Below are 67,436 nucleotides of genomic sequence, written 5' to 3'. Positions count from 1 at the left end.
CACATTATGCTGGAGCAGGTCCAGGTTCTTCCTCTACAGTGACCTTCAGACCCTGAGCTATTGCTGGCGGTGCTGTCCTCTGAATTCCCCAGCTTATCAGCTGGAATGGAATCAGTGGATGAAGTGCTGATAGTATGCACTTCCCTTTGAATAGTATGTCTCTACCCAGTACTCACGAAGGGGTCCTGACCTCGCACTCTGTGTGTGTTCACGCTTTAGAGCTTGCTATTCAGCCGGCTCTAAAGTTAATTAGTTATTTGCTCTTGCTTATAAACCTTGGTGAGACCAATACTCAAGAGATTGGTGAGAGAGTCGTCTCTTAGCTCAAGCAACAACACCACACTGTCACTCTGCTTTTACAATGTACTTGTTAATGAGAACCTGGAACTAAAATATTCAATGTTTTATAATCACTGGGCGCCATCTAGCAGCAATGCTGTGCCTCTTATAGATGTAAATGGTCTCTTAAACAATCTAGTGCTGTTGAAGCACTGATTTTTTTATTTTTATCAATTGTAATTATTAAGTAAATTGGGTTTGGTGGTTATTAATTTTTTTCCCAATGATTTCCCGATTTGAATGTATTGTATTTATTTTCCACACCGCTGTTTCCTAATTAATACATGTTGAACGATACAATGGAAAACCGATGGTTCTAATTACAAAAAGATATAACATACTGCTGCAATTTCTTTTTTGCACACAGTGAAGTACTGCTGCCGGCAGCCCTCTCCCCCATTCTGCTTGTGCAGTACTAGCGTACAAACAGAGACACTGCAGTGGATTTGAAAATGCTGCTTTGGTCTACAGCACAGTGTTTTACCAGTGGAAGAGACCTTGCTGATATTAGCCAGACAGTATTCCAACTTGTTTCTTAGATGATTTGGTTTGGTTTTATAAAGTGTTTTCTTTAATTGGTATTTCCCCTTTGCACACATTGTGATCAAGTGAGCAAATATTGTACTTGCACCAAGGAACGCATGTGCTTGAAGGGGCACGACATCACCTCCCTGAAAAGACCATTCAACATTATAAAAAATAAAACACCACTGATAAAAAGCGCTGTTAAAAAGCTTTTTAAAATGGTTCTGCCAGTGTAGGATTGGCTCATGAGACTCCAGGTTCACAAGCCAGTTCAGGTTTATTACCATCCCAAAGAGTCCAGGAGGAATTGGGATGGACTGTCCTTATGAACCTGTTCCATGTGGTCCTCCTACTCCAGCCTCTTCTCAATCCAGCTGTGCCTGTGCCGGCAGTGAATAAACCACGCAAGCAGTAACAAGCAGCACGGATTACGTAGGTACAGAATATTAAAAGCATATTGGCTTATCCCTCTTGGAAAATATTATTAAAACGATGTAGAAAAAATATATACAGCCTCGGATGTCGGATAAAAAGAGTTGAAGCAGCCGTTCCATTGTGTTACAGGGGAGTACACATTGGGTATATCTGTGTGTATGTGTTGTTTGGAGTGTGGCTCTGATTGTGTGGTGTTTGTACTAGCAGACTTGCACACACATTTGAAATTGTACTCAATGCCTTCTGATTTACATCCATCATTTCATTAGTGGCCTAGGCATTAATGTTAAATATATTGGTAATATAGGCACGTTGTTCAGTGGTGGAGACTCTTAATTGGCATTAATTATGCCATTTGAATCACAAACCTAATAGAGATTTACTCAATCTCTCTCTCTCTCTCTCTCTCTCTCTCTCTCTCTCTCTCGCTGCGTGTGTGGGGAGGGGAGATGGATAGGACAGCTTGCTCCGAAGACAGACTGCCTGTCATATTAATATGCCACTGGAGACCTCATTGTTTTTGGGGGTTGATTTGAAATATGTCCGTGTCTGTGGAGTGTGACAGCTCATTCTGCCAGTCCGGCCCTAATGAAGTCATTTGAGGGAGGGGAGGCCCACCCAATGCCGTGCTATAAACATTCTAGTTTAATCCACCAGTAAGGCATCATCAGGAGCTTAAGCATCTTTACCGTTCATTAACCTCCAGTTGTTACAAACCTTACAAAGTACTACAGCACAATGGATATCAAAATCTAAACTAACAGCTTGATCATGTGAAGCATTTCCAGTAGCTTTGCATTACATTGTCTGATTGCCAGACAGGGTTTAGTATGTCTCTCTGTATATTGTACGGTGCCATTTGTTGAAGCTAATTCTGCTAACTTAAACGGCTGCTAATGGTGAAGTGCGCCGTGTACTCTGTCTGTGTGAAGAGACATGGGTGTACTTGCTAAGCTGGATGTAGGATGTCTACTGGCTCTGGTAGCATCTGGATCCAGCTGATGAAGGGCATGCAAAGAATGATAAACCCAGGAGAAACACCGACATTTCAATTAGCAAGGACATTGCAAAGCTGTCTCAGAAGGAACTAATGGAATATGTACAGCACCATACAGCATGAACTGCAGTGGAGCAGGATTGTAGGGTACAAAGACAGGCTGTGCCAGAGACGTACGATCAAAGCAAGTGTGCTCTAGTGTCAAGATTGTGTTGTTTCAGTATACCTGCCTCCATGATCACTGAAAGAAAGGATTTACTGAGACTGTTGAGAACTATTAAGTGATGTTTAAACCTCTGGTTTGCATTATTATGACTTAATTCAGAAGCATAATTCAGATCTAGAAGATGAACAATTTTAAAGAAGTCTATGAGAGTGATATTGTATCACTGCTGGTTGACGTGATCTGGAACCACAATAAAGCATCTGCTGACTGGCAAATGCAAAATACTGGTACAACATTGTGTGTTTTTAAAGATAGAAATACCTGTTTGATTTGTGTCTAATCCACCCTAAGGTCAAAGATGATGAGTGTGAATGTGTTGCCATGACAATGAGATTCTCACTGCTTTACAAATGTACTTTCCCATAATTACGCTTAAGTACAGGTAAGTGAATGGAGGCCTCTTTATCACAGTAGGGTTCTGAAACATCATCTCATGCCTCTTTGTAAAGACCATTTAGGTTGTATTTTCTACTTTACAATAAACTGTTCATGTTCTTTATTGAATTTCTCAATGTACAATTCCTGGCTGTCCATTTTAAAGCTGGGATCGAATCTGTGTGGAGTGGTGAAAGAAAGCTTTCTTTTTTTTTTTTGTTTAATACAAAAACCATGTAGTTAACCTGCCTTTCAACACAATTCCTCTCACCAGTAATAGAAAGCAGTCCAGCTGAGGCAATCTTCTAAAGTAACTATAGATTCATTACAAGACCTGTGATGCCTTTGATAAACTTGATTTTTACTTGTGTGTGTATATATATATATATATATATATATATATATATATATATATATATATAGCCTTTTGAATTTTATTATTGGACCTATTTTTAAGTCCAATTAAGTTGGTATAAGCATTTCAAACGTCAGTGCACACTGACTCTCAGACCCTCAGCTCTAATCACTAGACTGCCTTGCCTCCCAGTACCTCAGCTCTAACCACTAGACCCCACTACCTCCCAATCACCACAAGACCACACTGCCTTCCTGCCCCTTCATCATTCTTAAGCAGGTCTCCTAGATTGAAGGACCTAAAACGCTATGATTGGTAAACAAATTAGACTCAGAACAGTGCTGAACGTCCTACTTTCTGTTCCTCATTTCTTCCAAATGCCAGAAACCTGTTGTCATGGTGACCACTGACTCTCTCTCTTGCTTCCTCAGTTTCTAATTTCCTGGCTGGCTGCAGTTTTCTGCCACTCTGTGCGCACGCTCTCCGTGCTCTCAGAGCTGCTCTGGTTGATCACACTCCAATTTTATGAAACTGAAGTGCAATTGTGGCCAGTTTGTGTGCTCATTAAACCCACTTTACAAATCCAGCCTCATCTCTTGAATGTGACCTGCTGAAAAGGATATCTATAGCCCCCCCCCCCCCCCAATATCTTCATCAGGATTCTTATCAGAGAAGGACTGAGACTGATGTTTATGCATTGTCTGGGTCAATGATAAGTGCACCTTGATTTAAATGGATGTACTGTATACAGTATTGATTTTTCCATATGGAATCTTAAAGAGAGAGAAACCCAATAACAAAATTAACTGGAGACTGTGTTAATATGGGAATGTACAAGAAAGCTGCATTCATTGGAAAGCTGACTCCAAAGGACACTGAGAAGATTCTAGATTATCAGGGTGTGTCTATATTTGTATTCCAGACTGTCAGTATAAAGAAATATAATCACAACGACTAAAACTTCGTTTTTAGTATTTTACATTGAAAGCACATATAACAGAAACATCTCTATATGTTAAGTTTGTCTGAATGTACAGATTTACTGCATGTTTTTATACAGTGCCACCCCTTTCCGCTCAGACTGAAGAATGAGATACACACATTTATGGTAAATTTCCTTTTTTATTATAACAAATAAACACACAGAGACATGCAGACACACAGAAGAGAAAGGAACTACTGGTTACCAAGGAGATGTGAAGGTGACCCCTCACCCCCTCTCCTCCTCCTCCAGCCTCTCTGCTCCCCAGCAGCTGCGCTGTCAATGTCAAGAGAGACCGCCGGCAGTCTGATACCAAGAACATGGTTCCGGCTCTGCTCTAAGAACTATTGAAACAGACCCAGACCCTCAGACACCTGTGTGAATGCAGCCCTGGCTGTGCAGTGAGAGTGTCTGACGCAGCCTGACACGTCTTGACCAGTGTGCTCTGTCCCCTGCAGTCCAGACCATGTCTCTGAAGTCCTCTGCTATTAAAAATTGGCACTGAGCTGCCCTGTTATGCAATACCACCAGTTCTGGCACCGACGGTAACCAACCTGCACGGGAGCTGCTGATTCAGTGGCACAGCAACATGACATGATCCCAAACCCCCAGTCCCTTTCAATACTGATCAAACTGCACTAGAGACAAACACGCAGACAAGCAGACAGACAGACTGCAGGAGGGAGATACAGTACATGAAAAAGAAATGGAAGTTGATTTACTTGGCCACTGTTGCTCAAGCTATACCAGCCCAGCGTGAACAGAAGCGAAGTGTCACTTATAGTTGTATGCCTTTGCTGAAACACTTCGCCTAATAGGTGTTACAATGATCAAGAAAGCCAGCAGTGGAAAACTACATTACAAAACGGAGCAGAGAAACTATTAAGACAGTTCAAACTTGCAGGCAGGAACTGCCCTCTACCTGACCCCATGTTTTGGGCACCTATCCTCAGGTTGCCCCCTCCCTCCCTCGCAGTGTTGTCAACAGGGATATACCAGGCTGCTCCTGACAGCCAGCATCACAGGCCCCAGCCTGACAAGGGATAAAAATAGTCATGCAGCAAGACAGATTGTTTGTGGCCAATTAGCTGTCACTTTAGGAACCCAATCTGGGGCGAGACGGGGCCGATGTTTCTGCCTTTTAGAAGCGCTTGGCTGGAGAATCGGGCAGAGCAGGGCATACAGTGTCCTGAATGCACAGTGACTCTGATAGGGGGAGAGAGCTGGAGGGGAGGCTAATGGAACAGAACATTCAGGCCTATGGATAAAAGAACTGTTCCTCAATTCTAAATCCAGCACAGAAAGCAGGCGAGGTGGCACAGTGGGTTCATGCATTATTCTCAACATCTATACACAATTCAGCACAGTCGCTTGCGTTTTGCACATTAGGCCACTTCTTTAATGAGATAACTTTATTTCATATATGGGCTGTGTTATGTGCAACCTGCCAATTCATTTCAGACCCTATTCCAGCCTTTCTTCAATGTATAAGAAACAATTCTTTAATAGCAAAAAAAGCAATCGAAAGGAATCAATGCAGCTGCACCCCCTCATCCCGTTACCGTGCATCAGAAAGACAGAGGCTCCGGGCTCAGGCCACTCCTGAGGGGTTTTACTATCAGCCTGTTTCTGAGTCAGAAAGAAAGGAAAATCAATAGGAATTATCATTTAAAACAAGCTGCCTGGGGATGTGAGGGGAGAGAGTGAGGGGGAGAGGAGCACATTAAAGACCCCCTGCTCCAGTCAGTGTGGAGCGGACGCAACCCTGCAGGGCAGGATGAGTGGGGTGCATTGAGAAAGAGTTTCCTAACCAGCCTTCCCAACCCTGAACTACCCCTTATAAATGTTTACCCTAATAAAACCATAGCAAAGTGTAATAAAGAATAGTGGACGAGGTAAGTATGGGTAAGCGTGGTAGTGCCCAGAAAGTAATGGTAAACCATATTAAAAAAATACAAACTTTGATAAGCTATGGTCAAGGCATATGATAACCATGGAAAAGCATGGGAAAACAATGGTAGAAATTTAAAAGGGATGGAACTGGACAAGTGTAGGCACTAATCTATGAGCAGAAAGAGATAAGGAATACCACCTCGGTCCACAGCCTTGCACCTGACAGCTATATGTGCTTCTGTTTGATTGGCAACATGATGTATTATCCTAATCCAAGTTATCCCAACACATGCATTCAGTTTCATGGAATCTGCTGCCTGTGATGTCTATGCATTTATTACAGCTTACAGATCTTTATCTCTCTCTCTCATCTCTCTCCTGGGACACTTTTAATCGCTGTTTTTTTAATAATAAATGAAAGGCTTATTATTTTTTTCCTGGTGAGCACATCACTTCAGATAAGGCTGAGTCAATATTTAATATCCCCCCTCACACAGCTGACACTTGCATCACTGCTAAACCCGGAACGACGTCCTTTTCCAAAACAAGATTTTCATTCTAATTGCTCCGGTCGAAGTTAAAGCAGCCTGCTCTCTGTTGAAATTCATGAGGCTGTTCTGATTAATAACCTTGTTAATATTCCACTTTGACGCCCTTTTTGTTGCTGGGCTATTTATTAACCAAAGTGGAGTTCAGAGGAGAAGCTGCAGCCCAATCAATCACCCGGGTAGACTGGCCGTTTACATGAAATCCAGCTCTTTGGTTTTTAATGTCTTACTGAGGCGCAGAGAACTGAGGAGTGTTGTTTATTCTTAAAGAGTAAGCGGCTTCAAATTACTATTTTTTTCTTTTCCCTTAGCATTTGATCACGTTTATTATCATTCATTCTCTGTTTTTATACATGTTTTAAATTCTGTGCTCAGTTGCTCTTCCGTTCTGCTGGGAGGTAGTTGAATGATCTGCCTGCTGTTTCCCAGAAAAAGCGAATTAAAGTCAATTGGCTGATTTACACTTATGGAAAAGCTATTTACCTCAGAGCTATCCCTTGTCAAAGTTTACCAGTAATAAAAGCATAGCAAAGTGTAATAAAGGATAGTTAAAGAGCAGTAAAGCATAGTAAGCATGGCATTGTCCTGTGGCAAAGTGGTTCGTAGTGCATAGGTGCAGTAGTAATGCCGTGCTCAGGAATGACAGACACAAGACAGTTCACGATTAAAAAGCAGCTCTTTATTTGCTGACAAATAGTAATACCTGGCTCTAGACAATGATGTGTATCGCTCAGGCAAACCATGGGGTTCAGTCCTGAAATAATAATACACTAAACAAGACACGAACACAACACGGTCACAAGTACAGAGTGAGTGCTCTTAGTGGAAGTGGTGATTTACAGGTTTATTCGTGCACAATGGTGAAGTGGAGTCTGGGTTTAATTGCTGGCAGTTTATTTACAGCTCCCGGAGGTTAGCCTTCTATAATGACAAGCACCGACAGTTAGCAGCAAACAAAACACTTAACATTCACGGTAATTAATTACTTCCGTTTCCCTTTCAGTAACAATAACGAAGGAACCGATTACATCATCACACCCCTTGTTATAACCTTGTCACGGCCCCTGCGACAGCTAGTTCAATCCCGTCTCCTCCAATCCATGACTGACACATCATGCACCGCATTAGGGTGATGACTTCAGGCATTGTGACTCCGCCCCTTTCCTGGATGGCTGGCTTCTGACTGACCCTGGAATGAACTGCCAGACCATCCAGTAGGAGGCACAGTGTTATACAGCGCCCTTACAGGTCAGGAGGGAGATTGTTGACAAGGATTCATTCGCTCTCTGTGACAAGTCCCAAATGGTATGGTAAAGCATTTTAAAAATACTATGTAAACGCAGGTCAATTATAGGGTTTATGATAATATAACCATTAGAAAAGTATCGGAAAAATTGAAAATTATAGTGAAAATGATATAAGGGATGGTAGGTTTTAGTTGCTTGCTTTTTGAAGTCTTGTTAAGAGTATTTTAAAATCTGAGATACTTACCTTAGCCGAAATCATTTAGTGTTGACCAAACTGGAGAGAATTTGTATTTGCAAATGCTTTTTAGATTGTGAAGTGCTATGCAGCACTACCAAAAATGAATATTGTATTTTATAATACTTTGGGGTTGAGCTGCACTTGTTCCCCACTGAGCTCATTGCTCCTGCATTTCAGTGAAGCAAAATAGAGAGCGAGAGAGAGTCTGTGTACACACCCCCCCTCCCTTCCTCTGCTCATTCAAAAGAGACACAAGAACCCCATTCTAAACCAACCTATTTGCAAAAAAATAAAAGGGAAAAAAGAAAATAGAATCTACTCTAGCAACATCTGTCACCTCTTTTTGCTGAAGAGCCCATGTGACTCCCGCCATGATGTCATCGGGTCGGGCTTTCAGCCTGCGCCAGCCTCGCATTCACAACCTCGCGGCTCAATCATGGGATGCTCAAAGCAGGGATTGTGCTCGCTCAATACTCCACTTGTTGTGCTCACACTAAAGGCAGTATATTGAAAAAAAAAACTAATTGGACATGTAAAAAAAAAATGAGAGAGAGAAAAGAGAGAGAGAGAGAGAGAGAGAGAGAGAGAGAGAGAGAGAGAGAGAGAGAGAGAGGAATCTGAACAAAAAATCTCACCGAGGCAAACTACAGAAACAGGAGTGCAGCTGTTACTTTTCATCTTTTCTTTTAGTCTTTCAATTGGCAGAAGAACAGGAGCACCAACTTTTTCAAATAAGCGCAGGTGGTAAGAGATGTACCAGTGGGTTGCAGTGAAGCTGTGTCATTGGAGTGCTTGGAGGAAAGTGCTCGCAGGGTGTGTGTACAGCTTCTCCCTCAAAGGCACCTGTTACCCACACAGCTGGAGCACTCCCTGAACTGCACTGAGACAAGCCCAGCTCTGAACACATGCTCTCTCTGCAGCTCCCGCAATGAGTGGTTGTGCAGACGGTGAAAGAGCAAATTCAGGCTGGTAAACAAACAGCTCTCTTTCTCTCTCTCTCTCTCTCTCTCTCTCTCTCTCTCTCTCTCTCTCTCTCTCTCTCTCTCTCTCTCTCTAAACTTGCTATCCCGCTCCCTTCCTCCCTGTTAGAAATGTGAAAAATTCCACTTCAGTGTAACAGTTCACCTTCAATGAAAAAGACTCCTTTGCCTGAATCAAATAGAAACCTCCCTCTCGCCCTCCTTTCACATTGTCAACATGCCAATAATGCCTGTGCTCATATTGGAATTACAAATTTAGTGGTTAATAATCCATAACTTGCATTGTTTTCTTTTGGTAACACTTTCTAGTTGTTCAAATATAATTGTATATGATCTAAACTACCATTAAGGGTCTGAAAGGGTAATCAGCTGCTATGGCCAAGAGGCGCATCACATTTTATCAAGCTTAGTGTGTTTATAATCCAGCCTCAAAAGCCAACAATTTCATATGCAGTACACTGGGCTGGATTATCAAAGTTTTTTACTCCAAATGCTCAACAAGAAATACAAATAATAAAAATAACTAACTGTCACAAAGGAGGGCAGTAAGGGATGTTAGATTGTTTCTTATTCATGATACTAATTGGTGTGTTTGTTCTTTTCAGACCACTTTATTGTATCATGCCAGTCTGAAGCACATGTCTGAGAGCCTGGTCCAATGTATTCAGCTGGGTAGATTTTGAATTGGGGTTCAGTTACAATGCAGCTGCTTTTCTTCCTAAGAGGGTAACAGGAATAATCAGACACAAGCATGATCAAAGAAAGACTCCAGGTGAAGTTTGAATATTCAATAAATGGATTTTATTGGTGATCACCAGGCTGTTTCCCTTTTACAATAAATTTGCAGTAGTTCTATTTTATTTTAGATTAAAGAGAGATACAGAGTATTGCACACAAAATATCTGAAAACTAAAAGATTAATACAGCGCAAAAAGAAGAGCGAGCACAGCGCCTTCTTTACAACACCCCACGGCGAATAAAAGAAGCGCGGCAGATAACAGGAGCCATTTCAGTACCATGGAGACGACCGGCTTTTTTATTTTTACAGTCATTTTTATTTGTGTTTCATTTCCTTTTTTTTTTTTTTTTTTTTTTTTTTTTTAACCATTACGTACAGGATTATAGCTTAGAAGAGATCCCATGCAGAAACAAGCAAGGCTCATCTTAATGATGTTTTTGTCCATCAGGGCGAGTTTTTGGAAAATGTAAAGAATCCGTCAAAGGTTTTAAAATAAATATTTAATCATAATTTTAATTTAATTAATTATATATATATTATATATATATATTATATATATCTAATATGAATATTATAAGGTAGAGCTATATTATATACTTTTTTTTTTAATCTGCTAAATATCGAAAAAAGATCTTTCTAGAAGGTTGGGTTCACCCAAGCTGGCAGATTGTTTGTTTGTTTCTGAGTTTGATTTAGATCTGATTTTTAACTTCTTTTTTTTTTATTTTTTTTTTTTTTTTTTTTTTTTTTTTTTACTCATCTATATAATCAGACAACAACTAAAAATTAAACAGTAGTTTCAAACGGACAGCAAGAGCTCGATTATTCTAATATTTCAAATTCTTTTACACGTCCCGTTTGTTGTAGGTCTGTGTCGTTTCAAAAAAGTGTACATCTTTCAGACATTTAATTTCCATCCTTTGTTTTTCCTTTTTTTTTGTAAATACAGTTTTCAAATATAGTAAATATAGTATATATATATATATATATATATCTATATAATTATATATATATATATATATATATATATATATATATATATATATGCTCCATTGTTTTATTTATTTAGTCACAGCAGCTTTTAGGGTTAAAACCTCTACAGAGACATTCAAGGACGTTATTCAAGTTAGTGCATTTGCTTCTGAAACTAGGCTAGTTTTTGTTTGTTTGTTTTTATTTAGGAACTGACTGACAGATGTGTCCCACCTGGGCACCCTTCGCTGACTGCTAAGGCTTCTGAGTGTCCATTGATAAGAACAGGTGGAGCGTCCATTGATAAGAACAGGTGGAGCGTCCATTGATAAGAACAGGTGGAGCGTCCATTGATAAGAACAGGTGGAGCGTCCATTGATAAGAACAGGTGGAGCGTCCATTGATAAGAACAGGTGGAGCGTCCATTGATAAGAACAGGTGGAGCGTCCATTGATAAGAAAAGGTGGAGCGTCCATTGATAAGAACAGGTGGAGCGTCCATTGATAAGAACAGGTGGAGCGTCCATTGATAAGAACAGGTGGAGCGTCCATTGGTAAGAATAGGTGGTCGGATTATCTAGCTTGCTGGCTACAAGGGAACAAAACACTCCTCTCTCTAACATGTAGGAAACAACTCACTAAAACAAACAGAATGAGACTAGCAAGTAAGAGAAAATAACAGACTGTCGTACCATAAAAAACTACTCTGACCTTTGGGCAGGGGGGATAAAAGAGAAATTTAAACTGTCAAAACACTCAGAAAAGGCTTCAGAAACAATACAGCCTCTTCTCACTACCCTTCAAAAGTCCTATAAAAATGTGTCCATTAAATGGGTACGGAGTCTTGCAGAGGCCAGAATTTAAATTGTAAAGGATAAAACATCACAGACAGGCCCAACGGATCTCCTCCTGGTCTCCATGACAACTATCTTGCTCTCAGTCCCTAGGCCCGTCCCCCTCACAGCGCATTTCTGTATGTGGTTAGCTATTCCATATGCACAATTTTGCGTACAACTTAGAACTATTAAAAATAAATATCTGGAAATACACAGAAGCACCCTAGACAGCTCCTAATTCTGATCTCAAAATATTGTACACCAAAGATTTGTTAAAGTCATTAGATGGCTAACCACTAACTTAATGTGTATTAATTACATGCACACAAGGGCCAGTACTGTATGTTTGCACAGGGAACTAGATAATGAACTGGATCTCCTCCCCTGATCAGACCCGCTGCAGTGATACAAGACCAGAGGGTTCTCAGAAGCTGTGCAGGGGTTGGGTCTGATAAGCTTGTGGATGGGGGCATGCTTTTGGAGCCACTGTCTGCTCATGGTTAGTAAAGACCCCAGGCTCTTTCTGATGAAGGAGCAGGGTGTTAACCCGGGTCTCCTGGCTAACATGCAGACAGACCGTGTCAAAGCCTCGGCCACTCCTGATTCCCAAACAATCTTTTGTTCTCTAAAAAGTATAAAGCATTTCAAACAGAAACAATAACTTCATAAAAATATTTAAAAGAGCACTTTTTTTTTTTTGATTCCACTTATGCACACATTGCTCTCAAACGCCTCAGTGCAAAAGAAACCAGCTGGGGAAATGTAGACAGATAATGAACAGTAACCACTGGTTAGTGCTGAGCTTGAACATTTTAAAAAGATAAAACAATAAAAAATAAAAAAATAAATAAAAAAAACTTTACATAATACTGTCAACAATAAGCATCTTTTAAAACAAAAACAAAATAAATGATCAAAAACATTAAGACTGCAAAATAAAACATTTCAATAAAATATATACTGCTGTGTTAAACTGATCCACAAGCTAAGGCTGTAGAAATAAAAATCCCAGCTTGTGGGGTTCAGGGGTTCACACTAGTCAGCCTCTACCACTGAGAGAGCTGAGATACCGCAGGCCCTTCCCTGTCCATGCACCTCAACCTCTCCACTGCTGCCACTCGATGACAGTGAAAATGAACTTCCTTTTGCAAAGCATATCGGTCTGGTCTCTGTTAAGGTGTTCGCTGGTGAAACACAGCTTTCCACTAACGGTACTCACAACTTCATGACAAGTTCCAATTTGTCTCAGTTCTGCAAATAGTACCTCTCATTGTGTAGGGGAAAGCAGTGTACCAACACAGTGAAGAGTCAGCACTCTCGCTGTGAAAAGGGATATCTTGGTGTAGCAAGGATGCCAAGCCCTTTTTGACTCCTGACACGGGAGGCTGCGCCACTCTTTCTAATCTTGTCCCCCTCACTTTCGTCCCCTTTAGGCCTGCTTGCCTAGCGTCGGCAAGAAGGACCAGTCAGAAACTCTAGCCCTCGAAATTCAAACCACACCTCAAGCAGTGCAGCGCTGTGCTTACGCTTCTCACTGTGGTAAGATATTACAAGTGTGCTCTCTGCTAGGACTCAACACATATCATCTGCACACCCGGTGCAACCACACAGCCCTGCTTTGCACGAGGTTGGAGCGCATCACCACCACACAGACCTATACTTTTGCTAGATCTGCTATGCTGGCAATATAACTGCATTCCCTTCATTCATTTCCCATGAAGCTTGAAAAGCTCAGGATTTTAAAAAGCTCAGTCCTTAACTTGCACCGAGTACACAATCAGTGACCAGACTGTTTTTTGAACTACTGAGGCAGAGGTTAAAAAATGTTGCTTATTTCATTTTTCTTTTTTCAGTAGATAATGAGTAAGAGCAGCTATACACGCACTTTGTGTAAGTTAGTAAATACATTACCTAAAGTTTACTTAAAGTTTTATCTGAAATCCCTTTTATTTATATATATATATATATATATATATATATATATATATATATATATATATATATATATATAGTTATATATATATATATTATATATCTACCGGTATATGTTTTGTTAAATGCAATATATAAGACTAGACCCTGAAAGTATTAAAACGCATTACTTTGCAGCATAAGTTACCATGCGGTGTTTAGTCCGTCCGGAGTCAAGCATAACTTAAATCAGAATTAGAATGGTTTGTTAATATTATGATGAGTATTATTTTACTTCTGGTGAAGTGCGATTGGTGGAGACACTGTCTGAGGATAGCGGATGTCTGTTTGACAGAAGAGGGACGGCGTGAGGTTTATTTTGTCGATGACTATGGAAGCATCAGTCAGAAGGGCTCAGAGAGGTATCCACAGGAATTCAAGGACGGAGTTTTCTGGGCTTGTTTCTAAGTTCCTTAAATGTCTACAATGTCATTGTGCTTTCCAACAACTGCCCGGAGTCATGCCTTACTCTGTAATACAACCCAGCATTCAGAATCAAGGATGATCGGATTTGGGTAAAAGCTATTAGTGTCTTTGCTATGCAAAAGCTGTGAACTGGGTAGGACCTCAGTTTTAAATCACCTTAGCTATATTGTTTCGTAAACAGTAATCACTTTGGGTCCAAGGTGTTTAGTTATTGTAAGAACCAAATAAAACAAAGCTAATATTAAACACAATGTGTGCTTGCAGATGAGGCCAGCCTCCAGCCTCTGCCCAAAACATAGTTACCTAAACCCTGGGGTCAGTGAAAGCTTACTCGGACACACACAGCTCCAGGGAAGGGCTGCTTCCAAAAAGATTTGTCTGATCGAACGGCTTGAGCCTTAGGAACAGAACTATTGATGCTGTCCAACGTCTGATCCAATAACATGTGGAATATTTGTGCTTAATTAAATGTTCAATGTTGAGTTGGGAGATTGGTTTTGGTGCATCCCTCTACATGAAACGCAAGTGTCCAGCTAACCCTTTTAGAATTGTCTTAAATATATAACAGTAATAGACCCATCTATCTCTTGGATCTGACTTTTAAATATAGTGAGTCTGCGGATTTGCAAATAGTAGAGTAAATATATGATGCATAAATCTGCATTTTTTCATGCATAAATATTGAAGAATGTGCAAACCTTTGTGCATCAGGCTCTCACTGTGTGGGGTGTGTGTATCACTGTCTGTGTATTTGCAGAGGAGCTTTGATTATGGGTCTCATGGTGTCCTTAATAAATAACGGTTCAGTCTTAAGGGGAAGCCGTTGTTAAAATAGCAAGCTTCCTGTTCGCAGGCAGAGGGTATCCGGTTGGGAGAGTGATGTGTGCTAGCTGGGGTCTGGCGGTTGGTCCGGAGGGGGGAGACAGAGACACAGAGAGGGATGATCCGCAGGGCTCAGAACTCGATCTTGCAGGCAGGGAAGGACTCATCCTGCATCACTACAGTGCTGCTGCTCGCCAGGACCATGATGTTTAGCTCCTGCTGCTTCTCGTGGGTCTGCTGGTACCACTCCCGGGTCACCTCTGTGTCGTGGGTCGGGATCAGGGTCACCTGTGGCATGGGAGGTCAGAAGTCAGAGGTTGCACATATTGATCTCACAGTCCTGACTTTTGTTTTGGCAGCACTGTCATCTCGACACACAACAAATAAATCTTTGATGTAAATTAGTAACCGGTGGTCTCACTACAGTAAGTATGGACTACAGTAAAGGTTTGGCTTGGTCACCTGCATGTTGTTTCCCCATTGGGCCTTGCCTTCGAGTAGCCCGTCCAGAACTCCTCGGCTGGGCTCCCCGCTCCCCATGTCGTTCCCGCTCACCACATAGTAAGCAGCTCGCACACGCTTGAAGAACTCCTGGTCCACGTTCTTGGCACTGCAGTGGTTGGGAATGTAGGCGAGGTCTACATATATTGGGGGGCCAGAGGATACCCCTGAACTCGACTTCTGAGAGCTGGAGCCTAGAGATGATGCAGAAGAGAGAGGATTGAAGTTTGAACACACTTGATAGACACACGCTGTAGACACTAACACTACGGTTTACATCTCCCCTTCTCAAAGTATAAACCTCTGAAAACCAGACTATTTAATAAACATGTAATGGTTTGCTACTGAAAGAGATCTAACTCTTCACGGTTCATAGTGATCATTGGCTTTTTTCATCTTTACTCCTTCTTGTTCCCCAGTGGTCCTCACTGATTCAAGAGGCAGCTGTACACACAAAAACATACACGCCGGCTGTGGAGTCGCATTGAGTGTTCCCTGGGTATGGTGGCAGCGGGATGCCAATTCAATCCAGGGGGCCAGCTTCCATGAGCACACTGCTGCAAACTTCCATACATCAGCAAGTGTCAAGAAAACTCACTGTATTCTTATTTCAACACTAATGAAAGGAATATTTGATAGTCTCTGAATTTACACATTATAATTTCTTTATCAGTTCATTTTCTCAAGATAAGTATACCTAACCATCATTTTTTACTGCATTATGGATGTTTGGCATGTTTATTAAAGTCACCAGCATATCTCACCTTTCCGCCTATGCGTCACCAATAGTTGGTTTTGATTTATATTACTCTGCAGCCTGTTAATATAATTCATAGACTACGGGTTTTCATGTTCCATTTTATTTTCTCATACTGTATATTGATTTTTAGAATAGCGCAAATAAAAGAAACAGCAAATAAATGACTCTGGATTCTGGCATCCATTGAAACCACTGACCACTAGAAAAATAAATCAGATTATGGAAGATTAAGGACAGAATGTATTGAATTAAAGTGAGACAAAGAAAATAAATGAATTAACACTATGAAAAGGATTAGAAGATTTTGCACTAGCGTGAAGTTTTCACCATTTAATTTCTAAAAGCTACTCATTTTAGTGATGCATATTCTTTAATTAGATTAGTAATTTATACCTGTGTTGCTTTTGACTCCATTGACCAGGCCCCTCCCAGGGTTGTGTCCTTGGCTCGATCTAGAGACCTCATCCCTGTCCTCTCCGCGGGATCCCTGCACGTCAGACGCCCGCGTCGGTTTGGATGTCTTATCGCCTTCTTTCTTCCGGGTGGAGGAGGTCTTGGGAGACTTCTCGGTGGAGTCTTTGGCAGGTTGGGGCTGCTTGGCAGGAGTGGGTGACTTCTTTCCCCCGGGAGGTCCCTTGCGGCCTGGAGAGGCTGATTTGGTCTTGCCAAGGGGCTTCCTCAAGCCTTTGTTGGCCTTCATGTCTTTCTTGAGCATCTTGTCGGTCCGGGACGCCAGGTTCTGGTCGTTGGACAGCACCTCCGGGTCCACCATACAGACGTCAGGGTGTGGGGGATGCGGGAAAGGGTCCATCAGGGGGAAGGGAGGGGGGTCATGGCTTCTTTCAGACCTAGAAGAGGAAGTGTGGTGATTGCCGCCCCCTGTTGCAGCTGCCGATTTGTCCACTGGAAGAAACTCTGCATCTTCATCAGAATCCATATTGCCATCTGCAGTGATTGAAGGACACTCCTCTGTTTCTGGGGGGACATCAGAGTCAGACTGTGAGGGCAGAGATTCGCTGACAGAGGTGGGTGGAGTCTCCTCGCCTGCTGCCCCCAAGCCGGCAGCCATGGCACCTGGGAGGTGATGTGATTGGCCCCCATTGTTGTCCCCAGGGTGACTGGGGTGGGGTTGCTGTCGGTGGGACCGCCTTTTGACTGACGACGTCTGCTGTTGGTTGTCATCGCCGTCCTGTGATTGGTCGCTGCCTTCATCCTCTTCTTCCTCCTCACTGGAGAGCCGGTGAGGGCTGGGGTTGATAAAGGATGGGGAAATCTCCCCTTTGCGATGTTGGTATTCACAGGAGGAATAGCCGGCAGTCACAGAAGGAGAGAAGGAGGAGGTGGCTCCCAGACACAAGTCCTGAGGAGGCTGCTTAGAGTCCTTTCCTGGTCTGCTTGATGTTTCGGAGTAGTAGGACGAGTGGAAGGTTTGGTCAGAAGAGGCCAGGGAAAGAGGACGGACAGGACTTTCAGGCTCCTTTTCTTCGTCTTCTTCTTCCTCCTCACGTGAATGTGGAGGGGAAACAGCAGGAAACATTCCCTTCTGCTGTTGCTGTGGCTCCCATTCCAAGGTGCTGCTCTTCTCCTTTTCCTTTTCATCTTCCTTGTCTTTCTTCTGCTCCCAATCCTTTTCCTGTTCCTTCTTTTCTGTCTCAGTTGACGCCGTTGTTGCTGCTCCACTGCAGGGCATTTCTGTAGTTCCATATGGTGCCCCCGGAGGGCTCATGTTTACCTCCGTGGGCCCATTTGACGTGGCTGAAGCTGCCTGCACTGCTGGCTGTGATGGGGAGGGGAATGATGTCAGGACATCAGGGAGGGAGCTGGTTGTGCTGGAGGTGAAGGAGGTTGGGACCACTGGGGACTGTTTCTCAGAATGGATCTCTTCTCCAGCTTTCTGCTCTGTTGGGGTGGTTGGGGGTGATCTTTGGCATTCAAGGCGGCAAGGCAAGGTGTTGTCCTCCATCTCACACAAATACGACTCTTCTGCCCCTTGAGACTCACTGAAAGAGCTCTTGGCTGTGGAATCAGCTGGGAGCAAAGGAGAGACATCAAACAGGCTTTGTGCTATGGAATTCTTTTCAACAGAGTGAGACAAGATGGAGTAAGGTTCAGATATTGTTGAACTTAAACCCAACATTGGCTCATCAGCCCATTCAGACTTGTGGAAGCTTTCCTGGTGCTCCTCCTCCTGTGCCATGACATGTGGCAAGCTTCCCTGGTCCTTCTTGTCTTCAGTTGATGCAGCACAGACTGGAGGGAAGGGCTTCACCTCTTCAAAGGGACTCAGAGGGGAGAATCGGGTGAGGCCTGATGATGATTCAGCTTTTGTGGTGGCCATAGTTAACTTCTCAGAAACCTCCAGATACTCATCTTTAACCATACTTCCTACTCCACAAGAGAAAGGGGCTCCTGTAATTGGGAATTTCTCCTCCTTGAAAGAGGAGTATTCAAAACGAGCATTGTCCAAATCCGGTTTGGGTGTGGTGAAGCTGGTGGCAGGGGTTTCAATTTCCTTGCCAAATTGCTGGCATGCAGAGAGGGAGGTAGAAGTTGAGGATGAATAACTAAAAGAAGAGGAAGAGGAATATGAAGTGGCAGAGGTTGTGGTTGTGGCTGTGGTTGTGTAATCAAAGCCAGAAGAGGAGAAGAGGTCTCCCTCTTTTTTACTCAACAGGTCAGGAGTTTTCTGTCTCTCAAATTCAAGATCTTTCTCACTGTGGAAGTATGTCTCTTCACTGGGCTTTGGGAGCTGAGTGAATTCTTGACGGTCACTCTCAGGACTCTTGTCTTTCTGTTCTTTTCCTTCAGATTGCTCTGGCAGGAAGGAATCCTCATCATCTCCACAGTAGGGATACTCAAACCCAGAAGAAAACCCTTTTGTATCTGTTTTTCCGATCTCTGTGTAACTGCCTGTGTACAGGGCAGACATGCTAATAGTGCTGCTTTCTGTCTTTTGTAGGAATTCATCTGCCTCTGACTTCTGGCTTCCACTGCTAAAGGGCTCAAAAATGGGGGACGGAGAAGTGGATAGCTTTCCCTGAGTTTCCAAGCTGCATTCAGGTTCCAAAGGCAAGCCCTCCTTTTTCTTTTCCTCCTCTTTCTTCTCTGGGATTTTGGAATGCGTGTCTTGCTCTGAGAAACTCTCATAAGAGCAGGAGTCAGCTTTGGATTCCTTCTCAGATTTCTCCTTGGCACCCTTTTCTAGATCAGAGTCACTGGCACTCTCCTCTTCCTCTCCTTCCTCCACCTCTTCTTCATCCTCCTCCTCTGCTTCATCTTCCTCTTCCTTCAGCATCCTTGTATCTCCCCTTTCTAGAGCTCCCTCCTCATAATAGCTCATCATTGGTTTGCCAGCAGCAGCACTGCTTTTGGTAGAATATTCAGCGCTGGATGCCAGGATGTTGTCATCCAGGTTCTGCAAGTTGGGTTCAGTATAAGATGCAGTGCTAGCCTGGCTGTCTTTATCCTCTGGCTGGGCACTGTGAGAAAAGAAATCCTTTTCTTCTGTAGACAAATGACAAGAAGGAGACTGGGGTGGCTCAGGTTTGTCAGCCTCTGGGAATAGCACTTTCTCCTTCTCTTGTTCAGCTCTCTCATTTTCTTTTTCCTTCTCCTTCTCTTTCTCTGTGGTCTGTTTCTCTGGAGAATCATCAAATCCTATTGTAGTGGTGGTAACTTTTGCATCCAGTTGTGTCTCAGTCCATGTTGGTGAAGATTGCTCTTTTTCACCCACCGTGTCCAAATGTGATTCCTCTTCCTTGGTGGATATTCCAGGCTCCTCGACCCCAGATGAGACCATAAGAGATGGGGAAGCGGTGCCTTTTTTCTCTGTCTCTGTGAGTTTCTCTTGTTCCCATGTCTGTTCTTTCTCCAAGTAATCGGCGTGTTGCTGCTCTTGCTGATGAGTTGGGATGTAAGAAAAAGGCTCCATTACAGGCACTTGCCTGTTGTCATATATTTCTGTGTAAGTAAAACTCTTGTCATCTGGGTAAGGAGTCGGCTCTCTTTCTTCTCTCTCATTCTCCTCCTCCTGTCCTTTTTCCCTCTCTTCACGCTCCATGTCATAAAGACCAAAATGTACACTCCTCTGAGGTCCTGCATAAGCATCGGGGTGGTAATCCACCCGGCTGAATGACATTTCTTCCTCCTGCTTGGAGAAAACATCTTCCAATTCCTCCCTGGGGGAGCCTGAGCCCAGAGCAGGCACCTCCATTGAAGCCACCTTGTCATCACCAATCTTAGCACCATCTCTTTCAACAATGAAATGATCTTGCTCCTTTTCTTCTTCATCCTCTTTAGCCATAGTTTTTTCTTCTGGAGAATATTTGGATATTTCTTCCTTTTCTTGTTCCTTGGGAGACTGCATGCCTACAGTTTCAATATAATCTTTTTTGTCTTGGCAGATCTTTGCTACTTCCTCTTTCTCCAAAAGGAAGAAGGTGGAGGAAGGGGGAAGTCCTGGTGATACTGCCTCCCGCTCTCCCTCCTTTTCTCGTTTTGCCTCCTTTTCATATTCTTTCACCTCTATTTTCTCTTCTTCTTGTAAATATGTGTGTGTCTTCCCCAAGGGATCCTCAGGTGATAATTCAACTTCTTCAGCATTGCCAGGAATGAGGGGAGGCATTGTTGTCTCTACTGGAGAAGGACCTTCACTGCTACTGCTCTTGTCCTCTTTGCCAACAATTGTTGGCTCAGAAAATGGTTTTTCGAGGCTGGATGAAAGGGGGCTGGTGGAGGTGCTTGGAGGGCTGCCAGCACAAGGAGGAGCTGTTACAATTTCCACCGGCTTGGCAGTATTAGTTTTTCTCATGGGTTCAGGAGAAATTTCACTGCCTAGCAGATAAGTTACCTCGTCTTTTGGTCCAGATAAAGGTGGTGTTTGGAGCTCAGTGAGAGAAAAATCTGCTCCATAGCTGGATGTGGCCAAAAGCACACTACTCTCTGCCTTGTGGGATATGGGGGTGGAGGAGATCTCAGGAGAGGAAAGGTCCATTTTGCTTGGCTCAAGAGACAATGGCCTAGACTCTGCTCCACCCATGCATATTACATCCTCTTCCTCCTCATTGTCTTCTTCATCTTCTTCTTCATCAGAGTAAAGAACCTTGGGGTGGGCTTCCCGTTCCTGCTTTTCTTCCAGCTTCGACTGTTCAGGTTCAAGGAAGGAAGATTCAAAGCCCTTCTCTGCAGCTTTTTCCTTTTCATTCTCTTTCTCTGGCAATGTCTTTGAAGCTATGGAATCTTGAAGCTCCACCATCTTCTCTTCCTTGAGTGATTTAGTCTCACAAGTATACTCCTCCTGCATGAACCCACTCTCTTTTTCATCATTATATTTAGATGTTGTACTCTCCTCCCCCTCTCTCTCTTCCTCCTCCTCCTCCTCCTCCTCTTCTCTTGATAAAGAAACCTTTTCATTGGTCATGTCCTTGAGAAAACCCTCCTTTCCTTCTATTGGCAACACCTCTTTTACTGCTGTTGATGACATTTCTTTTGAACAAACAGGCTTCACTTGCTCTTTCTCTAAGTCCACAGGCTCTGGAGAGCTAAGTAGGTCTTCGGGTAATGTGCACGGGGGGCTTGGCTTGGCAGGAGACAAATCCATCATGTTGGTTTCTTCTATCTCTTTTTGGGGCTCTGTAGATGTGGGTAGGCTCTGGAGACAAGGGATTGTGGAGGTTGTCTTGCTTATGCCAGCCTCACAGACCTCACTCTTGGCAAAAGCCAGCGCCTTCAAATCGGCTTCATCAACCTCTTTCATTGGCTCTGGAGAGATGGGTAGGCCTTTAGATAAAGGACTAGGAGGACTTGGCTTAGTTGTGCTGGCCTCCTGTTCAAGCAGTTTGTCTGTGTCTGGCATTGTAACTGGCAAGTCCAGCTCTGGTTTCTCTTCCTTTTCTTCTCTCTTCTCTTCTATCTCTTCTTTAGCAGAGACTGACTCTGTGGTTGTCTGCTGGAGAACTCCTTCTTCTTTCTGTTGTTGCCCTGCAACGGTTACTGTTTTCTCTTCAATGGGAGATTGGTGAAAAGGAGTGTGTCCTGCACTGTTTGGACCAGACTGTGTAGGGGAGGCCATTTTGACAGTGCTGTCATCTGGACTGAGACATCTCTCTTCACCTTCCATCAAAGAACTAGACTCTTCATGGTGAGAAAGAAGGGGAGATGAGGGCTTAATGTCAGTTCCTCTTGGGATGTCATCTTTTGAGATAGAAGAAGCAGTCTGGACTTCATCCTCGACTGGCTGAACTTCTGCTGCAGTGGCCTGTACCACAGATGAATGGAGGGGCTTTTCCAAATCCCTTTCCCTTTCCTGGGACATCTGCGGAGAACTGTAGCCATCTTGGATTTTTCCAATCGGCATTTCAACATTGGGAGTTTGATCTTCATATTCTTCATCTTCCTCATCTTCATCCTCCTCTTCAGGAGCCTGTATCACCCTCCCAACTGTGTCTCCTTCTGCCACAATGGGCTGAAACTCTTCAGATGGAGGAGACTTAAAGTACTTATCCTCCTCCAGGGAGGAGGTAGGGGAGATGGTCCCAGCTGAGGGTAGGTAGTCCCTACCCTGGGTGGCCTCAGTATAGGTGGAAGATGGAATGCTGTTGACAGTGTCAAGAAGCAAAGAGCTCTTCCCAGTCTCCTCAGTTCGTGGCGCAGTCACAGACGCTACTGATTGATCTTCAGCCACAGAGGTGGCAAAGGAGGACAGCTTATCACATTCAGTGATGGAAGTGGCTGAAGAAATGTGTTCCTCTTCTGCCAATGGGGCAGCAATGATGTTGGTCGAGTAGATGGCTAACGTTGGGTCCTGAACGCTTATGTAGTCCTTGGCTGCCAAATCAGAGGTGTCAGACATGGCTGCTGCCTTTATCCCCCCTATGCCATGGATGGCGTCAAAAGAGCCTGTCACGTCGGGCACAGAGATGTCATAGGCACCAACCTCGTAGCGGAGATGTGGTATCCTGTCCTCTGTTTCCTCGTGAATTTCTTCATCAGAAATAGTCTGCTCTGTTTCAGAATAACCAGGGATTGTTTCATCTTGGATGTAGGATATATTTTCAGCCACTGTGGCACCCTGTGCAGCTGCTGTTACATCAGCTGTTGCTGCCGCCATGTTAGTTAAGTATTGGTCATCTTCTACTAGGCCAAGGAATTTCTCTTCAATTTTTTTGGTTTCTTCCTCCTTTTTAACCAGCCCCCCCTCTTCAGCTTTTACTTGTACATCCTCGCCAGTGACATCAACAACTTCTGCTTCCTCCAGCTCAGCTTTTTCCACCACCTCTTCTGATTCCTCTTCATCTTCTACCTGTTCAAGTCCTTTTATTTCTTCCTTCCCTTGCTTTTCAATCTTCTCAATGTACTTTTCACACTTATCCATCTCTTCCTCTTCATGCTTTTTGTCCACCCTCTCTTTTTCCCATTTCTCATCCTCCATCCTTTCTTTCCATTTCCCTTCATCCTCCTCTTCTCCCATTCCCATGTCCTCATCCCCTTCATCCAACTCATTCTTCTCTTGTTTCTCTCTATCCTCCTCTGCCTCTGCCTCCTCTTCCTCTCCCATTTCTGCTCCTTCATCCTCAAATTTTTCCCCAGTTATTGGCTCTTCTGCATCCTTGGCCTGGGACACCTGCCTCTCCTCATGTGGGGATTCAGCCTCTGCATCTGTAGTGGTTATTCCCTCATCGGGAGACTCCAGTGGTTGGTGCTTAGTGTCCATCAGAGTCTGGGAAATAATCCTTTCCTCTGCTTCTTCCTCTTGGTAAGGGCTGGGGATAATTGTGTCCTCTGCAGGAGGTTCAGTTACCACTAGGGATTCCTGCAGTTGTTCTGCTTCCAGTTCTGGGTTTGCCACCTCTTCTTGTTTCAGCTCCTCAAAATCCTTAGTTAGGTCTTCTGGAGATGATACAATGGATCTGTCCTCCACAGCCAGGGGTGGGGGAATGGGCTCTTTTGCTTCAGGTGGTGCCACCAGAGCTTCTGGTTCTGCTGCCACATGGGCTGCAGGCTGTTGCCCAGTTTCCTTGGCTGTTTTGGATTTGGTTTTGTCTGTCTTAGGTTTCCCAGGCATTTTTGCCTTGTGAAGGGTCTTCCTAACTTCAGGAGTGAATGACTTCAAGTCCGGTTTGGTGATCTTCTTCAACTCTGGCTTGGTGGCTTCTTTCTTTTTGTCTTCCTTCTGCTTTGATTCTTTTTTCTCCTCTTTTTTGGCAGCTTCCTCCTTCTTCACTTCCCACTTCTCCCTCTTAATCTCTTTCTTTTCTTTGTCTTTCTTTTCATCCATCTTGAACACCTTGGTGTGCTTTTTGATTGACTTCTCTTTCAGGAGTTTTTTCTTTTCCTGTTTCGCTGTCTCTGCAGCCTCTGTTTTGGCTTTTGCTGGTTTGGCTTCCTTCACTTCCTTCACTTTCTTCTCTTCTTTTTTCTCAAGTTTGTTCTCCTTCAGTGGCTCGCTTTTTGTTTCCACTGGTATCTCCTCCTGTGCCTCTGCTTCCTTTTTAGCTGCCTTTGCTGCCGGTTGTGGTTTTGGTGATGACTTTAGACTCTCCTTACTGTCTGTCCTTTGCTTCATTTTGGTCTGTTTCAACACAGGAGGTGGAACACCAGAAGAAATGTCCTTCTGGGTTGCCACTGGGTACCTTAAAAAGTCCAAGTGCTTTAACTTCTCCAGTCCTTCTAGGATTTTGTTCTGTGGGGCATTCCCAGGAAATAGCACCCGGACAATCTTTTCTGTGGGGCTGGCAGGGAGCCAGACCACTAGGGCCGTGACTGACGTCAGGTATGGAACAGAGATCTCTCCTTCCTTTCCATTGGGTAGCATTATGCCAGTCTTGGCCTTACTATTGCCTGCCCACTTTTGCATGAGGAACTGCATCTCTTTGCTATCCTTCACTGGGTTAAGGACGTACATGTCCAGCCTGCCAACCCCCATCTTGTGGAAGAGCGTGATGGGATCAATGGTGTTGCTGACCACTCTGTACAGAGGCTCAGGCTTGATTCCCAGCTTGCTAAGATACTGCAAAGTGAGGGAAGCCTCTTCAATGCTCCTCTTTACTTTAAGGGTGGATTCAGGCATCCGCAGCTTCTCAGGAACATTGAAGAATACCACTCCCAGCTCGGGAGAGATTAGGTTCTTCATCCAGTCGCTGTAGGCAGTTGATCCCTGAGACTGCTCCTCATCCTGCTCTGCAATCTTTCTCTGGAGGAGCCCGTTGATCCCAGGAAGGTTGTCCGCTCCGATGTGCGTCAGAAGGATGGAGTCGATCCGGTCCAGATGACGGACCAGCTTCCAGAAGCATGACCTCCGGTCTGAGCCTCCGTCCACTAGGATGTTGAAGCCGTTGACTGCAAACAGGGCTGAGTCCCCTCTCCCTCCAGGGAAGATGTAGCAGCAAGGTTTTGAGAGCTTCAGGAAGCCCCCTGAAGTGGGGGGCTCCAGCATATCGAAGGGGGAAGGCATGTCTATGGTTTCAGAGACGTACTCTGTGAATTCCGAGACACCCTCCATCTCGGGCAGCACAGGATCAGGGTTCAGCCTGAAGTCCAGGAACTCCCGTAAGTGATGGTGCTGCTGCCCCAGGGAGCTCCAGTCCCCTTCCCCCTGGCAGGACACCGTCAGAGAGGCCCGGTGATCAGGGTCAGCTGTGGTGAGGAGCTCACTCACCTGCAGAGTATCACAGAACAGGACACTGTTAAAGAACATGCCAGATATCCACATAGTTTGATAGCAGCTAGGCCATTGGAGTGAGTTTGAAATACAACACATGAGAGATAAGAATACAACAACTTATTATCTATAATGTTATTTCATCAACTTGCAAACAAGTTCATTTTTACATGCATGACCATTTTGTGTTTGGTTTCCTCAAGCTTACTTTTTTTTAATACTGAAATAAGCCTCAGATGGATGGACAGAACGCATACGCTTGGATTATACTTTACATAGAACAACCTGGAGTTGAGTCCTCACCTCAGGATTGGCAAAGACCTCTGAAAAGTTATGGAAGCTGAATGCCCCACTTTGCAAGATAAGATCGCCTCCCTGGTCTGAACTTTGCCCGCTCAGAATCAGGAGTTTGTGTCCAGCAGGGTCGATAATAAGAGAGTGGATCTGGAGCAAGAGCAGAGAGGACATGAGATTGAGATTACACACACAGAAAGTTTCGGAAAAAGTTACGTTTTCTCTACTTATCTAAAGCTGGTATATATTATACTTTCATAACCTCTTGCATAGGTCATTGACCATCTACTGGAAACTGGTTTTAATACGTTCAGAGGACTTAGTGAAAAACAATATTACTGGCAAGTATGACATTCCATACTGCAAACATTTTGTCAATTCTGCTTAGGGTGGCTGTTCGGCCCAAGTTTGGATGTAGGCAAACTGGAGCTGTACCTCTGAGACAATTGTGTTCTCTGAAGGATTGACTAAGACGACGGTTTCTAGGACATCACTTCTGTGGTGAAGAGTCCTTTGTCCTGCAGGAGACACAGAGTAAAGCATTAAATAAGGACAATTGAAACGATTGTTATCATTAGGGTCGTTATTTAAACACAACAACAAATCCCTCACAGCGATTAAAAAACATACTGCACTACACATGCCTACCTCTTTACTCTTCTTAGACTGCAGAGTTTTTCTTTCATATACTGTTACAAACTATGGTGCTTTGTAACAGTGTACGAAAGCAATCTTTTGCACAGGATTCTTTTTAGAAAGGGTCAATTAGGGGAGTTCTACAAAACATGTGCATGCAGTCCAAATACACAAAACAAAAGGAAGGCAAACAACCTTAGGATGCTTTCGCATTTCAATAATCATACTGTTTTCAGATCTCATTAAGCTTGTAATGAACTCTGCCATTCATGACAATAAGTAACATAATCTGCTTTTCTTTACCAAGAGAAGGCATGTGAACAGAAAGGCATATCCAACAGCAGCACTGAAGTATGCCTGAGTGCTGCGCATTGTACACGCGGTTACACTGGATTATATAACTTTCTAATCAGTAACATGTATTTTTATTCCATTTCATTTGTTTAATCAGATGCTGTCCTCTTTATAAGTAGCCCATTATTACCTTGCATTAACAATCTGTCAGTCCAACCAAGGCTTGTCAATTTAACCACACACTGCTATTCAGAAAAACTCTTTTGAAATCTTCCTGCCTGTCAACATTTCCTGTGAAAGAATAAAATGGGGGCCGCATAAACGTGCAAGCCGCAGAAGTTTCATTGATCCAATGTTGGCCATGTTTCAGTTTTGAAGTCCTCTTCTAGTCTGGTGTTGAAGAAAACGTTGATCGCTAACCTCATTTCCTTTCCAGATTTTTGTGTGTGGACTTTTGTGTTTCTTTTAAAAGGGCTGCTGATTGTGGAAGCTCTTGAAAGAGCCATCCTAACTACTGTGAAAGATCAGGGATGTGGAATGGTGGCTGTGGGATCATACAGCAGCTGCTCCTGGCTATAGGGATGACTGAACACTCCTCCCACAAGCAAAAATCAAATGAGCTCAGCTTTTTGACTCTTAGAAAATAAAACCTCTTTTTAGTTGACTTCAAACTAGCTGTTATGAAAAAAGGCATATGAGGAGAAAGAAAAACACAGCAATGCATACAAGGAGTTTGTCCTCACCCTGGAGTTTGCACATTTCTGAAAAAAAGATTCTGAAAAGGAGAACTGTATGACATTGGACTAGATTCTCAAAGCTGTTTACTGCAAATTGTAGTTATTTTTTGTACATGTTTTTAAAAAAAGGTAATCTGCCTGACACCCATGGATAATGTAATTACTTGATCACACCAAACACAGCATGCATGCGCACTGGTACCCAACAACATCCCATCTCTCCCCAGCCAACAAACCCTGCCTCTGTATTGGCTGTTGCTATGCTAACGGTCAGCAGGCTGTTGCCGGCAGCATCGTTACACTGACCCAGTCTTTGCGATCTGCGACGCATTGCAGCATTTCTGTTCAAGAAAAAAACTTTCCTGATGCCTGGAAAATGCATAGCTTTGCACAGAACAGGAACTGACAAATCAACATAACCCTGGTCCTCACTCAGTCATGCTATATTTAGCCTGATATGCTATTCAGCTATGTTTAACTGCAAAATTAGAGCAGCACATTCTACAGGGAATGGAATTTGTTCTCTGCATCTCACTGGGAGCTGGGAGGCAACAAGCAAAAAAGAAAAAGAGGATGAATTTTACAATAGAGTTTACTGTTAATGGAGTTCACTTTAGAGCATGTCAGGGTTTAACTCAGGGCTTATTTTTTGCAGGTCAGAAAATAAAGTCCAGATATCAAATGGGGCTGCTTGAGATGCTCTTGTGTTGATAGATGTGGGCGATTAAATGTATTTGAAAGTTACACACTCACTATTGCTTTCAAATTGGTCTGGGGGTTAAGCTGGGTTTGGGTTGTCCCTTGTCTGTCCACACAAAGGCTTGAAATAAGCATTGCTAGAAAAAGCACCAGGGTTTAGAATTCATGAGGGGAGGAGGGTGCTCCAAAACTGCCATGTGTCTCGGTCCTATCCAGGCTGCTAAAATGGATAGAAGGGCAAACAGACTTTGCTCTTGAAACACGTTCAACTAGAACTCCTAGGACTGAAAATTATTTTTAGACAGGCAGACTATCTATGCACTAGTCTAACCCCTATCCACCTGCTGCCAGAGTCACCTTCACACTGAGGTGTTCAGAGAAGAGAAGCTTTGTTACAGGCATGATCAGCTACAAGAACAGGAATTATAACAGCTAGCCCATGTCGCACAAACATATGCAAGCCATAAAAAAACAGCATCAGTTGGGATTTCTAAGATATTATACGCTGTAGATTTTTTGGAGTGGTAGAAACATTCAGTCAATTCAGCTGAGAAAAAGCAGATCACATTGATGCTGCTAACTACAGAGCTTTAACACATGACAATGAACACAGTATACCCGTTCTAATCATCTTGTCCAGGATAACTCATTTCCATAGAGTACTTATCATAACATCTTCTATATTTTTAGCATCAAAAGTAGGAATCATTTGAAAAAACATCAACATTCAAAGGCAAAAAATCCCCAAAACACTTGCTGTGATAAAGTGCCTTTTGCAAGATATTTAAGCACAGGCACAGTTACAACTACAGTGGAAACTGCTCTTGCCAGAATTCAATTTGAAAAACAAGGGCAGTTCTCTTGTGATTTTAGTATTTTATAAAAAACCCTTAGTAATTTAGCACATTATATAAATAAAATGTGCTCAGCTTTAATTGCTGTGAACCTTCCTGCTACTTTTAGCAAGCAAGAAGACATAAATAACAAAGCAAAAATGTTTAAGAAGAAAACAGCAACATTCTGGAGTTCTGCATCTCATCAACTATGAAGAACCTAGTCACTGGACCCAATACGTTGATTCAGTTTTGCACAGTTTCAAGATGACTCACACAAATCTATGCCTCAAAGATTCAAGGATTTTCCAGCTCTGTGCAACCACACAATATTTGTAAAGATGAAACAGGCCTGCACAATCATGTGTGTACACAGATCTATTCCACTCGCTCTCACGCAAGGAACATCTTGACTGTTTCCACCTCCCAAAACACTACAGAGCCATTACCGTACATGGCAGATTAAATTATTGGCTATTTTCGGGGTGGGCACTGCAGGCTCATGCCATAAGCCTCTTACTGCCTGAATGGATCAAGACCTAACTAAAGAGAGCCAAGGACACACCTCCCAGGTCCTGTTCTTTCTCTTTCTATGTGATTCACACTAGATCCTAGCCCAGAGAAATCACTCCAGTACCCCTCACACTGCCCCCATTCACTCAATCCCCCTCTTCCAGTCCCCCTCACACAGTGGTGAGCTCTTCTTGTAAAACACTATCACAAACGTTACTGGAATGCAAATTACCCCCCTAAACAATGAGTCACAGTTTGTAGTTGTATGTAATTAATTCAGCTTGATCTGCTGTTTCTGTGTACCATCTCTCCTGGAAATACTGCAAACCACAGTTATACAGTAGCCTGTGATGGACAGTTTACTTATTATATACTAGTGTATAATGCTTCAGTCAACTTTGAAACACAGGGAACATTACAGGTTAATTACTTCCTCTTCTTGAGTTAATGTACTTCTTTCTTTCTTTCCTCTTCTCTCACAGCACCCTTTTTGAGGAAGCTGTCCCGGTTTCCTCCCCTAATTCAAGTCGTGTGATGTGGTCAGCACTGGGCGCTTCCATAGTTAAGCCTGTTAAAGCCTCAGTTCTAATTGCAACTGTGCCACAGACTCTCACCAGGGAAGGCCCTGTCAGCACTCTGCCTGCCTCTAACCATGCCTGGCAACGCTTTGCGATTGGCTGCTTTTGTCTGTCTGCACTTCACTTTCCACACAGCATGGTTAAGTTGTATAGTAAGAGGGGTAGAGTTGGGGGTTCCAGTGAAGTACAGACAGGTAGTTAAACTAACGAAACACGACAAAAAGAACAGAAACCCTGAGATTTCTAGCATTAGGCCTCCAACAGTTCAGACATTTAGCAGGGTAATTGTACTGTTTCACTTCAGGAATGAAAACAAACACAACCAAGACAGACTATATTTGAAATACAAATAAGCTCTGACATTGTTAAGTTGAAATGACCTCCCATCGTTGTAAAGTAAGTACACTGTAATTATCTCAAACTGGAAACAGAATTGAATTTATTGTTACATTGACATTTCATGCACAGCACACACACTACAGTCCTGCTAGATACTGTGCATCGCAATGAAACAGTGGTCTGAAAAGCGATTAACAGATTCAGATCAGGTTGGAAACAGGGCATGCTTGTAGCGTCCTGTACATGCAAAGTCTGAGTATTTATTTAGACAGAGAGCAGGCCAGGATGTTCAGGTCTCAAGTCTTCATGGCAACATCAAAATTCTCACCTCCTCGAGCCTTTTCACATTACCTTAACTTATGAAAAAAATATTTTTGTAAATGAAATAAAGTGTATCAAAATGTAGGATAGTATTGTTAGTGAAGTCAACAATACTGTATAACATTTTACAGACATCCTTCAACTAAGTGCTAAAAAGTTACGGAAGCAGAAGACCTCCTTCAGTGGATGGAGCCTCCCTTTTCTCTTACTGTTTAAGACACTGAAAGAATGTGTCACCCACTGTTCTCACCATACTGTAAGTGACAGGGACAACAGGCCAGGTTAACTTCTAATTTGAACTTATGCATTGTATTTAAATACTGTTTTGGCTTAGGATGAGATGAGCAGGCAGTGACTACCATGCTAAATTCAGCAAGACTGGCAAACTGCCTTCCCTTAAAGTGTATTTCTCTCCTACGCTCACACCACAGGAATCTAACCAACACCCATTAAAATACAGACCTGCCTTGGATCCCCCAAGACCAGGGGGTCCCATCCTGTTTCTCTCAGTGGGTCTCTGAAACACTCCCCAAATTATATTACCACAAGTACTCTCACCCACCCAAACCGTTAACAGAGCGCCTCAAGCAACAAGCTGTTTAACAACATCCTTGCTGATACTGAGATCTATTCAAATGATTAAGAAATCTTATACGATACAACTATTTAGAACAAAATAAACGGCCATTTATTGAAACACCTCATCACAACAAAATCTGAGCACTCAAATGCTTGTCTAACGACAGGTTTAACAAAGTTGGCTGGTAATAGATTTACAGTTAAGCTGGCGTGACAGCCACCTCTCTGTCAATCATTCCACTGATGCAGCCAGTGGGGCAAGGGGAGTGAGTGATATTCAGAACCACGTTTCCTCAGTGTTCCCTGGTTGTGGTCAGAGCATTCTGCCAATTTCAATACAAATGCATGCATATTGATCAATGTACTTGAATAATGATTTAGTTTCGAGTACTCTAATGGTATGGATGTAGTACCGCTAGGCTGACCAAACTCCAGCATCTACAACGTGTGGCTCCTGTTTTAAAGCAGCCCACACTAACAAGGCATTGTCATAGTGATTGTGATAGATGCCAGGATCTGACAGTATTCTGTTTTACAATTAAAAACCAGACATCAAACTGGGAGGCAGGGAGGGAGACATTTTGTGACAGTCCGGCGCAGTGCTTGACAAATGCGCCTGCTGTTTTGGTTGGCACAGCAACCGCCCCCAAAAAAACAATGGCCAACCCGTGACTGTGTGCTCAAAGACGTGCTTCTCTGTATTGCTGTCAGGGATGTTTGTACGAGTGGGGTGTCTGAGAGAGGGAGTGCTGCATTGCTGGCTCGCTGCGGGCAAGCTGCTGCTATCAGAGAGAGAGACAGAGAGTGACAGTGTCACAGCGCTAGCCAGCTGAGTGGGCAACAGTAGCGATGTTTACTGGAAGAAAACTCAATGCCTTCCCTCCCTCCTCCAGCTCTGGCACCATTCAGAGATTGGGGCATTGTGTACTCACAGCATACTAACAATGAGATCACAGCGTTCAGCCTTTGAGAGTTCCAGGTTGAATATCTCAAGGTCCTGCTTTCCTCCTCTTGAAATCACAGAGGAGGAATTTATTTTTCAGTTTTAAACCCAGTAAGTCTTGCCACAATTTTTACAAGATATTCACAAATATTTCAAGAACTTCAAGGCAAAGTGCCAGCATCAGCAGTGCTGGATATTAATGCCGTATTAGGAAGGGATTGAACCTAATAAAAAGGACACACCATTCTATGCAATTCCTTCCTGGTTGCTCAGATTTTTTGGGGACATTGAACTTTCAAATCTTTGCTTCAACCACCTAACTAACCACTGACTTCTCTCGGTCTTATATACTGTAAGGCAAAAGAGAAGAGCAGGCAGATGGCAAAAAAAGTGAATTATTGAACCCCTTCTATTAATATTTTTATACAATACATTACATTGGCTTTAAAAGTGACAGTATGCATATAATCAGGAAGAAGGTAAGTGTGAGAGAGATAGAGAAATAAAGAGAGAGATGTCAGGGTAAACATAATGTATAGCCTTCAGGCAAAGACATGTTAACTTCTATTTGTCCATTTTCTCCGTATCATATCTTGTCTTGAACCAAAAGACTGTACGCCAGTGTTATGATCAATGCTGTCCTTAGGAGAAATCCTTTCACTGCAATGAATAAGCTGATTCTATATATTTCTTCACTGCTGACAAAAAAGACAAAATATGACTTAGCATATCCACGCCTGGAGGGTTTAAACAGAGGGAGAGGAGTTTTACCTTTTATAATCAAATTCTAAATTCTATATCTAATATATCGAACTTTACAAACAATAAACTAAACAGCTATATGTGAATTTCAAAGATACCTTCTGTAGGCAATTTTTCTAAATGATTATTGAGGAAGCACTTTTATTTAGCACAGTTTAATAAAGATCTCTCCCTCCCTCCTTTCCTCATCTCTGCAATTCAACACATCTGTCTGCCGCCCCCTCTCTTCACTCTATTGTAAGGAAAGGGTCCAGGAGCCAGCGCTACTGTGATCTGAATTCTGCGTCCACCCCCAGAACCCTCCCTCACAATGTAAACAGTCACACTGCTTTGTTAACTGAACCAGGCTATGCTTGTAAAGCGCTCACTGCCATATATGGAAAAGCCATTTCAATTCGACAAACTCCAAAACCTAATCACTGAACCACTTCAATTGTTAGGCTTGTATAACAGTATTCAAAACAAATATTTAATCAGCATAAGCACAGACCAAGGAGCTGGAAACAGAGTGTTCGACCGGAGAACCAGCAGGTTTAGCTTAAAGATCTCAGGGCATATACATGGTATATTAGAACCAGCAAATATAATATAGAGAACTAAGTCCTAGGTACCTCAGAGCCAAACAATTCAATCCAGTATGAAGAACTCAATACTGGGGATTTTGAAGGCATCACATTTGATACGATACAGGGATCTGTATTGATAGAAATCAGTACTGGAAATATGAAAGCCAGCATATTAAATATAGAGGTATTCTCCTGGTAGTAACTGTATAACAGTAAACACTGTATTAAACTGGCAGAAGACCTGCAGTAACACTGCAGAGATGTCTCCTGCTGCTCTGGTCCAGCTGAACGTTTCTAATGAATAAATGCACTGCCCAGACACTTCCACAGGGACCCTTCAAATGCTGCCCTCAGTCCATCACCAACTGTTTTCAAGCTGAGCTCATTTCTGTGTATCCTCCCTCTATACTTTTCAAGTCATTCAATTAAGACTGTAATCCAACCTGCAACCATGCTTGTATTTCTCAATAATATTATACTGGTGATAACCTGCAGAGGTTGATGCAATGCACACAACTCTATTACGGAATGTAGCATTTTGCAACGTAAACCCCAAACATACATTTAAATGAATATAATGACTATGGGAGGATATATTTAATTATACTGCTGCTGACCAAACATATGGAGCACACCCTTTCTGTGAACGTTGTCAGCTTTAAATAATTGGTATCATTATAAAGTGTATAAAGTGACAATCTTGCAATTTGATTGGCCAGTTCCATGTCTTTATTTAATGTCTCAGAACAATCAGCCCACAGCCTACATCACTGTCCGATCGGTGGACTGCAGTTATTTTTTGGGGTTTTTTTTGTAATGCGGTGGATTTTTAACAAGCAGTTTTGTTAAAGCAAGAAGAAACCCAGAGGACTTTGTTAGCCGGTGGCCTGGAGGTGGGTGTGGGGGAGTGGGTAGGAATCTATCGATCACAAAATTCACAGCATCCAATAGGATTTCCAAGCACAGTCATCATCAATTAGGTTTAGTTTTGTCTTTTTGGAGGATGAATCAATGAATAATACACTAGGCATCACCCCTCATTTTGTTCTCCTTAACTCTGCTCAAACACATCCATATCTCACTGTAAAAAAACACCTTCACATAACCTACTAATTAATCAGGGTCATACAAATATTGCACCAATGGAGAATGAGTCAAACCTGGCTATACAGTATCTTTTATATCTTCATTGAAAACCACTGGCTTGGGCATTTTACATCTGACATTGTACTAATTAATAAATTAATATCAGAGTGCGAAACAGAAAAGGGCAATATCCACTGTTTTTTTTTTGTTATTATTATTATTATTATTATTATTATTATTATTATTATATTTATTATTATTATTATTAATAATAATAATAATAGTAATAATAATAATAATAATAATAATAATAATAATAATAATAATATTAATAATAATACCTCTCCCCCTCCAGGGTTGTAATTGAGCTTCCCCTCTCATATGTCATCCTAAAAGGTTTCCCCTTTGGATACTGACATTCCCCTCCCGCTCTGATAATAAAATAAATTCAACTTTCCCCCTCAGGCTCCCCACCGACAGACAGTGAACCATTGCAGCTTTCACAATTCACTTACCAGAACCCCAGCTTGTAAATGAAGCTATAAGGACTGACAAGGCATTCATTAGAAAGACATAATAGCACACTGGGGGGGAAGGGGGGCTCTAAGGTCATGTGGCAAAGAGGGTCTCACACCCCAGATGAGTCATAACGTCTGAATAATGAACCACTTGGAGTTTCTCACTGAGTAGCACACATGCAATTGAAAACTAAAACAGATTAATGGGAAGGATTCCAGGATTAACATTTTGGTTGGCTCCAGGGCTCTCCTGCACTGCCTTGCACAACCAACACGTGTTGATAAAACCAACTTGTGGTGTTGCCTTTTTAGTTGGATCAGGCTTTTCTAAATTACAAATAATTTCTTTCTATCTCTGTCCCCCTAATGGGTTTGGTTGTGAAATGACGGTCCCTCCTCGTCTCTGGCACTGTGGTATTTATTCTGTGTAGCTCTTTGCTCTGTCTGGGGCAGAGGTTTGTCATTGGCTTGGGAACAACGTAAACTGTGGCAGGCCACTACAGAATGACTTCTCTTCATTTAAAAAAAGGCTTTTGGAGATTTAAACTGGAACACAAAGACCTTGTCTGGCATTGTCATCATTACTAGACCTGATCCACTGTACTGATCCAAAGGAAAAACATCACATCACGTAGCAATGAAGAAGAAAAAAACTCAGCCAGGATGTTCACTGTCTTAATCATTACTAAACAAATACAAAATATAATAGGTAACCTTTCTGTAAACACAACAACAAAAATATTTGCATCAATTGATTAAACATGAGGTACATGGCTCTTGTGTTGTGATATATAATAGAAACGTTGTTAAATAAAATGAAACCAACGTCTGTTCCTGCGTAGATCTGCTCCAGATATGAAAGAGCTGTTCTATATAAAGCCACAATTGATTCAGTGTCTGTCAGTCACCTTGTCCCATCTACTTGAGCAGTCTGTGGCAAAGACGAACTAACTAACCAGAGGTGGAGAAATACATGGCAATTTCAATTTGACTTACTATTCAGCAACACTTCATTTGAAAGACTTACTGCTTATATTGGTTCCTAGATATCTGTTAAATGTAATATCAAAGAGGCAACTTGTCCCTGTGATGTCCTTGCAGCACAGCCCTGAAATGATGTAAGTCTACCTAAGTGCTGTGTCTTATCACACACCTTCTTTTCAGGGTCATTTAGCTTCGGTTTTAACAGGATTCTTTCTAAATATTTAACAAAATCCAATTCCTCAAGCCCTTGCTATTGCTACCTGGGCCTGGGCCTGGCTCAGCATCGCTAGGCAGCAGCAGCATCACCTCACTGGGGACACTGCAGTAATAATGAGAGAGAGAGAGAGAGAGAGAGAGAGAGAGAGAGAGAGAGAGAGAGAGAGAGAGAGAGAGAGAGAGAGAGAGAGAGAGAGAGAGAGAGAGAGAATGCAAGTGGAGGGCTTTCTCCCCATCAAAACAGCACAGTGCTGTATATCTCTACAATGAGAAATCAGAGAGCCCCCACCCCAGCCCAGCCTGCAACACAAAGCAATGATGATGAAGCAGAAACATTCCTGGAAAACAGCCGCACTATAGTAAAACACTGCCGCTGTTTCTGCAGAACCGCTGTCCCTGTCGGCTCTCTGTTTGTCTTTTATCCTTAATTACCATATTATTATCACAAAATCCAACAACATAACCATCACCATCATTGCTATTGTTACTATTTACCAACATGAAACAGGGCACTCTTAGTATAGATTTATTTTTATTTTGATGTATTCTACTATTATTACTAACTGAACAATATACATCATTTTTTTGTGCTGTAGTTTTAACATTTAAATCACTTTAAAAATAGATACAAAGTAATATCCCGTCGTTATTAATATTAGTAGTGTCTCCGGTCAGGATGCCTGGCTGTTTGTTGGAAACAGCAGCAGCCTGGCTCGGGAATGAGGAGAGATGGACTTTCCAGACTGGGAAGACTCTTTTCCTGTTTCTGCTGAGCATCTGAGTCTGACTCACTCTGAGGCAAGCCAAGCGTGACACACTCCCCAATATGGAAACTACTGATAATAATAAATAATAATAATAATAATAATAATAATAATAATAATAATAATAACAACATAGTAATAATATACAAAACATTTTTTTCTAAAAAGATTCATATATAATGTACTTATTATTATTATTATTATTAGTTATTATTATATTTATTATATATTATTATATTATTATTATTTAATTGTTATATATAATAAATACTAATACTATTACGTTTATGATGATGATGATACAACTCCTACTACAATGATAATTATTAATAATAATAATAATAATAATAATAATAATAATAATAATAATAATAATAATAATCCCTGATTTGTATCAATATAACATTTTTTACGGGAGCCATGGTCTACAACCATACATAATACATATTATTTAAATACATAAATGTTAAGGTCGTCCATTGAACCACATTAAATAATGATAGCGTTGCCCTGCTTTGATCCGTGATATTCTTGGACCTCTTGGCAGCCCGGCTACATCTGTCATTCAGTCTGCAAGTCATTTCATACAGGTGTATTTATGTTTGTCAGCACAGAATCTATATGCGATTTCTAATGCATATCACTGTATAGATCTGTTCACCCTGTTCCCGCATGCATGGGTCATATCAATGCATTACAACAAAGCTCGCCTCATGCCACAGCCACTAGTTGTTATTTATTTGTGATTTATTTTGTATGCAAATAACACACACACACTGCGACAGCATATAACCAACAGAGCAGATCTAATAGTTCTTTCTGAAATCTTTCGCAACCGGAAAGCTACTGCATCCTAACACCCTCCCCCTCTCCCTCTCCCCCATTCCCCTTTCATGTTTATGCTAAAATGTTAACAACAAAGCAGCCCTGTTTTAACGAATAATTTGCATAATACATACATAGATACATGCATGTATAATTATTTTATGCGCACAGGAGTATGCATAATTATGACGTGTGCATGAGCTGCAATAAATACGTAAATGTAGAATAGGACACACGTTTTCTTTTCTATCCCTACAACGCATACATGGGCAAACTGGTTTCAGTAATCGAAGGAAGGCAAAGAAATAATTATATTATGACAGATATACAACAAGACTGATATTTTAGTAGACAACGCACGAACATACCTGAGACACTCTTAAAGGGGTCTGTCTGTCTGACGGTCTGTCTGTCTGTATCATTGCAGACGCACACCTCAAGCAATCCTGCTCTGTCCTCGATCTAAAACCAAGCTTTCGAGATAGCGGCCACACTCCACCTCGAGAACATACCCTGTACCTTTTGTCATAATCTGTCTAGATTTAACTAGCTTGTTGATCGATTCATTAATGACTTAATTCAGCCAGCCATTCATTTGATTTATAGACGTGCCACGTATAGTAATGTTTATATTAAAATACGCAATACACAAACCAACGACAAGTACTTTATTAAAAAAAGAAAACACGAATGTGCTATTCGGCTCATATGGGCATTCATATCACTGTATAATAATATAAACGCATTGACCGACCCTCATCCTCATCCGCTATTCTGCTAGAACTAGCCCAACCCGATACCTCCTCTCCTCACCCCAGCAAAATATGACAACTTAATGATAACACCTATGATAAATCACAACTCAGTGTAACATTAAATGAAAGACAGCTATAATGGAAAAAATCCTGTGTTCTGAATTGTTTTTATTCATATTCATATTATTAGCCTTAATCCTATTCATTTAGCTGTACGTACCGTTGCTGCTGCTCCGACTTTATGACGCTCCTGCCTCGGAGCCAGAGAACGAGAAGCCGGGTGTCTGTGTGTGTGTGTGTTTGAGCCGGTCGGGCGGAGAGAGGGAGGGGCGAACAAGCTTGTAAATTGATGTGTTCAGTTGATAGAACGATAGACATAGAGAATCGTGCAGCAGAGACAGAGAGAGATGCAGTGGCACCGTCTGCAGCTTCCAGCCGGTCGGGCTCCGGCTGAGGTCCAGGGAGCCGCCCAGCTTCTCTGACAATGCGCCAGGCGTTAACTCCTCCGCTACCGGCACCAATCCCTTTCGGTGCCCCCTCCTTTTTACATCCTTCTCTGATAATGCGCCAACAATTAACTTCTCGACTGCCTGAACTATATTGTCCCTGTCCCGTTTCCCTCCTTCCCCTTTCAAGATTATCCAGCAAGGTTTGAAATATTCACTTAAAGTTGCAGGAAGAGTTTGTCCTATAACACACAGTTGGTTGTTGTAATGTTATGTGATAAGCAAAATCAGGTTGACTTTGACCCAGATTAAAAATAAGGAAGATTGTATTAGTCTAATTTAATTGAACTAATATTATAAAATGCAACTTTTATATCGAAGGTACCTATAGGGTGGTTCAAAAATCACGACCAGACTGGAGATGACGATGGGTGGGGTGGGGTGCGTGTACTCTACCCCTGTACCCCAAAAACTAAAGAATGGACATTGAGGCAAAATGATTGACACGTTGCATCAGTTGCCTCACAGATTGTCATGGATGCAGACAAAAGAGCTGGCAACCAATTCAACACAATGTAATTAACAATGACGTGCTTGCAGTTCCTGTGGGTTTGGCAAAATCCACTACCGTTAATGGAATCCATTGTGGCAACAAAATGGCCCCATTGAGCATGCTGCTGTTTGCTACATGCATATTGCATTGCTCTTGTCAGTGCATGCTTCCAGCCCCATCATATTTGTGAACTGGTAAGATCATTTTGAAATATTATCCACTGTAGTAGAATTGATAACAGTGCTTTTCTCCCAAGTTCTTTACAAGTTTGCTGTTAGTGTGTTAAATAAGCCCCAGTTGTGTGGGTCGCTGTTGTTAATTGATGTCAGTATTGAGTGCAAGTATTTATTGCTTTGAATGTGTTCTATAGCTCCCCTCTCTCACTTTCTCTGTGCCTGTCTCTCTAAGTAGGGCAGTGAGATGGTTTTCTTTAAAGAAGCACCTCACCCAGATATGCCACTGTTTGCAGTGCTGTGACAGGACTTGCTTTATTAAGTGTCAGCAGAAGTAATAACCTTGCCAGCACATGTAATCATTGACATATAATAACATTTGAACCATGTAATAAAGCTTCTAAAGGTGACATGTTCAGTGCATATGTTATAACGCCACAAACTCCAAACGTTATAAGTACTGAACTGTTAATGTAATAGCATGTCGTTGTGTAATAACACAGCTAACTGCACGTGTAATAACATCAACCAAATACAGCTCCTTGTGCAATAAGGTGCTGGGATCAGTGATTTTAAATAACAACAACGATTGAAGTTCTAGAGATCTTTTAAGGCTAATTGTTACTCTTTTGCTCTAGTCAAAGAAAAATGTTTAACATCATTTATGATGCGTTGCCACTCTGCACCTCTGCAATACTGAGCACTAAAACATTCCATCCTCAGCCCTTTGCAACTGATGTCTACAGTCAGACTCACTGGTAACATAATCAAAGCCGTGCAAGATGAATTCTGTAGTTGCATGTGTACAGCTTTGCTAGACTGGTAAAGATTGAGTAAGTCAGGGTAGGGTGTAAATGTTTGACTCAATTTTTTTTAACTGTAATTTCATTTAAACCTTTCCTCCACCACTGAAGTGGTTAACTCAGATGGAAATTTGTTCCTTTGGCAGCCAGCAGTCCAAGCCAGCCGAGCAGAGACTCTGAAAAGGGGGGTCCCCTCCTCACACAGCTGTTTCTACTTGAGGCAGCTGCAAGGCGGGGCCTCCTATATAGTTCCCAGTCTTTGAAAACAGTAGTGTAGCTGGAAAAGAGATCAGAGAGGGTCAATCCCATCCTCCCAGTCAATTACAAACCAGTCTACACGACCAGAAACAAAGAGGAAGTGTTGCCAAGCATTCAACGACAAGCTTTAGACTATCACACCAGCAGGGGCGGAGACAATCATTCTTTATAAAAACGAAAGCCCATCTTGATCACAAAGCCATTTCCATTGCCACAGTGTATCCTGTCTGTAGGCGATGTAATGTCCTGAGGTAGAGGGGAGCACTCGTGCAGCTGGAAGCTCCTTGTATTGTGATTGGATGCTCTTAAGAGTTCCACCCAGCCTGAGCAGTGCTCAAATTCCATATTCAACCTCAGATCCATACCAGTTTCCAAATCGCAAAACCCCAGTCTAAATATACCCTACCTCCCAGAGTAATCCCATTGCTATGAAACTACGTAATATTACTAAAAGAGGCAGGGAGCTTTCAAACTTACTGTATACATAATTGGGGTTTGTTTGTTTCAGAAGTTACATACAATCAGCACAAGAAGAAGCACCAACACTGAAAAATATGTACATAATAATACTACGTATTCTTTTTTGTTTTACCAAAGAATCTCCTTCTCTACAATCTGCAGTGTACACTGAGGAGAATTCGTGTTTAAGAAGCACTGAAGCTATTCTGTTTAGAAATCAAGTACAATGCATGAAAAAAGCATGTTTAAACCTAAACAACAGCGGAACTTTGTGGAATTAAATTCCTTACGTCATGTTAAATGACAGATGTTAATACATGCTGGAATTCTGATGCAGAAATTAAATATAGGAGCAAATCTCAGGGATTTGATGGAATAGCTTTGCTCATGTATTTAATTTCTGCATCAGAATTACAGCATATATGAACATTTGTCATTTAACTTGATCTAAAGAATGTAATTCCACAAATGTCTGTCTGGTATGAGGGTATGTCAGTGTGTGTGTGTGTGTGTGTGTGTGTGTGTGTGTGTGTGTGTGTGTGTGTGTGTGTGTGTGTGTGTGTGTGTGTGTGTGTGTGTGTGTGTGTGTGTGTGTGTGTGTGTGTGTGTGTGTGTGTCTGGTGTTTGATATGACTACACTTTGTTTAAACACAGAAATAACTGTTTAGCTTGAATAGGCATCCCACACCCTGAATAAAGCCATTTCACTCCTCCCAGAATTATCCGAGAAATTCCATTTCATCCCTCCCCATCACTTCATTTACCGACAGCAGCTGGCCCTGGTCACATGACTGCTCCCTGGAGGGATCACATTTCCTGTTGCACGCGTTCTGATGTTCGGTCCCCCCTTTACTAGGCTCCCTCGGGGAACAATAGACAGCTAATTCTCTAATCACAGATCATTTACTGGCAGAATGTGTCACTCATGCACTTTGTATTCCCTCCCCTTTCACTCAAAACATCCCGGCAGTAATGGGGGCTGACAGCCTCAGAAATCCCCTCTCAGCCCTGCTCAAAAATCATCACCCTCTCAACATAACAACCCTGCTCTTGGGAACCTGATCAGTACACCGCGACGCTGCAAAAAAGGGCAGAAACTGCTTTTGTGATGCATCAGTTTGTAAAATCTTAGTAACCCACATAACCCTACATTTCATAGCCCTGTCAAATAACAGGCCAATGCAGACATGTCAAGTGTCACTCATTTTAAAACATTTTGGGTGTCAATTGTATCCGTCAGTCTTAAAGAAGGGAAATGGCGTTTCAACAGGATATTCCCAAATCTCACTTCTAAATTCTTCAAACCTCACTCGTTAGAATGTTGTGACATTTCTGCTATGCTATTCCTAAGGCCACACCAACTGTGTACTATTTTGTCAGTGCTGTAAAACTTTCTTTGAATGGGAAATGAGCTGAATTTATAAGAAACAAATGTTTGCTAATGCCTTACAGATTAAAGCTATAGCTGGTGGTATTATTCCATTTAGCAACTAGTTGACAGAGAAAAGAGACAGATTTCAAACATTGAAGATATGGACACCAACCTGCCAATATATACACGTTTCCAGCTCCAGACCATTGAAAACAGAAACTGAAATGTTGATTTGGCTGGTAAAGGAAATACCAGCCACCCCACGATCTCTGCATGATGCAAAGCCTGGCCCTGTGATCCATGCAGTGACAACGCTGTACACAAACAAGCCTCACTGAAGCGCCCCTCCCAGATAGAGACTGCAGAGGTATTAAAGACCGAGATCAATGCTCTGATCTGAATTATTAATAATTCTCCATAACTCATCTTAAAATGACTGAGTGCACGGTGAAATCTGAGATTTGCAATTTTATATCTGTAGATCTTCAAGATGTATTTCTGCGGTTTGTGTTTTACAATCTCAGCCCACACATTGAACAGGAGCTCATTGCTTTAAACCAGTCTTCTAGATCCTATAGTGAGTGACTTTCCACATGGTTTTGATTTATTTATAATGTTTGCTGTGATATAAGGTCAAACGTAATTGTCAAAACAGAATGACTCATTTGATTTTAAAAGATTCTAAATGAATAATTATATGAGATTAACATATTTCAAAATGTCACGTTAAGAGTTTCATTTAATGAGTGCTATTTGGAATAAATGTTGTGGTCTTTCCTCTTTAATATCAATATTTACTTTGGTTCCTTAAAGGTATTGTCCATAAAATAGACAATCAAACTGTACAGGCATTCTTTTAATGACTTTTAGATCAATTGAATAGAGCCCTTTATGTTAAATTACTACTCTGTTTATTTTTAATACTACTATATAATAATAATAATATTATAGTAACATTAATAAGAGCTATACAATAGTGATTTATTGTAAAACTGTGACATAAGCAAAGTGGGAAAAAGTATAATATCAATTCTTGTTGGTTCTTTATGAACTATTTTGCTTAATTTTCACATTTAAATGCTGAGCGCTTATTCTGTGCTGCCATGATACCGCAAGGCAATTATTGATGAAAAGCTTTGACTGCATTGGTTTAATTAACAGACAGCTCAGAGGTGCAAGGTGTTCAATATTACCAGTAATGTAGTATGGGGAGTATTTTGGACTGGTTAAGAACCATAGCACCCATTCTGTGTTTTAGTGATGCCATTGTTACTTACTGTTCATCTCCTGACCTGATTAGCTCTCCTGTCAGGTTTGTATATTTAACTCAGGGCTCAGAACTCCAAGGTCAGCACTTGAGTGGGATGGCTGCCATTTAGCTGTGCAGTCCACCCATCACACATTTAGTGATGCATTACCACCTACATTCTCAAGCAGAATGTGTCATACATATGAATTAGTGGTAAGAGCGGAAGGACTGGGAGGCTGTGTGGTCTAGTGGTTAGAGCTGAAGGACTGGGAGGCAGTGCGGTCTAGTGTTTGGATCCGAGAGACTAGGAGGCAGTGTGGTCTAGTGGCTTGAGCTGAGGGCAGATCGACCACAGTTCCAATGCAATAAAATATCAGCCATCTGCTGCTGTTTCCAACAAATGACTACCTGTTTGTTAAACATGTGATGCTACATTAGGTTGTGAATGAGGAACATCACACATGCATCTGACAGCCTTCCAAAAAAACCCAAAATGTACTACTCTATCAATATAGCTGTCTTTCTGAACAGCTCAGTCAATTGAGATGCATTGAGTAAATTAACTGAACATTGCAGACAACAGTAGAGTACTTGGTAACAAAACAGAAAGACATGCCTCATGGGACCCAAATTGAGTGTGATTGTTTCATCTCTCCTCCATCTCTCTGTGTCCCTCTCTCAATCTGGAGCAGAGGTACTGTGGGGGTGGGGGTGAGTAAAGGAGTCTGGATGTCAGAGGTCACAACCTTCTGCCTAGTAACAGAAAGGAACAGCAGGTGTGGGTGTGGCTTCCTATGGTTTCCATAGGAACAACTGGCTCCAAAACCACTGCATCAATAATAGGGAAGGCAGAAATAAGAGAGAGAGAGAGAGAGAGAGAGAGAGAGAGTCTGATGGAGAGAGAGAAAAAGAGAAACTATGGTTACAGAAAATTAATAGTATGGATCAGCTTCTGAGATCTGACTGCTTTACAATTCAAGTAGTAACCAGGCCTAACCTTGCTTCTAGCTTCTAAAATCAAACCAGATCTCAATCCAAGGACAGATCAGGCCAAACCTCATTGATGTCTAAGATACGACTAGATCACATGTGTAGAGCAAGACAGGATATTACACTCCTTACAATTTGATCTTTTCACTGAGGACTGGGCAGAGTCCCGACCCAGCATTATCATGTGTATCTTCATGGAGACACAAGACACAAGACTCCAATAAAACCATTGCTGCATTACGACAGATTTAATGAGCCAGCAAAGAAAAAAAGGTTAATCTTGTCTTGGGTATCTCATATCTTAAACAAGCCTATGAGAAAGTTAGGGATCTGACTTGGGATTCCCCTGCTTCACTGAGCACACAGATGTTCAGAGTTACCCCACCCTATTTTACAGTTATCTCCTTCTGCACCAGAGATCTATTCTGTGTGTGCCTCACACCCTCACACACTCATTAAGTATATCGCCCACTCCCTCACACACTGAGAGGCCAAGTCTATCATTATGTTTTGCCATAGGAGGCCATGTTTCCTTTAAGAATGCGAGCCAGATTAAAAATAAATCCTCATTAAGCCATTTTGTGGCTCACTTACAGGACATATGTCATCCATCAAGCTTTCTCAGAGGTCCAGCATCACTTATTATCAATGACTTCTTATAAATGAAGAATCCTAGGTGCTGGTCATCGATCCTGGGACCGGGTTCAAATGCAGTCAAGGACTAATAGTCTCAGTCTGGCTCAGAACAGCGCGATCCCTTATTACAGCACCTACTCCAGGAGGGAATTAAAATGGTTTACACATCCCACCACTACCACCATGTGTACAAGGTTAACTGCTGCATTGGCTTCCCTAGATTAGAGGCCATTGGCTGCCTGTAATGCCTGTCAACATGCACCTCTTATTCCACCAGTTTGACCCTGTAAATGTCCTGTCAATAAACAAATTACTAAATGTCTCCTGAATCAGCTCATGCATTTCTTAATAAACAGGGAAGTGCAAATTAAGAGCTACTGACAGGGAGAGATGACAAGGGAGTGCTGACGGGTTGAGCTGACAGACAGCTGAAAGGCAGAGCTGATCAGAGAACATGGACAGGCAGAGCTGCCAATCCCCGTTACCTGGAGACGAGGGTATTGTTTCCAGTAAAGGAAAAGGCCAGCCAGGGGATTAGTGGATTTATTATTACAGCAAAAGGATTAGAGAGCGCTCTATAAGAATGGCACACTCACTTTTCTCTACCTAAGCAACAGCACCGTAACAGCATCTCCAAAACTATGTGCTTATTACTTTAATAATAATAATAATAATAATAATAATAATAATAATAATAATAATAAAATAATAATAATAATAATCTTTATATAGAGCCTTTCATAGTGTACCACCATCACAAAGCGCTTTACAAGATACAAGACTAGGGTGTGTGAACTATGCATCAGCTGCAAAGTCACTTACAAGAACGTCTCATCCGAAAGACGGAGCACAAGAAGGTTAAGTGACTTGCTCAGGGTCACACAGTGAGTCAGTGGCTGAGCTGGGATTTGAACCGGGGACATCCTTTAACTGCTTCTTTAACCATTGGACCACACAGCCTCCTATAACAAAGTTGAATGGGATATACCATGATAAAAAGTGTAGTAAAGGTGTGTTAAGTGCAATGAAAGAATAGACAAGCCTACATCACTAAAATCATGGTAAGAAACATGGTGAACCACGCACAGTAAATGCACAGTATGAGCAAGAACAGCAAGGGATATCGTGCAGGAGTCATTTCCAGTGAAGCCCTGCCCCTTTGCTGGAGCATGGGAATGCAAATATAGTAATTCAGGGACCATGTCATTAATCAATCGGGGACAAATTGTCCAGTTTGCTTTCTGGTAGTCATATTACTGCAAGCCCCTGTTTCTATTAAAGCCCCTCTCAAGCACCTTGCTGTTTTCATTTTCAACAGCGGCAGAGATTGAGAGTGACTTCTGTTCACACAGCAGTATGACTTCACCAGGGAAGGAGATTTTACTCCAGGGAACTCGGGCGGTAGGTGAGCAGTGAAATGAGTTTGGGACTCGGGAGCCCTCTTCCATCTGACGAGTGACTCAGGACGTGAGTTAAGCCACTTAACATCTGTCTTAATTTATTAATTAATAATGTGGTTCACTTTATTTGGTTTACAAGACCTGACCAACCAGCTATGCCTTCCAATGAGTCAGTTTAAGAGACTGCAATAACTCCCAATTCCCTTGGTCCCCACTTAGCTCCTAGAACATTTAACCATGGTAAATTGACGCTGCTATGTACTTGCCATGCTTTTACCATGGTATACTATGCACAATGCTTTACCAATGATAAGCATGTTAGGTTTATTTACAATGTTTTACCATATTTATCTATGTTCACATACATGTGCTTCACCAAGGATACTGGTGATCTAGCTTGTTTTTACTAGGTCTGACTATGCTTTTACCATGGTATACCACAGTCAACTCATTCATTTGTCTATCTGTCTATTGGAATAACACTATGCCTTGCAAGCTTTGCAGTACAGACAACTTTGTTTTTTTTTTGTTTTTTTTGTTTTTTTCTTTGCCCTTGCAGTCTACGTTTTCAAATAAATAATTTGGCCAAAGCTGCAGTGATGAATGCTTCTGTAAAGACAAGGGAAGGTTGCTTTAAAAATAAACAAATAAACCTCTGAGAGCAGTGAAGACACAAAGAAGCAACCCATGCAGCCTCTGGAACCAGACAGCTTTATATAATGTGCTGAGTGCTGCCGGCCTCAAACTGTCTTTTAGGTGGGACTTACATAACAGAGCCCTTTGTGAAGGCCATTGCCATCAGTGAGGAGGATACCAGGGTCAGGGAGAACTGGGACTCTGGGAGAGACTGGGCTACAGAGGTCAGAGCTGAACAACTAACTTCAATTAACTTTACAGCTGGGAGAAAGCATTTGGGGAATTATAAATTCACATTATAAATGGGGCAAACAAAAAGAGAGTATTTATTTGGATTGAATTAGCTCATTATTTAAGATGTGCTCATTGAGTGAAAATAAATAGGGCTCCACATTCGCTCCGTTTGTTAGAGGCTTATCACTTCTCAGAGCGTTTTCCCTGGAATATTGAATTGGGCCTAGTGTGGTCTAGTGGTGTAAAACAATCTTGGTAAAGTTGATCTTTCTTGTCTTTTTGTAATAATGTGCATGAGCCAGGTGCAGGGGTTGAAATTGCAAACTTTTCTAGACATTTAAATCCAGTTGGAAGCAATGGCTGGTTGGATGTTTTTTAGCTTCCCCAATTGCTTCCCAGTCCGTCAACTCTAACAATGAGACCACACTGACTTCTAGTCCCTCAGCTCTAAACACTAGAGCCACACTACCTCCTAGTCCCTCAGCTCTAAACACTAGAGCCATACTACCTCCTAGTCCCTCAGCTCTAAATACTAGAGCCATACTGCCTCCTACTGTCTCAATTCTAAACACTAGCAGAGTGCCACTCAATCCAATATTCCGTGCTCATTTGCGCCAGATTCAAAAGAAAATATTGAATAACCTTTCCCCTCCACGGTACATGCCAAATTGTTGAAATAAGCCCTCTTCACATAATAATTGTCAGTCGCCATGGTAATGGCCTAGTGGGAGCTTTGCAGCGAAGCAGATATCTTGGCTGATTGATTTTTTTTCTCTGTTTTTTCAGGCTTTTTCTTTTCCCTTTTAAATGGCAAAGCTGAGAAAAATAAGTATTAGCTTTGTATTACAAAGGCAGTCACACATCTGAGTCGTTCAAACCTGGAAGGGTTTACATTGACATGCTAGCACTTCTAATGTCTCAGCTGCCTAAAGCACTCCATGCAGGATTTCTTCATTAATCATTTATCTTTCTACTGTATGTATGTCAAGCAACTTCTACAGGGCATTCATTAGCACAGGCCTATTACAAGTTTTGAGTGAGGTCACATTCCCAAGGCAAGCGTGCTTTCTAAAAAGGCCTATCGTGCTGTTATTTTTAGGGAAGATTTCAATGTTTCTCATAATGTTAGGTGAATCATTTTCACATTTCTCAAAATGTTCTGCTCTATGACAGATACTTACACTTCAGCACAACACTGATAGTGGACGTGCAATAAACACATTTTCAGCCCAATCAAACAAGCATTTAGAATCTTTCATAGAAACAAACTCCAAACATTTCAACAGGAAAATAGATTAAAACAGCATTTACACTGCACATTCAATAGAAAATATGTGACACAGGGGCAAAGATATCAAGAATGTTTTTTTTCTTTTGTTGCATGCTGGTTTGGGGTGTAAAGGGTCAAGCCCCTTCCCTGTGTCCCCATGGGGAGCAGTGAGCGCTCCTGTTCCTAACACCTATCAACAGCAATTGTATCCTAATGTAGCTGAGCTCAGCCAGCACTAACAGGGGGGGAGAGATGCTGCATTATTTATGAGACTGGGAAGGAGAGCAGATGGGATGAAGTTGTTTGAGGGGTTACTCTGGTACAGGTGGAGAGGGGGATGAAGAAGATGCAGGGCAGATGAGAGAGGGAAAGAGGGAAATAGAGGACGAGACACAAGAAAAAGAATAGAGGAAAAGAGGGGTGAAAGAGAAACAGAGAGAGAGAGAGAGAGAGAGAGAGAGAGAGAGAGAGAGAGAGAGAGAGAGAGAGAGAGAGAGAGAGAGAGAGAGAGAGAGAGGTGTTGCAGCAGGGGGGGTGGTATTGCAGCTCCGCGTGCCACTGCAGCAAGAAATGAAAAGCAAGCGGCACTTACAGCCCAATAAATATTCATGTGTTGGTCTGGGTGAAACGCAGTTATAAGCTGTAAGAGAGGCTGCCTCGAGGAAACACAGCAACTTCTCTAAACTCTGTGTGGCTCTGCGGTTATTAGAACACAAGGAATGTTATATTTGAAACAGCCTGTTTTCTTTAAGGCTAATTGTAAATAATAAGGGGCTGGATAAAAAATTGGGAAACATGATACCATATATATATATATATATATATATATATCTTATAAACCTCAATATTATCCATATTATATCTATAAACCTCAATAATCCTGGACCCAGCATTGGGCCTCTCCCGAGCACAACATGATAACCAAGCCATGCTGTGCTAAACTGTACCAAACTGTGCAGTTCATTTGTTTCTATTTGTGCTCCCCAGGGCCCTGCAAAAGTTCCCCCCTTTATCTCAACTGTATCCTGGATTTTGTTTTTCATATGCCAGGCTTTCCACTGTGAAAAAAAAAACAGGGTTAACTAGCCTCCTTAACCATTACTGGACTAGGCCATATCTGTTTTGATGGTGAGGAAAATACTGTGTATGAGGACCGCCACTAGAGGGCCCCCCAAATGAGACGCTAACAAACAGGATGCGGATGCTTTATTAGGAACGACTGGAAAATAAAGTTGGCACATCATATGGCAATGTTATGCTAGGCCACATGACCACATGTACTTGGCTGTGTGGTAAATAAGCCCTAGAACAGTTAGCTGTTAGTTATTGCAAAGCAATTCAACTCTTTATTTCTTTCTAGCAGTTTGCCTGCTGTATGAGTGTTCCGCTATTAGTGGTCTTAGGTATGACTGGCTGAGTGTTTAACGATATATCGAGATACATGTACAGTAATGACCTGTTTTTATCCCAGTATTTGTGGGGACTTCTCATTGACTCTATATTTATATTTACTATTCCTAACTCCAGTCAGACAAAACTCCACACAGGGTGAAAGTCGACAACAAACTAAATATTTTGGCTTTTTTTTTTTTTTTTTTTTTTTTTTTTTTTTTAAGGCATATTTAGCCTCATTCTCTCTCCCCCTCAAATGCTGACCCCTAGGCGTTTCGTTCCTCAGTGTATAATATTTTTGGGGATACCCTTGCCAGATAACTCCACCCCCCATAGCTGAAGTATGAAGTGAGGATGTAGAACACGCCCACTGAGCCCCAATTGTTCTGCATTAATTCTTCTGTGCCAATCCTAGCTGGACAGGAGTGTATGTTTGTTTTTGGGTCTCTGTCATCTTCTCCTCCTCTCTAATCCTCTCTTTGTCCCTGCTTAGCTCTCTCTCTCCTGGTTGGCTGCCAGCTCTTCATGCCTGGCACTGCCATCTGCCATGTGCTCCTTCCAGAACCTTCTCCAGACAGAAACGGCTGCACTGTCTCTCACTGCTACGTTATGAGTTCAGATGTTGTGAAAGTCTAAGAGCAGTGCAAGATGGGCCTAGTGTCTGTTTGTCAGTCTTCCTCTAAATGTAGCTCAGTGGTTAGAACTGGGAGCTGGGAGCTGGGCAGACTTGGGTTCCACAACCTCGCTATTATATAAATACAGAAAACTGTGGGACTGCTGTGTAGTGTTTTTTTTTTACAGTTCAAATAGCAGGCTGTGATGAGGTGGTATAATAAAAGTGTATCATGTAGGTTTGGCCAGCACTGTAGATTTAGCTGAAGGATTTAGAAAGTGTTACCCTGCACACCAGACAGGATCTGTTACAAAGCTACTGTTTTATCAGGGCAGGATACACAGTACAAGCACTCCATCATCTATAATTTTGCGCATGTTCTATGTTCAGTTCTATATTTTCTATATTGACTTGTAATTTAGAATAGTCTAAGTATGTGACATTTAACAGAATTCGATCAATGGCCCTCATCTCAATGGCAAGGACTATACTCCAAGGGGCTCTGTTACCCACTGAGATTGATCCCTTTGAAATACCAGAATCCAAGACACAATCTCAAAACAGCTTTTTGCTGCTGGAAATCTCAGTCGGCAGAATCCGATACGCCTCATGCCTCCGACTTGCAGAACAACATTAGAGCTGCTAGCTTGTCAAAAATAATCTTTTTCATTTCAGCATTTTATCATTAAGCCGCCCACTGCTGTGCACTACAAAAAACCTAATAGAATGCAAGCGGCTGAGTAAAGCAACACACCTACAAACTGAGCAAGAGGTGCATTTATATTAGATTTAGATATACTGTTTTCTGTGAAATTGCACTTGCATTCTTAGTTTCAGATGTTGACCACTACACCTGTGTCATCGCATTGCATCGCACTGACACAGATACTCTCCCCATGACTAAAGATAAGTGCAAATGCAAGACCTGGTTAAGCGCTGCTATACACAGCAAGCTGTGACAGAATGGTGCTTCAGGATAAAAGACCATATCAAAGCCTTCTCAATGAATTTCTAATGGCTTTCACGTTCTTCTAGCACTTCCACACTCTACCACTTTGGCCCTGCACACAAGCACAAGCGCTTATCTCTCAGACAGAAAGGGAGCATCGTCAATGACAAGCACATGCGTCTATCTGATTAAAGGCAGTTCAGTACTTCCAGCAGTGACATCACTAGAATGCTGGTTTAGGAGAATACAGAATACATACACTAAACTATTTGTTCCCCTTGAATGAAAAGCTGAATGAGCTTTCAGTAAATAAAACACTTCAATCTTTAGACAGTCTTACCATTTTGGAAAACACTACTTAAGTAACATTTACTTCACTGTAATTATACCAAGAGCTGTGGGCTTACAGATGGGCTTACAGGTCAAACACATTGGGCTATATTCACAAAACATTTACCACAGTGCTGTTTTCAGGGTGTTTTTGTAACAGGAAAAAAGGCTAAGGTGCAAACGTGAGCTCCTAAATATGTATGTGAAACTCTGTACCAACAACTGGTATAAACATAGCACTCTTTGTGATTAATTAAGTTAATCTTAACTACATACAAAAATTCACAGTACACAGCCCCTGCCTGCAAGATTGTATTTTAATAAGAAACAGAACACGACTGGCAGCATTGACAGTGCTTGTGTCTCACCTGTGGCCTGGCTCAGTGTCCAGCCATTGTCCCAGAATGTCTCTCAGGGCTGGGTCCTGTCCCGGAGCAGATTTTGCTTCTTCAACTCTTTCTTGAGTACTGCTTACCAGAGCATCACTGCTAAAATACATAGTGTAACCTGTCTTCTGAGGATTGGGGCCACTGACGAATCCCACATGAGCAGTACACAACGGTAGAGTATTTGGACTGGAGTTTAACTGCACTGTGGTCTTGTAACTGTGGTGTTATGATTGCAATATTGTAACCACAGTAGACTTTAGCATTGGGATCGGAATCCAGTGTATTAACAGCATATTCATTTGTGTTACAGTGCACTGTGCACAAAACTGCATTCCACACTCTACTGCTAAAAGAGGTGTGAAGAACAAGCTATTTCTTACCTTTGGTTCTGATGATGGGGGTTGTAATTCTGCTATTATTAAAAGCAAGCTGGAATCACTCTAGTTGCATCCATATTCTCTGCACATCTTCAGCAGTCCCCACTCCCTTTCACTATGGTTACACTGCAGTTGTTTGCTCACACACACACACACACACACACACACACACACACACACACACACACACACACACACACACACACACACACGCCTCTCCCCCACCTTGGTTTTACCGGCTCACTCACCTCTGACCTCTGCTGAGAACTGTGCTGAATGTCGGGTCACAAAGTGACGAAGCTGCAGGTCCAGGTCGCAGGAAGTGAGGTCGATATCCCACGAGCGAAGCCCTGCGGAGAAGAAATAAACAAGATCCTGCGTTAGAATACCTGTCTACCCCATCCAGTCTATTCTTGTAATCAACACGAGCCTAGACATTCTAGCCTCATTAAAAGGCTGTTGCTATTTTAGCTATTTGTGATCTTGTTTGGATGGACAGTGCTGTATTATATTTGTTATTCAATTGCACTACACTCTAAATGCAGTTTAAGTGCACTTTTCCTAATTATATTAGTCAGTGTAAGAGCCTGTTAAAGCCATATTATTACCTCCATAGGCTGTCCGAAACTTCAAAAAAAATTTTCTGGGCATCATTGAAACCCTTTTTCTAACCCAGTGTACACGGTTATACTGATGGCACAGTGCATCTTTAAATCTCTTGAAGGCACTGCAGGTTTCTCTGTGAGTGTGTGATCTCACTATACTATGCAGGGGCCAAGCCCATTTGAATCATGTGAAAAGACAACATGCACACCATGAGGGGCCTGCACCGAACACTGAGTAAATATTATGCATCATCCATGCATGCAAACATGCAGATCTTGAAAAATCAGCTTGAAAGCTTCATATATACTCCAATAAAGTGCTGATTTAACTTTACAATCAGTGCATGTGCGTGCACTGGTTTTATTTTGTGAGTTCAGTGCTAAGGGGTGGGCTACGGTAGACAGAAATGCAGGGAGCAGGAAAATGTTCCTCCAGAAATTACAACAAATTCCCCTAACTAATCTGCCCTGCAGAACCCAGCCGATGCCATTCAGATTGTGAAGCAGTATCGAAGGTAGTGGGTTTGAGTAGCTCAGTGGTTAGAGTGCTGGGCTGCAGTGTGGAAGGTAGTGGGTTTGAGTAGCTCAGTGGTTAGAGTGCTGGGCTGCAGTGTGGAAGGTAGTGGGTTTGAGTAGCTCAGTGGTTAGAGTGCTGGGCTGCAGTGTGGAAGGTAGTGGCTTTGAGTAGCTCAGTGGTTAGAGTGCTGGGCTGCAGTGTGGAAGGTAGTGGCTTTGAGTAGCTCAGTGGTTAGAGAGCTGGGCTGCAGTGTGGAAGGTAGTGGCTTTGAAGCCTCCCAAGCAAATACTGTCATATTCATACCAGATTCACCTTCCATTAAGGACCTTATTGAGATCCTTAAACTCATTTTACAAGTAACCTGAGCTGCTTTAAAACCCAAGTGCATTAATCCACTGCACCGCCTGGATCGGGTGTCATCCAGGAGTTTGAAAATGAACAATAACATCAGAGGTCACAGAGTAAGCTATTTAATTCCATAGCACTGCTGCTGGAGAGAGGAGAGAAGAGACAGACACACCCAACAAAGTGAGTCCTTTAGAAAGGACATTGATTTCTGCCGCAGGATAAACCCAACCTCACAAATATTCACAGATTATAGTAAACAAATATCAATATGGAAGGGCAGTAAATCCACAGTGTAAACACTATAGTCTTATTTCTACACATTAGGGGCAAGATTCTCTTCATCAGTGCTAGTGTTTCAGAAAGGAAAGTTACCAAAGCAGAAATAAACAACTCAGGCCATTTAGAATTGTAATTGGTGCCATTGAAATCCTGGAATGAATCACTTTGAGAATCTAGCCCTCTGTGTCTGCTTAGTTTACCAATTCACTGTATCTTGCTCTCTGAATGCAGTTGGACTCTACCTTGAATGCTTGAAGACATAATATTGATGAAAACAAGAAAAAAAAAAACCTAAACAGAGTGAATTTGAACTACAACAGCCAGGCTGTCTATGATTGGTGGAGCGCCAGTGGAGCCAGATGGCGTTGTCTGCATTTTTAAAATGACATTCAGGCTGTGTTAAACTGGAAGCATCCACTGAAAATATCCTTAACCACTGAGCTCCTCAAACCCACTATCTTCCACACTGCAGCCCAGCACTCTAACCACTGAGCTCCTCAAACCCACTACCTTCCACACTGCAGCCCAGCACTCTAACCACTGAGCTACTCAAACCCACTACCTTCCACACTGCAGCCCAGCACTCTAACCACTGAGCTACTCAAACCCACTACCTTCCACACTGCAGCCCAGCACTCTAACCACTGAGCTACTCAAACCCACTACCTTCCACACTGCAGCCCAGCACTCTAACCACTGAGCTACTCAAACCCACTGTCTTCTACACTGCAGCCCAGCACTCTAACCACTGAGCTACTCAAACACACTACCTTCCACACTGCAGACCAGCACTCTACCCACTGAGCTACTCAAACCCACTGCCTTCCACACTGCAGCCCAGCACTCTAACCACTGAGCTACTCAAACCCACTACCTTCCACACTGCAGCCCAGCACTCTAACCACTGAGCTACTCAAACCCACTACCTTCCACACTGCAGCCCAGCACTCTAACCACTGAGCTACTCAAACCCACTACCTTCCACACTGCAGCCCAGCACTCTAACCACTGAGCTACTCAAACCCACTACCTTCCACACTGCAGCCCAGCACTCTAACCACTGAGCTACTAAAACCCACTGCCTTCCACACTGCAGCCCAGCACTCTACCCACTGAGCTCCTCAAACCAACTACCTTCCACACTGCAGCCCAGCACTCTAACCACTGAGCTACTCAAACCCACTGCCTTCTACACTGCAGCCCAGCACTCTAACCACTGAGCTACTAAAACCCACTGCCTTCCACACTGCAGCCCAGCACTCTAATCACTGAGCTACTCAATTCTACATCTTTCAATGCTGCTTGACATTTACTGTACCATCTGATTGACATCAATCCAGACACTGTAGTGTGATCAAGCTGCATTGCACCCCTCTTCCCCAGATCCCACATTCCCTTTCTCACCCTCCCCCACTCCGCACTCCCTGTAAGGAGGTGTCTGCCACAGTCTTGCTGAAGTCAGCAGCGCCACTGTGTCTGAGTCACTGCCAGCGCAGCGTTTATTAAACTGTAATGTATTCCTCTCCCCAGCATAGTGGAGCAGGGTAGAATACTGATAGGCAGGCAGGCAGGCAGGCAGGCACAGGGGCTGAAGTTGTTTATGGTAGGACATTGGCAGGGGGATATGTGATATGAATCTCCTCCGATCCAGCTTGCTGGTGTGTCAAGTCAAGGCTGGTATTGGTTGATTGAAATCTGGTGGTTGGTATTTTTGCCTGTACTTTGTGGTTAGATAGAATATTAAATATAGATATTTTTACCATTCTGCCCCCCTTGTATCACATAGCACCACCACCATGATCAAACACCTGCCTTAACATTATCTTGAAGGACTTATGACATAATTAGAAGGAATAGGTATCAGGGTTACTATAGTATTAGCATTAGTATTGGTATCAATATAAGGACTAGTAGTAGTAGTGTCAGTACTTCAAGAAATAATTACAAAGCTGGATCATTGATTTCTGTGGTCCAATACCATTGTTGTTTATATCATTGTGTGTGAATCGGTGCAGTGTTTGCTTATTTGTGTTTCAGTATGTGGCACTGTGTGCAAGTGGTAATACAGAGGCTGAATCATTTCTCTCTGTAACAGTGTCAAGGATATTCTTACCCAGCTGGCTCTGATAAATAGAGGCTGAGCATTCACGCTGCATCAGTGAAGCTTTGAAAAGCCATCTTATCTCAATCTTACTTGATTTGTGTCATATACAGTACCGTTGATAAGTCTGTAAACATATGTGCACTAATGTGGTTCTCGTCTGCTGTGAAAGCGTGTTTTAAAATGACATTTACCATACATACCCCCTTTGAAGCAGTGTTATGCCGTGTTATATATGCATCACCATGGCCAACAGACTGATACATCTGACCTTCAAAGCAGCTCCTAAATGTCACAGGCTTCTCTCTAGTATCCTGTTCTTTAGAGGTGTGCAATATTTATTAAAAGAACAACTGCAGTTAAACTACAATGAAAGCACTGTGCATGATCATATTTACTACAATGAAAGCACTGTGCATGATCATATTTACTACAATGAAAGCACAGTGCATGATCATATTCATTACAATGAAAGCACAGTGCATGATCATATTCACTACAATGAATGCACAGTGCATGATCATATTCATTACAATGAAAGCACAGTGCATGATCGTATTCATTACAATGAAATCACAGTGCATGATCATATTCATTACAATGAAGGTAATGTGCATGATCATATTCATTACAATGAAAGCACAGTGCATGATCATATTCATTACAATGAAAGTAATGTGCATGATCATATTCATTACAATGAATGCACAGTGCATGATCATATTCATTACAATGAAAGCACAATGCATGATCATATTCATTACAAGGAAAGCACTGTGCATGATCATATTCATTACAGTGAAAGTAATCTGCATGATCATATTCATTACAATGAAAGTAATGTGCATGATCATATTCATTACAATGAAAGCACAGTGCATGATCATATTCATTACAATGAAAGCACAGTGCATGATCATATTCACTACAATGAAAGCACGATGCATGATCATATTCACTACAATGAAAGCACAGTGCATGATCGTATTCATTATAATGAAAACACTGTGCATGATCGTATTCACTACAATGAAAGCACGGTGCATGATCGTATTCATTACAATGAAAGCACAGTGCATGATCATATTCATTACAATGAAAGCATGGTACATGATCATATTCATTACAATGAAAGCATGCATCATGATCGTATTCATTACAATCAATGAAGGCACAGTTCATGATTGTATTCATTACAATCAATGCACATAACGCATAGACAGACTACACAAACACCAGGCCTGGTCATGGAGAGAGCATTAATAATCAGCCTCATTGATTTATTTGCTGGTGGGTTATTTTTTGCTTTGTCAGGGGAAATGGCCATCCTTGTCAATACAGAGAGCTCTCAATTGCCCGTTGACAGCCCTGCAGTGACAACACTGTGGCGTGATTGTTTATTTGCTGTGCTGATGTCATCTCTGTGCAGTCCAAGAGCATCAGTCTGGGTTTGTCTTAATTGAGATTACAGTCTGAGTGGCCTCCCACATGTGACATATCCTGCTATGCTTTGTCAACAAACTAACATAACAAAGAATGTATGTGTTAAGATATTACAATGGTCTGTGTCTTTAGTACAAGCACATTATTATTATTATTATTATTATTATTATTATTATATTATTATTATTATTATTATTATTATTATTATTAGTAGTAGTAGTAGTAGTAGTAGTAGTATTTATTTATTTTGTTGGCTTTTGCTATGGTTATATTAGGTGTGCTGTTGTAATGTTTACTGCAGTAAAATGTTACAAAAAGCAAAGGTAAGTTGTAGTGCAGCAAAGTAAAAGCACTGGGGGAAGTTTGATGAGGGTAATCTGATTGCATGGTGGATCCCTAGTGTCCGGCTCTGCCTGCCTGCCTCCTCACCTGTCTCAGGCTCCCACAGCCTGCTCCTCCCAGCCCTGCAGAGCAGTCCCCAGTGTGTGAGTGTGCTGTAGGGGGAGTGGAGGAGGGAGGGAGGCATATGACTGGTGAGTGAACACTTTTCTACTCTGGCATGACAGAGCTCGCTGCCCAGGCCAGAGTGCTGACAATGGGTTTTCTATTCTGTGCAGCAATTCATGCCAGCCTGCAGTAACTGAAACCCTTCTGGCTTTCTCTGATCTCTCGCTGTGATAAAAAAACTAACAGTGTGCATCTGGAACAATACATAGCATGTCTTATTGTGTTTAATACAAATAGTCATACTGAGCAAAGGAACATATGGTGCATTTAATCAACAGATAAGATTACATGTGAATTATGGCTCTATTTTCCTTATAGCTGATTTGATGAAGCATGAACTGTAAATAAGGTACAAACAGTTGTTTATAAACTGCTTCAACTCCAACGCCAATTATGCTGGGGTTTTTATTTTGTTACTTCTTTCAGGAAAATAGCGTCATATATAACATTTTAAACTGTACAATCAGGTGCAGTCAGGACTAAGCATGGAGTCTTGTCCATAGATAGAAAACCCACTACCACCACAGAGAGATCCAGGGTAACACTACCATGAAATAGAGCTCCCCACAGCTGAGCCTCGAAGGTGTGCATTCTGGGAAATGTAGTTCAAAGACAGGGCTTCTGCACTGCAGTTAACGTGCAAATATTTGGAATAACTTTCACCGACTGTAAACTGGGGGGTTGATCACTCACACATAACTACATAATCTCTGAGAAATCTGTACTTATCAATGGAAAAATGCAGACATGGGAACACTATTGATTCTGTATGATAATGAGAACTATGCATTTATGTATATAGAACTGACAAAAACTACTGAAGAAATCTCATAATGCGGCAGGAAGACGTGTTACAGGTGTACGCATTGAAATGAATTTGGGTGCACTCCGCAGAGCTGCATAGGAAAGGCAAACAAACCTTTGAAATCCCAGACAGGCAGCAAACGCGCAAAATTGTATTTAGAAATCGGCGATAGGGCTGCATTTTACACCCCAGGCGCTGAAGATCGAATCATTTCCATTAAGCGAAAGAACATTTTCCACTTCTATATATTTTTTTTGGCGTCACCCTTTAATGGTGCTCACCCTATTGAATTGCCCTGTCTAATCGTTTACAGATGACTGCCTCGGCTCGCGCAGCAGCATGCATGTTTTATAAAGTGCGCAAAGATACATGACGTTCAGGAGCTCAACAAAAAACAGCAGCAGAGCATGACAGCTGTAACATATCTGGGAATAACTCGCCTCAAAACAACCCAGGGAAACGTGCTTTCAAAGTAAAAGAAATACGGCGGTATCATCATGACCTTGCGTTTTATAGAAAATAACTTTATGGGAAAGACACCAGCTCGGTTGTTGTTGTTCAGAATTGTTTTTGGTGTGGCAACAGAAGGAAACTTTTTTTTTTTTTTTTTTGTACAGCAGTTATTTTTGACACGAGTTGCGATCTTTGGATTACGCGTTCCAATGCACTCAGATTAACATTTTAATAGTATTTGCTGCTGTCCTGGATATGTTTTTGTGGGTTTGTTTTTTTTTTTTTTTTTTTTTTTTTGGGGGGTTTTTTGACAAATTTTACAAGATAGAGATATGGGGATGGTCAAGCCCTTCTGAGTCCTGAGGTTCTGAAAACTTTTTACCTATTGCTTAGAAAAAAAGTATAAAAAATAAGCAATTTTTGGAAGAATCAGCAACCTTTTTTGCTGCAACACCACGTTTGTGTTCAAACAAAATAGATTTAAACTGGAAAAAGAAAAATCTTCCATCAGCGGAATCCGTCCAATTTAAGAGGTATCATTAATAGTTACATTAAGAATACAGTATACATTCTGAGACCCCTTTGGATTGTATTTGGTTTAATTCGATAATAGCAAAGTTGTCCTTTTACACTGATTATGCTGCAAGTTTATAACAGTATGATTCCTAATATGAATATTGCAGTAACTCATAAATGCTGGAGAGCTCCAACGTGCCCACTTAACTCTTGGTTGTGCAAAAAGCTCAGGCGGTTTCTGATCGACTCACCCAGTTCAATGGACTCCCTGATGGCTGTGAGCTGGTTCTCTGTCGCGATCTCCCCGATCACGATAAGGATGTAATAGCTCCCTTTGCTGAACGGTGCTGCAGCACGCTGCTTCTGTCCTTGGTGCTGAACTAGCTGCTGCGGCTGTACGGGATCCCAGCGCGCTTCGCTCTTCTCAGCGGCAGCTGCGGGTCCGGCCAGGGTCTCCATAGCAACAGTATAGTGAGCCGACGCCGGCCCTTCCTCCATCTCCATGACAACTGCTGCCGCGGGCTTTCAGAGTAAGGGAAGATTGAAGGAGGGCCCAGTAGGAGTGGCGCGCCGCATTCTTAAAGAGCAGTCAGCCTGATGCTGATTGGCCAGATAGGCATGTGGCCCCTGATGTCACTCTGATGCCATATTAACGCCAGGTGGGTGGGACGGTCTGGACTCTATTGCTGGTGTGCCAGCGTCTCCAAATCACAGTTGCCAAGTCCGCTTATGATAGGCAGGATTGGGCTTGTTTTGAAAGGCAGTGCCGCTTTTTTTTTTTTTTCTCGTGAGACTTGGCAACAAATAGAAAAATATCGATGATATACATATCCGAGTCTCAGGACGGGACAGGTACATTGAGCTCATGTAAGATCATGATGTTATAATGAATCATGGTTTGTAAGTATCACATTTATCTGCAGTGTGTAGGCGTGGCGCATTAACCTTCCGTTCAATGTTACTTTGACACGTGGCCATTATCTGATTTACTGACGATTCCTGCCCTGATAATAACAAGGTTACTTCATCTGTTTAACTTTTATTTATCTTAAAGGGTTTTGTTGATTACTTTTGCATTTCTTCTTTTTACTGCACAAATAAAATACATTCAAAAGGAAAAAGTTGCATAATGTACTTATTGCAAAGTATCCATTAGCTCACAGTGAGTACTAACAATGCTTGCTGTTACCTGAACAGCCTCTATCCCTGTGGTCTGACATAAACACATTCATCATCTGCCCTTTTACTGCTTCAGCTACCCTACAGGCATCAGCACTAACTATGCTTACTGTGGATACCGTAATCAAAGCAATACTCAATAGACGATTGATGATTTTGAACATGGTTGGAACAAAGACCTTCACTGTAAGCACCAACTTTGCCCCTAAACCTTTATTATTAAATGTTTTATGTACACATATGCTTCTAAAAACAGTATTAAAAGAAAACAATAATATGCCAAAAAAAGGGTCAAACACAGTGCACAGACTGAAAGGATAGTGAACACTAACACAGTGCACAGACTGAAAGGATAGACTGCACATTAACACAGTGTGCAGACTGAAAGGGTAGTGAACATTAACATAGTGCACAGACTGAAAGGGTAGGCTGCACATTAACACAGTGCACAGACTGAAAGGGTAGTAGTGCACAGATGAAAGGATAGACTGCACATTAACACAGTGCACAGACTGAAAGGATAGTGAACATTAACACAGTGCACAGACTGAAAGGATAGTGACATTAACACAGTGCACAGACTGAAAGGGTAGTGAACATTAACACAGTGCACAGACTGAAAGGATAGACTGCACATTAACACAGTGCACAGACTGAAAGGGTAGTGAACATTAACACAGTGCACAGACTGAAAGGGTAGTGCACATTAACACAGTGCACAGACTGAAAGGGTAGTGAACATTAACACAGTGCACAGACTGAAAGGATAGACTGCACATTAACACAGTGCACAGACTGAAAGGGTAGTGAACATTAACACAGTGCACAGACTGAAAGGGTAGTGAACATTAACACAGTGCACAGACTGAAAGGGTAGGCTGCACATTAACACAGTGCACAGACTGAAAGGATAGACTGCACATTAACACAGTGCACAGACTGAAAGGGTAGGCTGCACAATAACACAGTGCACAGACTGAAAGGGTAGTGAACATTAACACAGTGCACAGACTGAAAGGGTAGGCTGCACAATAACACAGTGCACAGACTGAAAGTAGACTGCACATTAACACAGTGCACAGACTGAAAGGGTAGTGAACATTAACACAGTGCACAGACTGAAAGGATAGACTGCACATTAACACAGTGCACAGACTGAAAGGATAGACTGCACATTAAGATGCAGTTAATGTGTCTGATCACAGACAATGCAGTAATGACGGGAATACAGGGTCACTGCTTGCAGTTGTAAATTAATTTGCTGTCAGGTACTATATTTGAACCTGTTAGTATATTGTTTAAAAGAAGCGCTTAGTTACTGTTTCTATTATTGTAAATATAGGAGGGTATCATGTATCCCACTGTAGGCATTGTAATAGCCACCATGGCTTACATATTCATATTTCTATATTCAAGTTGAAAGAGTGATGATGGTACTAACGCAGACAATGCAACATGTGCAGGTTATTTTGTTTACTGTAGAAAAAGATTTCTTTAAGCAAAGATTTTGCTCCATCAGTAAAATCCCTATACCATTGAAACTCAATTTGATTTCTAAAGGGGCCACCGTTAAAGATTACATAGCAGGATGCATAATCAGGGACTGAAAACCAGGTTTTAATGATAAACATAATGAACCTCTGGCTACAGTCAGTTAATTAATACTGCAGTTACTTCACCAGTCACATATCAGGGATGACAAGTAAAATAACATACAATAAAAATCCATCTGTTTTATCCATGTTTACTGATCATGTAGAAAACAACTGCATGTATATATCTGCCTATCTGTCTATCTATCTGTCTGTCTGTCTGCCTCTTGTCTGTCTCTGTTGGTCTCTCTCTCTCTCTCTCTCTCTCTCTCTCTCTCTCTCTCTCTCTCTCTAGCTATACTATACATTTTTTCTATCTATGTACTGTATATTTATTAAAGTAAAAATGGCATAAAGCAGAAGGTATTACCACCAGTGGATTTTAGAAAGCAGATCTGAAACAGAGATACCTCACCCCAGATACATTTCCAGACAGTGACACTGCAATGCAGCATTCATTGGATCCTGGGCAATACTCCAGAAGAGAGAGGGTGAGGAGGGGAGTCAGAGAAGGAGGAAGAGAGGGAGAGACAAAGAGGGAGGGGGTGAAGAGGAGAGAGAGACTGGATAGAGAAAAAGGGAGGGGTCATCAGAAAGTGGGAGGGAAGAGGACATGAAAGAGACTGTTGCTAGGATACTAGACAGACACATCCATCTTTGGAACTAGAAAAACATATTCAAATTTGGGCAGTAGGGAGGGAGAGGGAATAAAAGAACACTGAGTCACTGTGCCACATAATGGAATGTTGGCAGCTCTAGCTGTTAATACTTTCAGGACTGTCAATCATCCAAGGCAGGGTGGTTTGCACATTTTCATATGTAACTCAACTTCATTCTTGTATCTATATATATATATATATATATATATATATATATATATATATATATATATATATATATATATATATATATATATATATATATATATATATATATATATGCTGCAGAATTATATTTATATTTGATTAATTAATAAATGACTATCCAGAGTGACAGGATTCCAGAAGCTATCAGCATTAAATGTGTTTGATTTACTGTGTGTAGTCAAGGTGGGGGCAGTTAGCCTCCCATTCATCCTGCTGTAGCTCCAGTCTCTGAAGTTGATGGCTGTTTATGTATCTTCCTGTCATAGAAATCACAATGTATCCATCTACCCTGACTGACCCTAAATCAGAGCACTCAGCTACCAAACCCCACAATGCATCTCTCGTGTGGATTGGAATGGGTACAGCATTCCTCTCCAGGATGCTTTCAATACTAAAAAGTACATCATGGTATATGTTTTTTTCAGTACTATGTAATGTAGTATTTTTTCTTTTTCTAGGTCAATACACTTTACCATGGTTTACCTTAAGGGTCAATAAACTTGCTTTCATTATATACCTGTAAGGATTGCATCCCTGTGGTTCAGTGTGTCTGAAGCCATATTGAGATTGCAGGCTGACTGAACTCCAGCTCTGCCACTGGCACCCACTTTGATCCAAATCCTGGAAACTAGATTTAATTCATTCTCACAGGATGGAAAAACTCAGATCAAACCCTCTTTAATAATGGAGAGATGTACTCCTATCTGTAAGCTGCTTTCTGTGCTTGTGCCTGGGTATTGTTTGCCTGGTCTCTGTGTATCAGCACTCAAAACTGCAGATGAACATTTTTCCTGTTTGTGTTTTTTATCAAGACACCACAGTGTCCCCTGCTGGTAAAGGAAGCCCACTTACATGTAGAATGCTGCTGTTCTTTTTTTAAAGGATATTTCCCCTGCAGAATGTATTATTATTATTATTATTATTATTATTATTATTATTATTATTATTATTATTATTACTGGTTAACTGTTATATAATCCTTGACATGTATACAGTAATATATACAGTAATATCAGCAGTCCTGACAGGTTTTTATGGAGGGTTGATTGTTAGACTGGTCTGTAATGGTTGCCATTTAATGCAATTTAATGCACAGTTGTCAATGTTGCAGTGTTTTACTCTATCTGGGTTGTCCACGAATTGTGTAGAAAACAGCCTGGCATTGTAATAAAAATGGGGTTTTGGAAATGCAAGTTCACTGTAAAGTGACGCAGCAAAAGGGCAAGTTGAAGGAATAGAAGAAATGATTGACTATTTGAATCTAGTTCCACCTGCTGTGTGGGAGAACAACTGCAGACTCCGCATGAGGCACCCACAGGTAATGTGCTTTTTCAAACACAGGCTGCTTCTGAAAAGACTCCTAAAACTGAATTTCTGGAGTGCAGTGGTTTTAGAAATGACCTCTAAAGGTGTACAGCTGTAACTTCTCTCCCCATTGCAACTGTGTCAACTTTGAGTTTGTATTGGACATTGCATACAACGTTCAATTGAAGTGGTTTACAATGCATCAGGATGTGAAAACATTTGAAAATCACTGCAAGAGTCTCATAACACTGTACACTTGGGCTAAATGTTTAATAAAATAACCTGTAAGATTTGTACTCTTGTTTAGTGTTAAAAAGTTTTGAATACTGTTAAAACATACTCTGTAAAAATTCAATCTCCGTTGTTAATATTTTCACTGCTCTCAGCAACTTCAGCACTGTGAATAAGCATTTCCATTTATTGAAGCCTTGCCATTTTTAATGTGCAGGAGCGTTTTTCCTCCTCAATCTCCATCAATCTCCACTCAGAAAGTCAGTGAATTGAGTCTAGTTTTCTGAACACAAGTCTTCTTATTCCAGAAAATAAAATAGTTTTCAGGTGCTGATAATGTAAAATTATTTATAATAAGAAAGAAAATAAAACATAAAACAGACGGTGTGTAGTTTTTGACTGCCCATATCAAAAGAACCCATTGTTTACTTAGTACATCCTACCACTGTCCCTTACATTACAACGAGTACCAGTACAAATTATGGAAACAACAACAATTTACAGCAAGACTAGGGGTAGGGATTGTATTACCCATGTTTCCTCACTCAGACCCCTTATTAAATACCCGGGTATCTCTGAATAGATAATCATCTCCTCTTTAAAAATATGCTCAATATTTTAATAAGCAAGACATCTCACCAGTAGAATGGACATTGCAATTCCTTTTCTAGAAAGCAGCACAGCTGGGGATAGGGAGTTTGTTGCTGGATAATTGCACTCAGACTACTCGCTCACTAAATAGCTTGGTATCCCTGAATAGATCATTGTCTCCACTTTTCATTTTGTCAACAGTATAGTATGCTATAGTATAGAAGAGTGTTTTGTTTTCCATGTGTCTGATATCGTTCACGCTGGGGCACACCGAAAACATCCTTGCTAATAAGAAGACCCCTTGCTCATTATAAAACAAGGAAGCAGTCTGCTACAGCCTCCTCAGATCACCATGGCAACCTTGCAGAGGATACCAGTTACATATTTCATACCAGCTCTGCAGAGCAGTGATCAGGCCCATTAATTTTTCCCACCCTTAATTTAAAGAGACGGTGCAAGGTTTAATCTGTGCAAATGTAGTTTCTCACAATTCCTAGCCCTGG

The 67,436-nt window shown here is 41.8% G+C and overlaps 1 protein-coding gene across 1 annotated transcript; it reads right to left on the bottom strand.

Annotated features, from left to right (window-relative positions):
• Positions 1–13,702: 13,702 nt before the first annotated feature.
• LOC121299353 (microtubule-associated protein 1B-like) lies at positions 13,703–61,701 on the bottom strand. Its single transcript, XM_041227063.1, has 7 exons — positions 61,421–61,701; positions 53,844–53,945; positions 26,554–26,636; positions 26,128–26,268; positions 16,560–25,821; positions 15,368–15,600; positions 13,703–15,193 (listed from the first exon to the last, which is right to left on the bottom strand). Exons 1-7 carry the CDS (start codon positions 61,671–61,673, stop codon positions 15,038–15,040), a joined length of 10,230 nt encoding a protein of 3,409 aa, XP_041082997.1. The 5' UTR covers positions 61,674–61,701; the 3' UTR covers positions 13,703–15,037.
• Positions 61,702–67,436: the final 5,735 nt, after the last annotated feature.

This window comes from Polyodon spathula, chromosome 24 (assembly GCF_017654505.1).
Source record: "Polyodon spathula isolate WHYD16114869_AA chromosome 24, ASM1765450v1, whole genome shotgun sequence".
Taxonomy (NCBI): domain Eukaryota; kingdom Metazoa; phylum Chordata; class Actinopteri; order Acipenseriformes; family Polyodontidae; genus Polyodon; species Polyodon spathula.
Note: the sequence above shows the minus strand (reverse complement) of the source record. Positions and strands in the feature narration are given on the sequence as shown.

Excerpts from the sequence above, each read along its gene's own strand:
- LOC121299353 (XM_041227063.1), bottom strand. The coding sequence starts at position 61,673 with ATGGAGATGGAGGAAGGGCCGGCGTCGGCTCACTATACTGTTGCTATG. Across the intron at positions 26,269-26,553 it reads AGAACACAATTGTCTCAGAG|ATCCACTCTCTTATTATCGA; the intron begins GTACAGCTCCAG and ends CTCTTGCTCCAG. Across the intron at positions 15,601-16,559 it reads TGGAGTCAAAAGCAACACAG|GCTCCAGCTCTCAGAAGTCG; the intron begins GTATAAATTACT and ends CATCATCTCTAG.